At 43.5% G+C, this 72089-nt stretch overlaps 1 protein-coding gene across 7 annotated transcripts; it reads left to right on the top strand.

Annotated features, from left to right (window-relative positions):
• The first annotated feature begins 28689 nt into the window (after positions 1-28689).
• Positions 28690-70436, top strand: LOC125467416 (protein TBATA-like). Of its 7 annotated transcripts, none has more exons than XM_048563190.2 (12): positions 28690-28777; positions 29166-29201; positions 29918-29991; positions 40568-40624; positions 43383-43636; positions 45511-45690; positions 53685-53776; positions 54903-55061; positions 56168-56249; positions 59339-59504; positions 64158-64204; positions 69449-70436. In XM_048563190.2, exons 4-12 carry the CDS (start codon positions 40578-40580, stop codon positions 69559-69561), a joined length of 1140 nt encoding a protein of 379 aa, XP_048419147.1. In that variant the 5' UTR covers positions 28690-28777; positions 29166-29201; positions 29918-29991; positions 40568-40577; the 3' UTR covers positions 69562-70436. The 7 variants fall into 7 exon arrangements, with proteins under 7 accessions (XP_048419147.1, XP_048419145.1, XP_048419148.1 ...); XM_048563188.2 differs by having other exon boundaries at positions 29091-29201; XM_048563191.2 differs by lacking the exon at positions 29918-29991.
• Positions 70437-72089: the final 1653 nt, after the last annotated feature.

Below are 72089 nucleotides of genomic sequence, written 5' to 3'. Positions count from 1 at the left end.
GAAGCTTCTGTAGCTGTGATACCCTCTCTGATTAGTAGTGCTACACCCCCTCCTCTTTTTCCCCCCTCCCTATTCTTTTTAAATGTTCTAAACCCTGGAAGATCCAGCAACCATTCCTGCCCCTGAGAAACCCATGTCTCTGTATTGGCCACAACATCATAGCACCAGGTACTGATCCATGCTCTAAGTTCATCACTTTTATTCCTGATACTCCTTGCGTTAAAGCAAACACACTTTAACTGATCCCTTGGTTCCTTCCCAGGAAAATCCTTCCCACTAGCTGGTCTACCTCTTGCTACTGCCTCACCTGTATCAACTCTCACCTCCGGTATACAGGTCAGGTTCCCACCCCCCTGCCATACTAGTTTAAACCTTCTCGAACTACTCGAGCAAACCTTCCACCCAGGACATTGGTCCCCTTCCAGTTCAGATGCAACCCGTCCTTCTTGTACAGGTCCCACCTTCCCCAGAAGGCATCCCAATTATCTACATATCTGAAGCCCTCCCTCCTACACCAGCTGCGTAGCCACGTGTTCAGCTGCGCCCGCTCCCTGTTCCTCACCTCGCTATCTCGTGGCACCGGTAGTAAACCAGAGAACACTACTCTGTTCGTCCTGCTCTGCAGCTTCCATCCTAACTCCCTGAAATCACTTTTTATATCCTCAATCCTATTTCTGGCTATATCATTTGTGCCAATATGTAACACGATTTCTGGCTGTTCGCCCTCCCCTTTTAGAACCTTATACACCCGATCGGAGACGTCCCGGATCCTGGCACCAGGGAGGCAACATACCTTCCGGGAATCCCGATCTTGACCACAAAATCTCCTGTCGATTCCCCTAACTATCGAGTCCCCTGCCACGAGTACTTTTCTATTCTGCCCCCTTCCCTTCTTTGCCACAGTGTCAGGCTCAGTGCCAGAGAACTGACTACTATGGCTTTCCTCTGGTAGGTCATCCCCCCCAGCAGTATCCAAAACGGTATACTTATTGCTGAGGGGAATGGCCACAGGGGATCTCTGCACTGTCTGTTTCAGAATATCAGATCATATGAGTTTTAATGTAGTTTTTGGCATGATATGCTTAAGTGTGCTCAGGCTTAGAGGTTCCGAGATCCCTGACACTTACTACAATTAATAGTTCCAGAGTGCTTCCCCAGAACTGTAATGCGTTGTTGACGAATGGCTTGATGGATTGAGAGTGCCTCATCCATTACTGTGTTGTGACGTTGAAATTCTGCAAATGGATTCAGCCTTCAGCGTTTCTAATTTCTTTTCAAAAAAGTTCCATCCACTCCAAATCAAGCAGAATGGGTTAATTAGTATTAATCTACTACGGATTCAAAAAGGTGGTGGGTTGTCCACTCCTGCACGTAATTACATCATCCATCTCTGCTCCTCCTTGAAGTAAGGAAAAGCCCACCCCTTTGTTAAAGTTGCCTTTTGTAAACTCCTCACACACAGGGAGTTACATTTTCAACATTCTAATGAGTCAATCTTATCGTCTGGAATTGAAGATTCACTCATGTGTTAAAACAATATTTGGAAGTTGACTCTGGCCGGAAAATGAAATTTCAAACATGGTAATTTCTGGAATTAAAATTTACCCAGTCCAAACACAACACAGAGCCATTTCCAAAAGGTAAGTTTTTACCGAGCTTGACAAACCAAATTTTTGAATCAACATTTTGACAATTTCTTTGCTTTACACAATCACTGATGGTTTCTTAAAAGGACATTACATTAACCATAAATGTTCCACACTGATACAGGTATATAATACACTTTCATATCACCGTACATTCCCAAAATGCAAACTAAAATTTCAAAGTATCCCCAGATCTCAAGCTCCAGGCAACAAAAGACACAAATTGTACAGGATAACATTTAGTAACCAGCAAAGGTGCATTCAAACCAGACTACAAAAAATTAACACTTCCACAAACTTCAGTGTACTTGCACAGTGCAGAAACCTGGCCTCCAGTTCTCTCTTTTTATAACTGACCCTTATCCTTTTGGTGTCTTAATTGCACCAACACATTTGCTACAGACCAAATACAGAGTCTGCCGCGTTCTACCCTGTAATACAGAAGGTCTTTGGAGCATCATGTTGCTTTTCCCTTCTCTTACTCATTTTCCCAAATCGCATCCTCATCGCCAAAAGCATCTTGGATCACAGAGTGTGTCCAAGCAGTTCTTTTCAGTTTTGGTCAAATGTAGTTAAGAGAAGGCTTGACAACATCAATTTGCTTAAATATAATTACTGACTGAGTAATAATAAAAGACAAAAAAAGGAATATTTATTAAGTAAATAGAATGAAAAAGAGAGGGGAGAAACAGTAAGCCACACGCCCTTCTGCCCATCGGGGACCCCTCGATTGATGGCTGGTCTGGAGGCTGAAGTTGTTCCTGGCACCGTTTGTGATCTCAGTCTGAGGTAACTCTGGCGACTTGGAACGAAACTCTCTTATACGGTGTAACAAACAGCCAGGCACAGAAAAACACATTGATTGTATTGGCTTTGACACATACAGGAATGTTCACAGAACTCATTCAGGCTCATGCAGCTGTCAAATATCATGAACAAGTTTAGCCCTTCAGCTTATTCCATACAAACTCCTTGTTCAGTATTTCAGTTGCAATAGATCTATTAAATAAAAGCATAAAGGACTATACAAATACATCTGAGCAAAAATTGCTCAATGCTATACAAATGCTTGTAGATGAAGAGGCTTTACAATTTTCTTCTACCAGGATAGATGTTTTTGAGAATAGAACAATGTGAGCTACATTTACGTGCTAGAATGTGGAAAATCACTGGAGTAATAAGCTTTGTGCACATTACGTCCATCTCTCTCTAGAACTTTAAATGAATGGTAGTATTTTTAACTTCATTGCCACATTCTTATTGTCATTAAGTTGAAGACAACTAACAGATTAATGTAACTTAGAACAGTCTTAAAAACTACATTATAGGAGATTTTCTGCAGAGACATTTGATGATTGGTAATTCCTCCATTTTCGACCAACTTTTCACTCTAGTGAACAGTTCCAAGCTGGTTTTAGAATTTTAATACATAAACTACAGCTTTTGTATAGTTTCAAACTGGGAACATTGACAGGTTCTTGGAAGTAATTTTGATCTTAAACAATTCTTTTGGCTATTTGTTCAAATGACTAAATTACACCAAATTTTCACAAATAGTAGCAGATGCTGATGAACAATTCGCAGCATGTTCCAATAGTGAAGCTGCTCTCTGCATTCAGAGAACACGCAGACATCAAATCTATACAGACAGTATATTTTGCAAGTAAGTAAGATAACTATTTTCCTTCAAATAAGGAGTAAGATTTAAAAAGGTCATGAGGGGCAACCTTTTATTTACACAGCGTGGTTCATGTGTGGAATGAACTTCCAGAGGAAGTGGTGAATGCAGGTACAGTTACAACATTTAAAAGCCACCTGGGCACCTACATGAATAGGAAAGGTTTGGAGGGATATGGGCCAAACTCAGGCAAGTGGGACGAGTTTCGTTTGAGAACATGGTCGGCATGGACTATTTGGATCAAAGGGTTTGGCTGTATAGCTTTTCCCCTAGAACTGAATGTTTCAGCTGGAATAAGCTATTCAGGCATCTAGATGAAAATGCAATATGTTGTTGTGGTTGGATATGTACATTTGGAAATCATGGACTCAATAGTATTTGGGACAGATGTTTGGGTCTAATGAACTTATGACTTATTTGTTCATGTGTGTTGCTGTCATGGTCAGCATTATTGTTTATCCTTAAACAACAAAGTTAGGCAGCAGGTAGACAATATGGATGATAGCATAAAACTACAAAGGGATATTAATAGACTGCATATGGGCAAAACTGCAGCAGATAGAGTTCAATTTCAGTAAGTGTGAGGTTATCCATTTTGTACTGATTTAAAGGATAAATCAGGCCCATTTCCAGGCGGAATGAAGTTAAATATGTCCAAAGAGACTTAGGGGTTCAGACGCATTGATCTTTAAAATGTCACAAACAGGTACAGGAAATAAACTTAAGATAGCTAAAGGAATGCTGGCCTTTATGTCCAGAAGGCTGGAGTACAAGATGTAGAAGTTATGCTGCAGTTATACAAAACCTTGGTTAGATTCCACTTGGAGTACTGCGAGCAGATCTGGGCACCAGACCTCAGGAAGGATAGCAGATCTTTAGAGGGAGGACCACATAGATTTATAAGAATGATTCCTGGGCTTCAGGTGTTAAGTTCTGAGGAGAGACTGTACAAATTAGGCCTGTTTTTCTTTAGAATTTAGAAGTTAAGGGTGATCTGATTAGTCTGAAAGATATTAACAGGAACAGACAGGGTAGGTAAAGATAAATTATTTCCACTGGTTGGGGAATCTAGAACTGGGAGCATGGTCTGAGAATAAGGGCCAGATCGTTCAGAACAGATGTTTGGAAGCACTTCCACACACACAAGGTGGTAGATGTTTGGAACTTTCTTCCACTAATGAGAGTGGATATAGGATTAGTTGTTCATTTTAAATCTGCGATGGATAACATTTTGAGTAAACATATTAGGGAATATGGGCCAAATGCAGCCATGGTCTCTTGAATGATGGAACAGGCTCAAGGGGCTGAATGGCCCACTCCTGTTCCTAAAACTGCCTTTGAAGATGTTGGTGAGCCACCACCTTGAACAGCTGCATTGTAGATATCCCCATAGTGTTGAGAGTGTTCCAGGATTTTGAGCCAGCAAGAATGAAAGAATAATGTAAGTGGGAGGGGAACCTGCTGGTAGTATGTACCTATGCAGCTGCGGCTCTTGTGTTTTTAGTTCATACAGGTCATGGATTTTAAAAGGTGCTTTTTGGAGCATTATTGGAGTGTGTCCTGTGGTTGTACACATTGCAGCGATTATGCAATGTTGGCAGGTGTGGATGCTGATCAACAAAGATGTTTTGTCTTGGATGGCGCTCAGTTTTCCATCAGACCCTTGGCTTGTGCCTTTGTAAATGGTGGGCAGGCATTGGAGAGTCAGACTCAAGTTACATGCTGCAGAATTTCCAGTCACTCACTGGCTTTCGGAGCCATAGATTTACATGAGTGGTCTAGTCGACTATCTAGGGCAGTGATTGCATTCTCTCTGTTGTTGACTAGTTGTTGCTATGTACTTGTGTGGTGAGATCTGTGCCATCTTACTGCCCTGGAATGCTCTTCAAGTCTTTCTGCATTCGGGAATGCTTCAGTACTTACATTATTGCAGTGTTCAAAACTGTTTGCAAAATGGTCTCCTGTTGGAAGGAAGGTTTATTGGCGAAGCTGAAAATGGTTGGGCTTAGGTCACTACCCTGAGGAACTCCTGCAGTGATCCTGGGATTGAGATGTTGACCTCCATCAATTTTGCAGGCACAAAAGGGAGATGGTTATGTTTCCAACATGTAAAGAATTGGGGCCCTGATTGCCATCGACTTCAATCTTGCTTGGGTTCCTCGATTGACCAATCACTCAATCCATCTCAGTCCTAGAATTTTGCTTTTTCTCTCCCAAATTGGACAGGGCCTGGTGGAATTCAAATGGAGCACTGGTGAGCAGCTCTGGTAAATATCACTTAACATCATTGTCGATTCAAATGCAGTGCTGGCTGAGATTTCTGTGAAGATCCCATCTTCTCAAACTTGCCCCTTACCTAAGGTGTGGTGATCATTGGGTTAAACTCAGCACCCCAGTCATCTGACAGCAAGACTAAGGTCCTTTGGCACTATGGATATATTCCTTTACCATTAATTCAAAGTAGGCTGATAATTAGCTAGATTTACCGGGCTTTTTATGGTTGGGATATGCCTGTGCAATTATACAGAAGATGCCAGTGTTGTAGCTGTGGCGGAACCACTTGGCTTGGTGTGCGGCTAGGGATGTGTAGATTAGGTAGGTTTGGGGAATGGGTCTGGGTGGGATGCTCTGAGGGTTGGTATAGACTTGTTGGGATAAAGGGTCTGTTTCCACACTGTAGGGATTCTGTGGAAGTTGTTAGCCCTAATGCCAGAATGTGGTTGGGGTCCATAGCCTTCGCAATGTGCAGTGCCTTTGCACTAAGGCAGCATGGTGCCCAGTGGTTAGCACTGTTGCCTCACAGAACCAAGGACCTAGGTTCAATTCTACCCTGAAGCAAGTTCTCCCTGTGTAGGCAAGGGTTTTCTTCAGGTGCTCCAGTTTCCTTCCACAGTCCAAAGATGGGCAGGTTAGTCGGATTGGTCATGGGAAATTGCCCGTAGTGTCGAAGGATGTGTAGGTTGCGTGGATTAGCAATGGAAAATGAGAGGTTATAGGGAAAGGGTAGACAGGGTGGGTCTGGGAGGAAGCTCTTCAGAGGATGAATGGCCTGCTTCCACTCTCTAGAGGTTCTATGATTCTTCTTGATCAATGAATCAAATTGGCAGGTCATTGCTACCGAATATTGCAATATGAACTTTTTGGAATTTTGTTTTGGACATTGAGATGAAGCCGTGACATCTTTGGCAATAAATGCTGCCTACAGAGAGAAAAGCACCTGCTTACAACTTGCATAGTCAAACATTTTCAACATGTTTCCTTTTACCGAGGTGTTCAACAAGATATGTTGGAACCAGATGTCAGCACTTTGATCTGCTGGTTGTATTTTCTAAGAACCCAGAGACCAGGAAAATCCTTATGTCTGTGACCATTCTGGTTCTGGTTACAAGTTTGGTGCCTACATTCTGTCTCTGCATACGGTAAGCTGGATACTGAACTTTGTCTCTTGTAAGGTGAAGGGATTTTTCCTAAATTTTTAAGGCAGCTTTTGATTTTAAACTGACTCTGCAAGTTTGGGGAATAGAATTTATGAGCAGCTTTTTTTTGTGCAGTTGCTGCATTCACTGTCCAGTTTCCTCTGCCACTTTCCCAACCACCAGCTTAGTCTTCATTGCTTTCTTTATTTCTTTTTTCACTTTTCAATAACTCATTATGCCTTCTAGCTTGTTCATGTGTCACAAATCCCAACTCTGCTCCCTAAACCCCATGTCCACTAAACGGCTGACTAAAACTACTTCTTCCTTTTCTTTTCTATCTCTGCCTCCCTAACCTGTTCTTCCTCTCACCCATCCCTTCCTCCCACCCCAAGCCGCACCCCCATCTACCTACTAACCTCATCCCACCTCCTTGACCTGTCCGTCTTTCCTGGACTGACCTATCCCCTCCCTACCTCCCCACCTATACTCTCCTCTCCACCTATCTTCTTTTCTCTCCATCTTCGGTCCGCCTCCCCCTCTCTCCCTATTTATTCCAGTTCCCTCACCCCATACCCCTCTCTGATGAAGGGTCTAGGCCCGAAACATCAGCTTTTGTGCTCCTGAGATGCTGCTTGGCCTGCTATGTTCATCCAGCCTCACATTTTGTTATCTCCTTTTCTTGGAATCTGGTTATTGAGGATGGATCTCTTGCTATCATCATGCATTTTGATCCATTTGTTATGCCTCCAACCACACGTTATCTCCTCCCTGCATCTGTTATCTATTTTCCAATTTGCTCCAACAGCACAAGCACAGCTTTCCAACATTCCATCTGGCGTCCTCGGCAACTGGGACAAACGCTACACTATTGTTCTCAGCCTATCTGCAGTCTCTGACCCAGTCAATCCCATCATGCTCCAGTGCATCTCTTCCATTTTCTGTCTGGGTGAGACTGAGACACAGTTGGAAAGTATGTCTGAGCAGAATGAAATCACCTTTTGTTTTTTAGCCAGCTATACCTAATTGAACATCTCCAAGGGCTTTTCATTCCACTCCTGCACCAATACTTCCGTATGCCTCATTTTCTTTTGATGTTCCTTTTGTACGTTCACATCCTGGCCCTCAGCAACTTCCCAAATGTTATCAGTTTTCACATGTATGCAGCCATCTGTATTCCTTGGACCCATCCTTTTTCTTTCCTGAATTGTCTCTCTTTCTGTCCAACATCCAATGTGAATGGAGCAAACAAACACCACCAATCAAGTATGGGAACTGAAGTTAATGTCGACCAATCGTGCCATGATTCTCCTGCTGGCCATTTTGGGTTAACCTAGGCTGTATTGTCAATCTTTTTAATGTCATTTGACCCCAAAATGAACTTCCAACCACATCCACGCTATCTACTCCTTTCCCTCTTCACATGCTCCAGAAAAATTTGTCCATGCCTTTGTTATCTTTTTGATAGCTCCACGACATAATCAGTTGGCTTTTCCAATTCTATCTTCCATAAATTTCAACTCCTCCAAAACTCAGTCCAGATTTGAACATGGGCCAACTTCCCACGCTTGCTGGTGTTACTCCAAGTTGAGTTTAAAGTATTTTTTGTTTCATTTCCCTTCCGTCCTTATCTCTATAGCCTTCTGGGGCATCTGTACTCCTCTAATTCTGGTCTCCCACACTGCCAATATTGGTGGCTACACCTTCAGCTCCCAAGCTCCATTATTCCTTTGCATTTGCTTGGCCAAGTGTTTCAGCATCTGTTTTGACTTGCCAGAAAGCCAAAAACAGTTTGATAATCTTCCTGTAAAGAACGTTGCGGATGCTTTACCGCAAAGATCCTTTATAAATACAAATTCTTGTGGCAGTAAATGGCATTTTGTCTGTAGGGCTTTCCAACGGACTTTTTTGCCTCACCACTAGATGGTACAAGAATACATCCAGTGACCACATCAGTGTTCCAAAATGAGTTTGTTTGGTGCATATTGCCAACACTTGAACTCCAAGCAAGCTATTTACTCGCTTTTGACACAAGATTGAATTGGTTTGAAGAGAACAAAATTTCAGTATTAGGAAGTTCAACAGAAAAATCATTCATAGAACATAGAACATAGAACAGTACAGCACAGAACAGGCCCTTCAGCCCACAATGTTGTGCCGACCATTGATCCTCATGTATGCACCCTCAAATTTCTGAGACCATATGCATGTCCAGCAGTCTCTTAAATGACCCCAATGACCTTGCTTCCACAACTGCTGCTGGCAACGCATTCCATGCTCTCACAACTCTCTGTGTAAAGAACCCGCCTCTGACATCCCCTCTATACTTTCCTCCAACCAGCTTAAAACTGTGACCCCTCGTGTTAGCCATTTCTGCCCTGGGAAATAGTCACTGGCTATCAACTCTATCTATGCCTCTCATTATCTTGTATACCTCAATTAGGTCCCCTCTCCTCCTCCTTTTCTCCAATGAAAAGAGACCAAGCTCAGTCAACCTCTCTTCATAGGATAAGCCCTCCAGTCCAGGCAGCATCCTGGCTAAACCTCCTCTGAACCCTCTCCAAAGCATCCACATCTTTCCTATAATAGGGCGTCCAGAACTGGACGCAGTATTCCAAGTGCGGTCTAACCAAAGTTTTATAGAGCTGCAACAAGATCTCACGACTCTTAAACTCAATCCCCCTGTTAATGAAAGCCAAAACACCATATGCTTTCTTAACAACCCTGTCCACTTGGGTGGCCATTTTAAGGGATCTATGTATCTGCACACCAAGATCCCTCTGTTCCTCCACACTGCCAAGAATCCTATCCTTAATCCTGTACTCAGCTTTCAAAATTCGACCTTCCAAAATGCATCACCTCGCATCTCCATCTGCCACCTCTCAGCCCATCTCTGCATCCTGTCAATGTCCCACTGCAGCCTACAACAGCCCTCTATACTGTCAACAACACCTCCAACCTTCGTGTCGTCTGCAAACTTGCTGACCCATCCTTCAATCTCCTCATCCAAGTCATTAATAAAAGTTACAAACAGTAGAGGCCCAAGGACAGAGCCCTGTGGAACACCACTCACCACTGACTTCCAGGCAGAATATTTTGCTTCTACTACCACCCGCTGTCTTCTGTTGGCCAGCCAATTCTGTATCCAGGCAGCTAAGTTCCCCTGTATCCCATTCCTCCTGACCTTCTGAATGAGCCTACCATGGGGAACCTTATCAAATGTCTTACTGAAGTCCGTATACACCACAGCTCGACCCTCACCAACTTTTCTAGTCACATCCTCAAAGAACTCGATAAGGTCTGTGAGGCATGACCTGCCCCTCACAAAGCCGTGTTGACTGCATTTGATCAAGCCATGCTCTTCCAGATGGTCATAAATCCTATCCCTCAGAACCCTTTCTGACACCTTGCAGACGACAGATGTGAGACTTACTGGTCTGTAATTGCCGGGGATTTCCCTATTTCCTTTCTTGAAGAGAGGAATTACATTTGCCTCTCTCTAGTCCTCAGGTACGACTCCAGTGGAGAGCAAGGATGCAAAGATCCTCACAAGTGGCTGAGCAATTGCATTTCTCGCTTCCCAAAGCAGCTGAGGACAAATCTGGTCCGGGCCTGGCGACTTGTCAATCTTAATGTTTGACAAAATTTTCAGCACATCAGCTTCCTCTATCTCTATCCATTCCAGCATGCACACCTGCTCTTCAAAGGTTTCATTCACTACAAAGTTCGGTTCTTTCGTAAAGACAGAAGCAAAAAACTCATTTAGGGCTTCCCCTACCTCCTCAGGCTCCACACACAAGTTCCCTATGCTATCCCTGATCGGCCCTACTCTTTCTTTGACCATTCTCTTATTCCTCACATAAGTGTAAAATGCCTTTGTGTTTTCCCGGATTCCTTCTGCCAAGCCTTTCTCGTGCCCCCTCCTGGCGCGCCTCAGACCATTTTTGAGCTCCTTCCTTGCCTGCGTGTAATCCTCTCTAGCTGAACTTGACCCTGGCTTCCTCCACCTTATGTAAGCTACCTTCTTCCTTTTGACGAGAAGCTCCACCGCTCTCGTCATCCAAGGTTCCTTTATCTTACCCCTTCTTGCCTGTCTCAGAGGGACATATTTACTCATCACTCCCAACAACGGTTCCTTAAACAGTCTCCACATGTCTATAGTGCCCTTACCATGGAACAATTGCTCCCACTCCATGCTTCCTAACTCATGTCTAATCGCGTCATAGTTTCCTCTTCCCCAATTAAATATCCTCCCATTCTGCCTAATCCTCTCCTTCTCCATAGCTATGTAGAATGTGAGGCAGTTATGGTCACTATCACCAAAATGCTCTCCCACCACGAGATCTGATACCTGCCCCGGCTCGTTTCCGAGCACCAAGTCTAGAATGGCCTCTCCCCTCGTCGGCCTGTCAACGTACTGCGTTAGGAAACCCTCCTGAACACACCTTACAAATACAGCTCCATTCAAATCTTCTGCTCGAAGGAGGTTCTAATCAATATTAGGAAAGTTAAAGTCACCCATTACAACAACCCTACTGCGTCCACACTTTTCCAAAATCTGCCGACCTATGCTTTCTTCAATCTCCCTGCTGCTATTGGGGGGCCTGTAGTAAATCCCTAACGAGGTGACTACTCCCTTGCTGTTCCTAATTTCTACCCACACTGACTCAGTAGGCAGATCTTCTTCGACAATGGAAGCGTCATCCTTCACATTTTTGTTTTTTATGATTTTGTACCTTTGTTCATACAATAGACTTTCTCCAGAATAAAGAGGCTTCTTCAATAAACTCAATTCAATGAGTTTAGTGCAAGTTTACTCTTCACAAAATGCGACAAAACTGGCTAATATTTAAGATCTAATTTAAAATTAGGACGATGCGCTTGATTCCAAACTTAGGACAGCACAATTTTGCACAATTCTTTGTAGGATCCACAACCTGAGCTCACAATTCTATTCAGCTTTACTGGACACAAAAAACCCTAAGTACAGTAAACTTACTGGTGCCTACCACCCAGTAATGGGCTTCCTCCACCTCCCCAAATCCCCAACCCTACACAGGACCTTCCCCACAATGTTGCCGACGCAACTCCACCCACTGCCGATGCCGACGCCGACGCAACTCTGCCCACAACCGACGCAACTCCGCCCACCACGGATGCCAACATCGCTCTGCCCACCGCCTCCACCCACCACCACACTGACGTCGCTCTGCCCACCGCCTCCACAGCCAGCTGCTCCAGAGGAGACAGCAGCATCCAGTCCTGCCAGGTCTTCACTATCCCCCCCACCCCCAGACCTCCCCATTACTGAGGACGAATGGTCAGTCCTCAGTGAAGGGCTCACCTCTGTCCCCCTCTACCCACACATCAACGAATACCAGTTTCTCTTGCACATTGAGCAGTTTTTCCACCGCTTCTGCCTCCGCGCTTACTTCTCTAACTGTGAGCCTAACCCTCATTCTACTGACCCCTTCTCCCACCTCCAACACACCCCCTCCTCCTGGACACCACCCCCAGGCCTTCTCCCCTCCCTCGACCTCTTCATCTCTGATTTTTGTCAAGAAATCGATCACCTCAACCTCTCCACCCACTCACCTACTCCAACCTCTCCCCTGCAGAACATGCAGCCCTCTGCTCCAATCCCAACCTCACCATCAAACCTCTACATCACCGAGGCAAGACGCCAACTCCCCGACACCACCTCCTACAGCCCCCTTGATCATGACCCCACCCGCGAACACCAAACCATCCACAACCTCATCACTTCAGGTGACCTCCCATTCATAGCATCTAACCTCATTGTTCCCCAACACTGCATCACCCGCTTCTATCTCCTTCCCAAAATCCACAAACCCGCCTGCCCTGGTCGACCCATTGTCTCCACCTGCTCCTGCCCCACCGAACTCAACTCCACCTATATGGACTCTATCTTCTCTCCCTTGGTCCAGGAACTCCCCACCTACTCCCCACTGTGACACCACCCATGCCCTCCACCTCCTCCAGACCTTCCAATTCCCCAGTCCGCAACACCTCATCTTCACCATGGACATCCAGTCCCTATACACCTGCATTCTCCATGCAGATGGCCTAAAGGCCCTCTGCTTCTTCCTGTCCCACAGGCCCGACCAGTCCCCCTCCACTGACACCCTCATCCGCTTAGCCGAACTCGTCCTCATCCTCAACAACTTCTCTTTCAATTCCTCCCACTTCCTACAGACCAAGGGGGTGGCCATGTGTACCCGCATGGGCCCAAGCAATGCCTGCCTCTTTGTAGGTTACATGGAACAATCCCTCTTCCGTATCTACACTGGCCCCAAACCCCACGTAACATTGATGACTGTATCGGCGCTGAAAAGTGCACCCACAAGGAGCTTGAACAGTTCATCCACTTCACTAACACCTTCCACCCCAAACTTAAGTTCACCAGGACCATCTCTAATACCTCTCTCTCCTTGCTGGGCCTCTCTGTCTTCATCTCCGGCAACCACCTGGAATCCAATATCCATTTCAAGCCCACTGACTCCCACACCTACCTAGATTACACCTCCTCCCACCCACCTTCTTGCAAAAATGCCATCCCCTGTTCCCAATTCCTTCACCCCCACCATATCTGCTCCCAGGATGAGGCATTCCGCTTCCGTATATCTCAGATGTCCTCATTTTTAAAGACAGCAACTCGCCAAACCCTGCCCCCAAAAGTGGTCAAGAACGTCCTCGACTGTGTCTCCCGCATTTCCTGCAACTCATCCCTCACAACCCCTCCCCGCAATAACAACCAAAACAGAATACCCCTCATCCTCATGTATGACACCACTAACCTCTGGATCCACGCGTCATCCTCCGATACTTCCGCCATCTGCAATCCAACCCCACCATGAACACTTTTCCCTCTCCACCCTTTATCTGCTTTCCGGAGGGACCACTCTCTCCGTGACTCCCTTGTCCGCTCCACACTCCCCTCCAGCCCCAACTCACCCGGCACTTTTCCCTGCAACCACAGGAATTGCTACATCTGCCCCTACACCTCCCCCCTCATCCCCATCCCAGGCTCCAAGAAGACTTTCCACATCAATCAGATTTTCACCTGCACATCTGCTAATGTGGTATACTGTATCCGCTGTACTCATTGTCGCCTCCTCTACATCAGGGAAACCAAACGGATGCTTGGGGACCACTTTGCAGAACACCTACGCTCGGTTTGCACTAATCAACTGCACCTCCCAGTCGTGAACCATTTCAACTCCTCCTCCCATTTCGCAGACGACATGTCCATCCTGGGCCTCCTGCAGTGCCACAATGGTGCTACCTGAAGGTTTCAGGAATAGTATCTCATATTCCGCTTGGGAACCCTGCAGCCCAATGGTATCAATGTGGATTTTACAAGCTTCAAGATCTCCCCTCCCCCTGCCGCATCCCAAAACCAGCCCAGCTCGTCCCTGCATCCCTAACCTGTCCTTCCTCCCACCTATCCCCTCCTCCCACCTCAAGCCCCACCCACATCTCCCTCCTACTAACCTCCTTGACCACTCCATCCTCCCTGGACTGACCTATCCCCTCCCTACCACTCCACCTACACTTTACTGACTCCATCGCTGCCTCTTTGACCTGTCTGTCTCCTCTCCACCTATCTTCTCCTCTATCCATCTTCTATCCACCTCCCCCTCCCTCCCAATTTATTTCAGATCCCCCTTCCCCTCCCCCCTTTCTGAAGAAGGGTCTAGGCCCGAAACGTCAGCTTTCTTGCTCCTCTGATGCTGCTCGGCCTGCTGTGTTCATCCAGCTCCACACCTTGTTATCTCATTGTTTAAATAGTGATGGATTTGGAAATGTTGCCCAAATGGATCTGTCATTGTATACCAATTATTGGCGGCCTTCACTCAGGGAGGTAAATGTTACTTTAGCCTTTAGTTCACCACTTTCCAGGGAAATTACTTCCTCATCTCAGTCTTAGATGGCCTATCCTGTATCCCGAGCCTCTCGCTCTCTTGTTCAGGAAGAACATTTGGTGAGGCCACACTTGGAATACAGTGTACAGAACTGGTCACCCTTCTACAGGAAGGATGTTGTTAAACTTGAGGGGGTGCAGCAAAGATTGAGAAGAATATTGCTGGGACTGGAGTGTTTGAGCTGTAGGGAGAGGCTGAATGGACTGAGGCATTTTCCCCTGCAGCTTTGGAGACTGGGAGAGGTGGGTCGGGTTGGCGGGGGTGGGGGGAGAGGTTTGACTTTAGAGGTTTATAAAATCAGGAGGGACATGGAAAGGATGAATAGCTGAGGTCATTTTCCTCAGATGGCGGGATCCCAAAACTAGAGGATGTAAGTTTAAGTTGAGATGGGAAAGATTTTAAAAAGGACCTGAGGGGTAACATTTTCACACAGAGGGAGGTGCACATATGGAATGAACTGCCAGAGGAAACGGTGGGAGGCTGGTACAATTATAATATTTTAAAAGGCATCTGGATGGATATTTAGAGATAATGGGAACTGCAGATGCTGGAGAATTCCAAAATAATAAAATGTGAGGCTGGATGAACACAGCAGGCCAAGCAGCATCTCAGGAGCACAAAAGCTGACGTTTCGGGCCTAGACCCTTCATCAGAGAGGGGGATGGGGAGAGGGAGCTGGAACAAATAGGGAGAGAGGGGGAGGCGGACCGAAGATGGAGAGTAAAGAAGATAGGTGGAGAGAGTATAGGTGGGGAGGTAGGGAGGGGATAGGTCAGTCCAGGGAAGACGGACAGGTCAAGGAGGTGGGATGAGGTTAGTAGGTAGCTGGGGGTGCGGCTTGGTGTGGGAGGAAGGGATGGGTGAGAGGAAGAACCGGTTAGGGAGGCAGAGACAGGTTGGACTGGTTTTGGGATGCAGTGGGTGGGGGGGAAGAGCTGGGCTGGTTGTGTGGTGCAGTGGGGGGAGGGGACGAACTAGGCTGGTTTTGGGATGCAGTAGGGGAAGGGGAGATTTTGAAACTGGTGAAGTCCACATTGATACCATATGGCTGCAGGGTTCCCAGGCGGAATATGAGTTGCTGTTCCTGCAACCTTCGGGTGGCATCATTGTGGCACTGCAGGAGGCCCATGATGGACATGTCATCTAGAGAATGGGAGGGGGAGTGGAAATGGTTTGCGACTGGGAGGTGCAGTTGTTTGTTGCGAACTGAGCGGAGGTGTTCTGAAAAGCGGTCTCCAAGCCTCCGCTTGGTTTCCCCAATGTAGAGGAAGCCGCACCGGGTACAGTGGATGCAGTATACCACATTGGCAGATGAACCTCTGCTTACTGTGGAATGTCATCTTGGGGCCTGCGATAGGGAATAGTACAGACTAAGGGGGTGGCCATGGGCACCCGCATGGGCCCCAGCTATGCCTGCCTCTTTGTAGGTTACGTGGAACAGTCCCTCTTCCGCACCTACACAGGCCCCAAACCCCACCTCTTCCTCCGGTACATTGATGACTGTATCGGCGCCGCCTCTTGCTCCCCAGAGGAGCTCGAACAGTTCATCCACTTCACCAACACCTTCCACCCCAACCTTCAGTTTACCTGGGCCATCTCCAGCACATCCCTCACCTTCCTGGACCTCTCAGTCTCCATCTCAGGCAACCAGCTTGTAACTGATGTCCATTTCAAGCCCACCGACTCCCACAGCTACCTAGAATACACCTCCTCCCACCCACCCTCCTGCAAAAATTCCATCCCCTATTCCCAATTCCTCCGCCTCCGCCGCATCTGCTCCCACGATAAGACATTCCACTCCCGCACATCCCAGATGTCCAAGTTCTTTAAGGACCGCAACTTTCCCCCCACAGTGATCGAGAACGCCCTTGACCGCGTCTCCCGTATTTCCCGCAACACATCCCTCACACCCCGCCCCCGCCACAACCGCCCTAAGAGGATCCCCCTCGTTCTCACACACCACCCTACCAACCTCCGGATACAACGCATCATCCTCCGACACTTCCGCCATTTACAATCCGACCCCACCACCCAAGACATTTTTCCATCCCCTCCCCTGTCTGCTTTCCGGAGAGACCACTCTCTCCGTGACTCCCTTGTTCGCTCCACACTGCCCTCCAACCCCACCACACCCGGCACCTTCCCCTGCAACCGCAGGAAATGCTACACTTGTCCCCACACCTCCTCCCTCACCCCTATCCCAGGCCCCAAGATGACATTCCACATTAAGCAGAGGTTCACCTGCACATCTGCCAATGTGGTATACTGCATCCACTGTACCCGGTGTGGCTTCCTCTACATTGGGGAAACCAAACGGAGGCTTGGGGACCGCTTTGCAGAACACCTCTACTCAGTTCGCAATAAACAACTGCACCTCCCAGTTGCAAACCATTTCCACTCCCCCTCCCATTCTCTAGATGACATGTCCATCATGGGCCTCCTGCACTGCCACAATGATGCTACCCGAAGGTTGCAGGAACAGCAACTCATATTCCGCCTGGGAACCCTGCAGCCCAATGGTATCAATGTGGACTTCACCAGTTTCAAAATCTCCCCTTCCCCTACTGCATCCCTAAACCAGCCTAGTTCGTCCCCTCCCGCCACTTCACCACACAACCAGCCCAGCTCTTCCCCCCCACCCACTGCATCCCAAAACCAGTCCAACCTGTCCCTGCCTCCCTAACCTGTTCTTCCTCTCACCCATCCCTTCCTCCCACACCAAGCCGCACCCCCAGCTACCTACTAACCTCATCCCACCTCCTTGACCTGTCCGTCTTCCCTGGGCTGACCTATCCCCTCCCTACCTCCCCACCTATACTCTCCTCTCCACCTATCTTCTTTACTCTACATCTTCGGTCCGCCTCCCCCTCTCTCCCTATTTATTCCAGTTCCCTCTCCCCATCCCCCTCTCTGATGAAGGGTCTAGGCCCGAAACGTCAGCTTTTGTGCTCCTGAGATGCCTCTTGGCCTGCTGTGTTCATCCAGCCTCACATTTTATTATCTTGGATGGATATTTAAATAGGAAGAGCTTAGAGGGATATGGGCCAAATGCTGGCAAATGGGACTTTGTCTGATTGGGACGTTCAGTCAGTGGGGATGAGTTTGACCAGAAAGTCTGTTTCCATGCTATATGGCTTGATAGCCTTCAGCCTGGTGAACATTATCCCTGCACCCAGTCCTGTCACAGGATTTTCTACATTTCAGTGAGATCACCTATCATTCTTCCAAACTCCAGCGAATGCATGACAATGTGTTGAAGTCACTCCTTGAGCAACAAACCTTCCATCCCAGGAGCCAGTCTAGAGAATCTTTGCACTCCAACTATGACCATATATGTCCTTTCTTCAGTAAGGAGACCGAAACTGTGCGTTGCTTCAGTCTAGTCTTCCCAAGGCCCTGCACAGCTGCAGCAAGACATCTTTGCTCCTGCACACACTTTGTGTTTTGCAACAAAGACCATTTGCTTTCCTGACCTTGTTGTACCTGCATGCTTGCTGTCAATGACTGTCATACAACGACAGGTGCACGTGTGCAACATTGTCAAATCCGTCACTGTTTAAGTATTACTTTTCTGTTCTGTCCCTTCCTACCAAACTAGATAGTCATGTGTATCACATTATTACATCTGCTATATATTTGCCAATCAACCTGCCTAAATCACCCGACAGCCTGTTCACTTCTTCTGCACCTCTCAAAGTCCCACCTAGTTGAGTGTATTGGCAAACAAGCTATTATATTTGATCCCCTTATTCAAATTTGATTTTTTTGCATGAGAGGAGCTGGGGGCCCAAGCACTATTCATTATAGTATCCTACTTCCAAATCTCTTCCCTGAACCCCTCTACCCACACACCCACCCACACAGGCACACAGACACACCCACACCCACACCCATACACCCACACACACTCCCATACACACACAGATATACACCCACACCCAGGCCCACATGCACACGCACCCACACGCACACCCGCACACCCACCCACACATCCACACACATACAGACCCGCACCCAAGCACCCGCACCCACACACACCAGCGCACACACACCCACACGCATCCAGACTCATGCACCCACACCCACACACCTACACCCACACACACACACTCACACCCACAACCAAATATCTCCCACCCACACCCGCTCCCACACCCACTTGCACACCTGCACACCCACACCCACTTGCACACCTGCACACCCACACATACAGACACACACACACACCCGCACCCACAAACCTACACACCCACGCACCCTCCCTGCACACACACACACACACACACACACACACACACAAACACACACACACACACACACACACACACACACACACACACACGCATGCACACACAAATCTATGGGGTGAATTTGTATTTGCAGATACTTTGTTCAAAACACTTCATAGATAGACAATCAGTCGATATGATGTTTTATAAATGCCTGCTTTAGAAATGAAACCAGTTTGACTCCAAACCAAAGTCTTATAAAACTGCAACATGACTTCCTGACATTCACCAAACCTATCTGTTTCCATTTGTAAATGTCTTATTTATTCACTGCTACTTGCTTTCTTTCCCAGGTTCATTGGCCCTTATTAAATCAAAAAGAAACTCAATGATGTAAGTTGAGGTGAATACTCCAGACAGTAGGAAAAGTCAGTGAGAGTGTCATGTTACTATGTTAAAGATATATTATGATGTGACGGATGATCAGAATCAATGGCAATGAAAGGAACGCAAACATTGAACAATAATGGAATGAATTAGAAATTGAAAATTCAGAAGTTAATCGTCCAGCTATCAGATTTGTCAATATAGAAGTGCTTAAATGATTAAATAGTGCGACTATTTATCTTGAAGAAAACTGTTGAAGTGATTTGCATAAGCTATTGAAGCCTCATAAATCAATTCATGAGTTGAAGCCTTAAAAAATGCATTAGGCTGTTTTTGACAATGTCAGGGGTGTGTCACCTATAAAACACCATCCTTTCAGATTTAAACCAGATAAATTAATTCAAGTGAAAAAAAAGATTAAGTTTGCAATAGACAGTGATGTTATTGAACTCAGTCATAGTAGCAGGAGCTTACTTACATGATGGCACCAAACTGAATAGGTCGCAAGATTCTGTATCAATTATCTCAAAATCAAAACAGTAAAATACATTGACTCAGATCCTGTCCTAAGATTGGAGGGGTGTATTGAAAGAATTTGAATACACAAAATTTATCACAAGCATTGGTTCAGCAAGAGGATATTGACCAGTTCCATTGATTGATAGAGATAGAGCTGCATCTTTAACATGGGATGTTAAATGTTATAAATGTTTATAATTTATAAATGTTAAAAGTTTGGCACTTGGATTGAAAAATCCATAAGCAACTTCCCAAAGTCATTGAGGAATTGTGTAACATTGTAGTTTACATTAATTATTTGATTGTGTTCGGTTAAGCCTGGCAAGAATATTTACTTGACTGAACAATTTTATCAATTACAAGGAGCTATCTTGGTTATAGATCTGGCTAAGAGTGAATGTGCTGAAACAGTGATTTATCTGGGTCACAATTACGGACAAGAATAAGTTGCATGTAGAGAAGTGGATGTGAGGTCTGGGTTGGATTTTCCCATATCAAGGGTAAAACACAATTTTATGATATAATGACATGAATAGATGTTATCAGAAGTTTGTTCTGAACTTCAGCTCTGAACTGGCTATTTTCACACTCAGATTGCTACTCCGCTTATTTGTTTCCTTTAGTACAGAGTTCTGCATTTCTAGCCAGGAATTATGATCCTGGGTCTGTCAGAATTGCAGAGAATGGCAACTCAGGAACTTACATCAACTTTATCAGCAATTGATATGCCACATAGTGAGATTGAAATGCCCAGCAGCACAACAGTCAATTTGGCAATTTTTTAAAAACTTGCGGGATGTGGGCGTCGCTGGCTGACTGGCATTTCTTACCCATCACTAGTTGCCCTTGAGAAGGTGGCGGTGAACTACCTTGCTGAACCACTGCAGTCCCCCTGAGTTCGCCCTCAATGTAGTTAGGGAGGGAATTCCGAGATTTTAACCCAGTGACAATGCAGGACCAGTGATATAATTCCAAGTCCGGATGGTGAATGGCTTGGAAGGGAATTTGCAGATGATGTGGTTCGCATGTACCTGGTGCCCTAGTTTTTTTAGATGGAAGTGGTTGTGGTTGGAAGGTGCTGTCTAAGGATCTTGGGTGAAACTGCTGTGAAGGGATAAGTATGTAAGGTAGGTGTAACGTTAGGATGGCAGTCGATTAGGGAGTGATGGCACAAGGTGAGTAGGGTGCCAGATGGGCAAGTGTACCATATGGATAGGGTGCCAAGTAAGTGAAAGAGTGCTTTTGGGACAGGGGTGAGGGGCTGCGTGTAGCAGGTAGTAGCAGGGTGGACGTGTTATGCTGGCAGTGTCATGGGGTGATGCTCACTGGCTTTTGTGCTTAAGAACTGAGTTCCTGGGGGCTCTCGTGGAGCAGAATAATGTTCCAACCCACTACATTTTGATTTAGTCCCTGCCTTTTCTCCCTCTTGTTTCTTGTTTATTTATTCTTCCATTATTGTGACACTGCCTCTGGTGGGCATTATTTATAATTGGTAATTTGGTAAATTAGTCGATTGGGTGTTTTTGTTAAAATAAGAAAGAAGGCTGAGTTCTCTCCCTTGACATTATTGCTAAACTGCTGCTGAGTTAGATTTTGACTTAGATTTTATTGTCATGTGTATTTGAGTACAGGAATACAGAGCGCAGTGAAAAGTGTACAAACTCCTCATTCTCTGGCGCTATCTCAGTATACAAAAGATAGGCTTAAAAACCAAAGCAGAAAGGACAGCCAAGAGGAAAAATAACATCTAGATCATTCTGTCACCTCTGCTATGAGTCCTCGCTACAAATAAAAGCCACAAAGTTCATCCCTCAGTTTGTGAACACTCAGATGCCCTGAGTCCCTGCACAGTGTGCTGTGCCTGTAAGTTTTTCTTTAATTGGGTACCTTGTGTTATTGCATTTTTAAAAATATAAAACTGAATTCTCTGGGCAGTGTTTGTAATCTGTTTTCTGATTCATTGGGTCACTTGGTAGTGGGTTTCTCAAACTAATATAAAAAGCTGGTTTTGGGGGATTTTGTAGTGCAGTGGCAATGTCCCTATCTTTGAGCCAGGAGGCCTGGGTTCAAGCCCCATCTGCTCCAGACGTGTCTCATAACTTCTCTGTGCAGAAAATGAAAAAAAATTACCGGCTGATTCTTTGTAGTTCCTGACTGCCTGCCTCTCTTTTGTGGCTACATCTGTACTTAAGTGTCCTTGGGAAAGTAGCACATGGTTTCCACTCTTGAGGCTTTTACAGCAGTGGGTAACCCTTCAAAACCATGTTGATTTACTTTCTCAGACAACAATGTGTAGAGCTGGATGAACACAGCAGGCGAAGCAGCATCAAAGGAGCAGGAAAGTTGACATTTTGGCCCTAGAAGTATTGAGTCCTGAAACATCAGCTTTCCTGCTCTTGTGATGCTGCTTGGCCTGCTGTGTTCATCCAGCCCTATACCTTGTTATCTCAGATTCTCCAGCATCTGCAGTTCTGAAGATCTCTGACTGACTTTCTCTCTTGTTTTCCTCAGCTTTTTGATCTGTATGATTGTCACAATTTTAATTCACTTTTAATTAGATGTTGTAATTCATTTGTTGCTTTCTGAATGGGGAAAGGGTCTGGAAAGGAAACAGTAAAAGCTTATACTTGTTAATACAATGTGAGGCTGGATGAACACAGCAGGCCAAGCAGCATCTCAGGAGCACAAAAGCTGACGTTTCGGGCCTAGACCCTTCTAGGCCCGAAATGTCAGCTTTTGTGCTCCTGAGATGCTGCTTGGCCTGCTGTGTTCATCCAGCCTCACATTGTATTATCTTGGAATTCTCCAGCATCTGCAGTTCCCATTATCTCTGAAAGCTTATACTTGTGCTATGTTTTCTAAATTTACAATAGAGCCTTTATAAATCTCTGCAAGTCTTTTGTTGCTGAATTTGCAATACAAAAATAGAAGTACTATATATAAAACATGAAAGCAGATGATCAAATTCGATCTCTTCACATGTCTGCACGGTGGCTCACTGGTTAGCACTGCCGCCTCACAGTACCAGGATCCAGTTTCGATTCCACTCTTGGGCAACTGTCTGTGTGGAGTTTGCACATTCTCCCATTGTCTGCATGGGTTTCCTCCCACAGTTCAAAGATATGCAGGCTAGCTGGATTGGTTGTGCTAAATTGACCAATATGTCCAGGGATGTGTAGATTAGGGGAATTGGTCTGGGTGGGAGGGTCAGTGTGGACTTGTTGAACCAAAGAGTCTGCTTCCACACTGTAGGGAGTCTATGAACTGGGAATATAACCAACACAGAAGGAAATCCTGTTTCTGACAGAAGCAAAGCGACCAGTCTTTTTAAAAAATGGAATTGTTGAGCCATGCTGCAGGATTGTAACTAATGATGGCTTTTGGAATTGGAGCCACATTATCAATAGAAAAATGAGGTGGAGATGTGGAATCGAGTCACGTCTGTAATCAAGGAGAAGACTTTGGCTTTATCCTTACTAGGAAGGAGCAAAATTAGAAATAAAGCATTTTCAGAATTGAGTGTAATAATCATAAAATCCCTACGGTATGGGAGCAGGCCAGTTGGCCCATCAGTTCCACACAAGCCCACTACCCCTACTTTTTTACCTTGAATTTCCCATGGCTAACCCACTTGGCCTGCACATTATGGGCAATTCACCTAACCTGCACATCCATGGGCTGTGGGAGGAAACCCTCACAGACACAGGGAGAACATACAAATTGCACACAGACAGTCACCTAAGCGTGGAATTGAATGCAGGTCCCTAGTGCTGTGAGGCAGCAGTGCTAATCACTGAGCCACCGTACTCTGAACACTGAGGATGGATTGTGACTCTAATATGATTTAGGGACAGAATTTGCAGAACAGTTGATTTGTTGGAATCTTCCAAGGAATAGTCAATATTTGTTAAATTTAATAAGGTGGAGAGTCAGCCTATGCAGGAACGTAGCCTGAAGTTTGAGATGTTCTATAACAGCCTAAAGAAATTCAATCTAGGAATTCTGGAGTCTGTGCTGACACTTAGCCCCAAATTGTGCACATATCTTTCAAATGATTGGATTTGATTTCGACCAGCATTCAGTTTCACGGTAATGAATCCCTTTTTGAACAATTAAGTGCTGCTCTGAAAACAATTGTTTTCCAGCTATCTACACAGAGAAGATGAGAGTTCTGACGTGATACAGAGAATGGTAGACTCCATGATTACCGATTCTCAGTATTGAAGGCAGCCCAGTTATAGGCGCCTGTATAAGGATGGGATTGCTGAATGATTAATTGACAGCGATTGCGCCTTTGATCAGTTTCCAAATCAAAGGCACTGAATGGTGTGACAGCCGACAATGAGTGAATCCCAGAAATCCAGCAGGAATAGTTATTTCCAGTGTGACCCCAAATACTAATAAGCCAGGAATAGTTTTTCCGATCTGACTCCAAATACTGAGAAGCAGGAACTATGCTGGGTTAGAGTCAAGTACTTGAAGCAACGTTAAAGAGATAGTTCTGAGAGTGAATACAGCAAGGAAATGATTGTGTCAGTGGCTTGAAACTTAAATCAGTCCGTGAGTATGTTAGTCGCTAAAGCTTCAAATGCCTACAAGACAGTGGCTGTAGAACAGTGTGTGGCGCTTATTGGTGGATCAGTTACTTGGAAACTTGGACAATGCAGACCAAAATTAGGCCAAAGAATGGCAAAGCTTTACCTGCTTTTGATCTGGGGATGATACCTCATGATCATTTTTAAAGAGTGTGGTCATCGCCTGTGAAATTGCCAAGACGAGTCCGGCGTGCATTGTTGCCATTCAGAGTGATGTACCACAATAGCTGACGAAGTTCTCTGATTGCAAAAAATGAAAGTGCAGTGAAGGGGTAAACTTGAAAGTCATGGGATCTGGACATTATTGTGCTGTACTGAGGAAGTTTCTCATTGAGAAAACAAGAGACATTATTGAGCTCTGCAGATAGGAGTCTGGCTGATGACAAGAGGATTATATGGAAACTGCGCAAAATATTTGCTTATCTGTCCATACAAAAATTATAGCTATTGTTAAAATATGCAGTTGTTGTGGATATCAAATCCTTTTGTGAAGCAGATCACATAACAATTAAATATTGTAAGACACAACCACGCCTATTTGTAAGCGTTCATTTACCCAACAATTTAATGAAGTAGTCACCGTGGATTTGAAGATATGGAACAGTGATTAGAATGTCTATCTATTACATTCTTTTAGGGATGGTTTAGCATATCCACTGGGATAAGCAATAAGGACAGACAGACTACAGTGGATAAAGTTGCAGAAAAGAGTTTCGGGTGGGCCATGGGTCACCAGCAAAATTCTTCATGATTCAAGGAAGAGAATTTTGGAATTTAAATATTATCGTAATGTTTTCTGCAGAAAGTCTATTACATAAGAGTTTATCCCCATCCAAGTGTTACAAAGTAGAAATAGTTCATTAAAGTTCTTGCATCAGAAAGAATGAGGACTATTCAGGGGAGATTTCAGATCTGGTGACAGCTTTGTGATAAGAGTCAAAAGGACGCAGGGAGTGGAAAGGGTCAGGAAAAGTTCAAGTACAACACAGGAATCAGACTATGAAAGCATATTCCACGTGAGTAATCTTAGAATCCCTACAGGGTGGAAACAGGCCCTTCAGCCCAACCACGCCAATCATCAGGGCATCCCAGCCAGACCCATCCCCCTAAATCTACACATCCCTGAACACAATGGGCAATTTAGCATGGCTAATCCACCTAGCCTGCACATATTTGGACAGTGGAGGAAACTGGGGCACCTGGAGGAAACCCATGCAGGCACGAGGAGAATGTGCAAACTCCACACAGACAGTTGCTCGAGGGTGAAATCACACCCAGGCCCCTAGCATTGTGAGGCAGCAGTGTTAACTACTGAGCCACCACGGGGATGAGGAAATGAACTCTCAGCTTCTGTGAAGGCATTGATGATGAAACATCATGTATTGCATCCATGAATTCAACAAATAGGCACCACAGCATTAGGACCTAAGAACTCAGGAAATGTGACTGATACAAGCACCAATATATACGAAGAAAATAATCATGTGTGGTTAACTTATCTACAATAGGTTCACAGTAGTTTACTGGGCAGGACAATGGGATGAATGGAGAATGGCCATGGCAGTGGAATCTCTACATTCAAGTCAAGTTTATGGGAAAATATGAATCTTGGCCATATATCCAAGATGAGGTAAAGAAATGAGGACCATGGATTGGCAGCAGAGCGTATGAGGTCAGAGAACACAAATGCAGATCTAGTACTGAATCAGGGGATACATTAGGAGAAAAAGATCACATACAGTAAAAAGGATTGCTAGCAGACATTCTAAAAGGAGTAGACCAGAGAGTTGTCAACATGATGACGGGCTGGAGCCGGACAAGGTGACAATGTAGCATGGGTAATGGACAGCCTTCTCCAGCAATAGATAAAAGTAGAAGTCACCATGGTTGGGAGCTGTTTGTGATAGAATGGAAGACAAGGTGACAAAAGAGGCTGAACTAAGAGATACAGATTTGGGAAGAATTCAGAGTATATTCAGAAGTCGATGACTGAGGTCCACCTGCTTTATCACTCAAATGTTTTTAATGGAAATGGTCCAACTGGGTTGCACTCATAAGAACAAGACTAAGCTGGCAGCTACAGGCTTTAGAGAATGTTTGGGGGCAGGAGAGATTGCGGTTAACTCTCCTGCAGTGAGGAAGATAATTTTGAAAATCTTTTTTCACTATTTTTACAGCCTTCTCTTAGAAGTGTAACTCTTATATAGATATCAAAAGGTTTTTCCTTCAGAGTAACCTGCTCGGGAGAGGAGAATTTTTTAGAAGATCTAAAGGTAGCACCAAGAATAGAGGGCACACTCTGGAGATCGCAATGATATATTTGAGTTAATTTCTACTTCTGGTTGTGGTTTTTTTTTAGTAAGAATGGTTTCTGTCGCCACAAGGGTGTTCAAAACTGAACGTGAACCTGGTGATGATTGAATGGCATTTTAGCAGAATAATTTTGGACATCTTTGTGATGCGATTCAACAATTATTTTTGCTGGATGGAAGCGCCAATGACTTCAATTTTTTTTTCTTTATTTAACCTATTTATCTAATCATCCTGTTCAAAGATGTTATTACACATCTCCAGAGCAGGAGGGGCCTGAATCTGTGCACCACAAGAGGGCCCCATATAAAGTGATTTTTTTTAAAAAAAGTAACCTATTTTGCTAATCAACCTGTTCAGAGATGTTAATTCTGGAGCAGGTGGGGCTTGCACCCAGGCCTCCCAGTTCAGGGTTAGGATGCTAACACTGTGCCACAAGAGGGCCTTGCCAATGACTTTGAAGAAATGATGGTTAATTAAATGAGGAAGGAATTTAAAATTGGTAATCAAGCTTCTGGAGCTATTGGGGTTTGGAAATCAAGCAGAGTAAGTCAAATGTAATTGTACTTCAAGAATCTTTCTTATAAAGAAGTCAATTCTATTGCAATTTGTCATGGCAGATCAGGACAAACTGATGAGATAGCTACCAAGGAGGAGATGGAACAGCTGAGGAGCTTCTTCAGCCAGCTCAATTGGTTAGGCATGTAGACCAGACTATATCCTAGCTTTGTCATTCTTGCTATGAAGTCTGGCCATCAAGCATCCAAAGGTGGAAGGCAAATCAGACTTTTTAAAAAATGAAAATTATGCTGAAGTTTTCTGCTTTGGGTAATTCCAGTGAGACCACACCTGGAGTATTGTGTGCAGTTTTGGTCTCCCTACCCAAGAAAGGAGAAACTTGCCATACAGGGAGTGCAGCTAACAGTTTATTGGACTGATCCCTGGGGCGGTCAGTTCATTGCATGAGGAAGGGACTAGGTTGACTGGGCCTGTATTGACTAGAGTTTAGAAGAATGAACTTCAATGAATTTCAATTAATTGAAACATATAAAATTCTGACAGAGATAGACAGACTGGGATGATGGAAAACTGGCACACGAGCATTTGTGTGAACGTTCATAATGTGCAACCTTTTTAATTATTTGTCCATGAGATGTGGGTATCACTGGCTCAGCAAAGGTTTAGTGCCCATTCCTCAATGCCCTTACAAAGGTGGTAGTGAGCCGCTGTCCTAACCACTACAGTCCATATGGTGCAGATGCACTCAATTTTAAACTTCTGTAGTACTATCAAGCCAGTGCTCTTAAGTCAAATGTGAATGCTACTGTTTTTCAGCTGCTGTGTAAGCAAGTTACTATAATTGAAAATCTGTCATCTCAATTCAATAAGCAATTTTGAAAAAGTGAAAACTTTATTTTATTTCCTAGTTGAACAAATGTTTTTACAAAGGTAGAAAATGGTACGAATTATAAAGCTGGACATTGTGTTTAGAAATTGGCATCACATTCCCTGATTAACACATAACAACAAAAATTGCAGGGAATTATAAATTCATTATGTTCACTGAATAATGTAATTTATTCACAATGTAGCTCCATGAGTAGTTTTTGATATGTCTCCACAGTAAACCTTGATGCTGAAGTGCAAAAAGCTCACTGTTGTTCATTTAAGTGTTTCCAGTGTTGAATGATGGAAGAAAGATTACATGACTATTATTATTTTGTACAAATGAACTCAAAGTGTTCTTCACTCATTAAGGAGTTGCGCTATACTGGGCTCAACAAATGATTTGGAAATTTTAAGCTAGATTGCTGCACATTAAGTGTGATGTTTGACTCAGAAATGAGAGAAAATGACAAGCGTAAAAACCAAGTTTCTAGCTGTGCATTTAATCTTTGAGTCTCATAACTTGATTGCAGATTAATGTAACCTAGCAACCAAAGCTAGAATTAGTCACAAGACAAACAAACCAACAAACCAAAGTGCAGTAAGACCAATGTGCCTGAAGTTGCTTAAAGTTGGGATAATACGGGAGAGTGCTGAAATTGTAATTGGTGAGTTATTTATACCCTGTACCATACTTAATGCACAGTACCCCAGTTTATTTAGCTTCTTGACAATAGAACAGTACTGTTGTCCTGATTTCTTTCTGAAGATCACTAATGACCAAATACAACATTTTTAACATATGGCAAAAGCTGAGGAGCTTTAATTGAATTGTGTATGTGTCGTTAACCAGTCTGAATAGTTACTTAATATTTTAAAAATGCAAATATGACATTTTTAAACAGGACATAATTCTGTCTGGAGCGAAATGCACAGTACAGTACCATTTACATATTTTTAAAAATATTAATATTTTCCCAGTGCTCAAGAAATTGATGGTTATATTTTGCGTGGAAGAAATTTTTTCAGTGAGCTATCTTTGAAAATTATTTTCAGAACATTGCTGTGAAGACTGGAGAGGAAATGCACACGGTAGGTACAGAGTAAACTCACAGAACCAGTCTTGAGGTAGTGGAAAACTCTCAATAAACTTTAAACTTTATCACCAGCTGCAGCCTGCATTTCTATTAATTTCAACTTTATGTGCGATGATGAGATTTAATTGTTGCTCCTATCGTGAAATGATTCTAATGATTGTTCAACTACTTTTATATTAAAACAACAGCACCAAAGACATTGTTCAGGCTAACTGTGGATGCTGGTATTTCTTTCCCACACCAGCCTCCTCCGACTCTAACAATCCCTTTTCCACCCCATCTCTCATTTCCTCTCCTTCATCACCTACTCCATGTACCGAAGTTCCACTTTCTCAGTGCTCCCTCTGTACATCAAATTCCTGCTAACTTCTTTACTTGATTTTTTGTTGGTTAACTTACATCATGCCTCTACTTCTTCCTTAAGCTATGAGTGGGATCAAACTCTTCATTCTATCGATTCTGTATCACCTCATTTCCATAGAGAACAGCCTCACTCTTCCCAATTGTAGCAATTGGAACTGGGTGGTTTACATTGACTATGAGATCTTTGATTGGTGCTGTTAACCTGGGCTAATCAAGGAGCCCTGGCTGACGGATATTGGAGATTCTCATAATGGTAGGACCTGACTGCGAGCTGGCTGGCCACAGTCAGTGTACTGTGCACATGTAAACAAAGGATGAATTGGTGATGGTATACTGACCTTTGTGCAGATATTTCATTGGCAAAGGGGAAAAACAGTACATCTCTGAAGAACATTCACTTGCATCAGTCATCTTGGATTGGGGTAAGCATTTCTGGCATCATGTTTTTATTTGGAAAGCTTGACTTGTTCATTCCTGCTAGTGAAAACTAAGCCCAGATTAGTATAATACTTTTTCTGGGCAAATGACATTGGGGCAAATGAGGAGCAATGAGTAATCCTTCTGACTGCTTGCGGACTCACAGTATTTTCAGTTATTGGGGCTTAATTTCCCAGAGGCACCAGAAGCTAAAACATTCCAAGAGTTGATGAATTTGCTTAAGGAATACTATAAGCGAAACCTCCTCTAATTCTGAGACACTATCTGTTTTAGTTCCTGTGTTTGAAAAGTTCCAAACCATCCATCATCCAATGGTCTGGCAGAAAGGGCAGTCCAAAGGTTGAAGGCAGGCTTAAAGAAACAGCCTACAGCTTTACTTGGTACCAAACAGTACAATTTCCTGTTAAAATGTAGCATCACTCTGCATGCAGCTATAGGGATAACTCCAGCAGAGTTGCTGGGGAGAAGATCTGTACCAGGTTAAACCTGATATTCCTGGAAGTGCCAGGATGGGGGTGGGAGGTGGGGGGGGTGGTGAGGTTAAACAGCATCAGCAACACCAAGGTCAGCCACTTACCTCCTCTAAGTGACAGAGGCAGTTTAGTTCAGGAGATGACATTTATTGCTGGAGCCATGCAAATGGCCCTGCATTGGTCAGAGGCGCAGCTGACGCAAGGTCAGGACCTGTAACTTACAAGGTTTGGGTTGGTGAGGCAGTCCTGAACAAACATGTGGATCACCTGATTACTTTGCAAGTGGGGCAAGGACAAAATATGGTATCAGTGATAATGGGAACTGCAGATGCTGGAGAATCCAAGATAATAAAATGTGAGGCTGGATGAACACAGCAGGCCCAGCAGCATCTCAGGAGCACAAAAGCTGACGTTTCGGGCCTAGAACCTTCATCAGAGAGGGGGATGGGGTGAGGGTTCTGGAATAAATAGGGAGAGAGGGGGAGGCGGACCGAAGATGGAGAGAAAAGAAGATAGGTGGAGAGGAGAGTATAGGTGGGGAGGTAGGGAGGGGATAGGTCAGTCCAGAGAAGACAGACAGGTCAAGGAGGTGGGATGAGGTTAGTAGGTAGGAGATGGAGGTGCGGCTTGGGGTGGGAGGAAGGGATGGGTGAGAGGAAGAACAGGTTAGGGAGGCAGAGACAGGTTGGACTGGTTTTGGGATGCAGTGGGTGGAGGGGAAGAGCTGGGCTGGTTGTGTGGTGCAGTGGGGGGAGGGGACGAACTGGGCTGGTTTTGGGATGCGGTGGGGGAAGGTGAGATTTTGAAGCTGGTGAAGTTCACATTGATACCATTGGGCTGCAGGGTTCCCAAGCGGAATATGAGTTGCTGGTCCTGCAACCTTTGGGTGGCATCATTGTGGCACTGCAGGAGGCCCATGATGGACATGTCATCTAAAGAATGGGAGGGGGAGTGGAAATGGTTTGCGACTGGGAAGTGCAGTTGTTTATTGCGAACCGAGCAGAGGTGTTCTGCAAAGCGGTCCCCAAGCCTCCGCTTGGTTTCCCCAATGTAGAGGAAGCCACACCGGGTACAGTGGATGCAGTATACCACATTGGCAGATGTGCAGGTGAACCTCTGCTTAATGTGGAAAGTCATCTTGGGTCCTGGGATAGGGGTGAGGGAGGAGGTGTGGGGGCAAGTGTAGCATTTCCTGCGGTTGCAGGGGAAGGTGCCGGGTGTGGTGGGGTTGGAGGGCAGTGTGGAGCGAACAACGGAGTCACGGAGAGAGTGGTCTCTCCGAAAAGCAGACAAGGGTGGGGATGGAAAAATGTCTTGGCTGGTGGGGGCGGAAGTGTCGGAGGATGATGCGTTGTATCCGGAGGTTGGTGGGGTGGTGTGTGAGAATGAGGGGGATCCTCTTTGGGCGGTTGTGGCGGGGGCGGGGTGTGAGGGATGTGTTGCAGGAAATGCAGGAGACGCGGTCAAGGGCGTTCTCGACCACTGTGGGGGGAAAGTTGCGGTCCTTGAAGAACTTGGACATCTGGGATGTGCGGGAGTGGAATGCCTCATTGTGGGAGCAGGTGCGGCGGAGGCGGAGGGATTGGGAATAGGGGATGGAATTTTGCAGAACACCTCCGCTCGGTTCGCAATAAACAACTGCACCTCCCAGTCGCAAACCATTTCCACTCCCCCTCCCATTCTTTAGATGACATGTCCACCATGGGCCTCCTGCCACAATGATGCCACCCGAAGGTTGCAGGACCAGCAACTCATATTCCGCTTGGGAACCCTGCAGCCCAATGGTATCAATGTGAACTTCACCAGCTTCAAAATCTCACCTTCCCCCACCGCATCCCAAAACCAGCCCAGTTCGTCCCCTCCCCCCACTGCACCACACAACCAGCCCAGCTCTTCCCCTCCACCCACTGCATCCCAAAACCAGTCCAACCTGTCTCTGCCTCCCTAACCTGTTCTTCCTCTCACCCATCCCTTCCTCCCACCCCAAGCCGCACCTCCATCTCCTACCTACTAACCTCATCCCACCTCCTTGACCTGTCTGTCTTCCCTGGACTGACCTATCCCCTCCCTACCTCCCCACCTATACTCTCCTCTCCACCTATCTTCTTTTCTCTTCATCTTCGGTCCGCCTCCCCCTCTCTCCCTATTTATTCCAGTTCCCTCTCCCCATCCCCCTCTCTGATGAAGGTTCTAGGCCCGAAACGTCAGCTTTTGTGCTCCTGAGATGCTGCTGGGCCTGCTGTGTTCATCCAGCCTCACATTTCATTATCAAGGGCAAAATATGCCTGGCCCCTCAGAACAGCCAAAGGGTCTGTCAGAAAAATGCGGGTTCTCCCCCCTCTATCTAGTGTCAAGGAAACCTCAGAGTCCAGGATGTGTGCAGTGTCGATACCATGATTGTCGGAAGAAGAGGAGGAAATTCCTCTTCAGACAAAAGAGACAGGCTGTGGTCTGGTACGTGCCACCGATGTCAGAGTGTGAGTCACAGGGACCAGGCCTGGGGAGGAAATGTTGCAGAGAAAGACCAGGCCTACATCCCCAGACTATATAGGGGGTGAGAAATGTAGTGATTGGAAGCAGGGCCTAATGGATCTTGTTGACTATGAGATCCTCCATTGGGGTATTAACCTGGGCCAATTAGGGAGCCCTGGCTAACATACATAAACAGGAGATTCAGAGAGTCTTCTGACTTGAGGGACTTACTCTGAGTGGGGTGGTCATAGCCAGTGTACTGCCCACATGTAAATAAACGTGGCTTAGTGGCAAGATATGGCCTCTGTGTGGTTCTTTTACCACTCTTCTCTAAAAGTTGCTCCTCTGAATTCTGCTAGCATCTTTTAAAATCCTTTCTGCCCTTTCTCACGTGCTATGATGTCATTTGCCTGGCAATGAGACCATAATCACAGAATAGTCACAGCGCAGATGGAGTCCATTCAGCCCTATTGCTCTCCCACTGAAAACTATGGTCTACTGCTTTTTTCCTCTCTTTTCCCATTAACTCTGCACAATGTTTCTGTTCAAATAATAATGCCCTCAAAAATCCCTCGATTGAACCTGCCTCCCCCATACTTTCGGGCAGTTCATTCAAGAATTGTTTAAAGTACTTCAGGCATGGTGCAAAGAAGTTGGTATAGCTGCTTTCTACTCTATTCTGTAGAAATTAATCCTAGTATGTATGAACGAGATAAAAGTGTAGGCCACTCGGCCCTTCGAGCCTGCTTTGCCATTCACAAGATTGTGGCTGATCTCAACTCTACATTCCTTTATTTCCCTGATATTCATTCATCCTCTCGGTAATCAAGAATTTAGCTCTCTGCCAGATTTAAAGATTCCGTATCCACTGTCTTTTGAGGAAGGGAAGTCTAAAGACTTATAATCCTCTGACAGAAAAAAGAAGTAAAAGAAAATAGTACAGAAGAAATGAAAAACAAAGGAACTGCCTGTGCGAGAAATCAGAAATTCCTGGAAAAAACTTACCAGGTCGTGCTGCATCTGCAGAGAGAAATCAGACTAAACATTTTGGGCCAGTGACCCTTCCTCAGAACCAGTTCAGACAATATTGCAGACAACCTCATACAACGCACTGGTCTGTTCAAACCCCCAACCGAAGCTTAGGCATCATTCCAAAGGAGAATAATGTGGTGTCTTTGGCCAATATTTATCCTTTGCTTAGCATCACAAAAACAAAACATTCCTGTTCCTGAGAACACCTGTGAATAATGAAATTCTGTGTGCAGAGCTTGTTAAAAATCACAAAAACATGTCTTTTGGCCCCTGATGTCTAATTTTGTTGTTACTTGAATTCATGATACATGGTTTTGTGAATACAGAGGATTTATCATATCTATCTAGAACATCATGTACAGGATATTTCTATCTAGGACGTCATACACAGGATGTTGGTGAGGCCTCTTCTGGAGTACTGTGTCCAGTTCTGGTTGCCCTATTAGAGGAAGGATATTATTAAACTGGTTAAAAAAAACAGAAGTTGCTGGAAAAGCTCAGCAGATCTGGCAGCATCTGTGAAGAAAAAAAATCACAGTTAACCTTTCGGGTCCGTTGACCCTTTTTCAGAACTGTATTATTAAACTGGAGTGGGTTCAGAAAAGATTTATCTGATGTTGCCAGGAATAGAGGGTTTGAGAAAGATGGAGAAGCCAGATATGTTGTCGCATTTTTCATTGGAGTGTAGGGGGTTTGAGGAGTGATCTTACAGAGGTTTACAAAATCATGAAAGGCGTAGATAAGGTGAATAACAAAGGACTTCTGCCAAGGGTGGGTGATTTCAAAACTAAGAGGCATATTTTTAAGGTGAGAGGAGAAAGATGTAAAAGAGGCCTGAGAGGCAACTTTTTCACACTGAGGGTGGTTTGTGTGTAGAATGCTGTAACTGTACCTGCATCTCCCACTTTTTCTACCAGAGATGCAGGTACAATTACAACATTTAAAATACATTTGGGTGATTACATCAGTAGGATATGGGTCAAAATGCAAGCAAATGGGACTAGTTTAGTTTGGGAAAGTTGTTTTATTCTCCCAAAATTTGATTGTTATAAAGATAGAAGATGTTAGAAACATACAACCAATAATATTCTGATTCCGAAAGTCTTGAAATTTTACACTCCTCTGCAGTTTCTACTTTAACATTGCTGGTTGTTGTTGCTTTCTTCCTTAGTTTGTCATACATTATACAGCCTATTCTGACATGAATACTAATGAAATGCTCTATCTCTTGCAAAGCATTTCCTCCATCTGATGTTCTTAGCTGTTTATGTCATTGTTTCTATTTTCCTGCCTCCCTCTGTGTACGTGACACTGAATAAAGCAAAGCAAGCCCTCTGAGAATGAGGGTGTAAAATTCAAGCACTTATTTTGCACTTATAAGGGTTCATGCCTGGGCTTTATGAATGGCACCCCTCCATGGTGATGTTTGAGATCACATGACAGAGTCTTGGGAGGAAAATTAGTAAGGCTTCAGCACAGTTAGACATCCTTCTCTAAAGCTGTACGCTGTCCCTTAATATGTTACCCTTAACACTTGATAACTACTTACTCCTTAAACTTATGTACAGTTCAAGTCATCTCTCCCAAATCCAAACAACCCTGTTCTGATATTTCAGCGAAGTTGATCATGTCAGAATTGACAGCATTGCTAATAATAGTGGGAGGTGGAGGAAACTGGTTCATTATAAATTGCTTGAGATGCTTCAGGGTTCTTTGGGAATTCTGGGGAGTCACCAATGATACAGCAGCATTGAACAGGGAGACTTGGGAACCTCACAAATTCCCAGTTATCCAATTCCACCCCTGGATTTGCTATACTCATGTGACAAAAATATCACATATGGAATGACTTGCATTGTGTTGCGAGGTGGTTGGAAAGAAAGATTTTACTCCAAGTATCACACTTAGGGCATTGGGGTCAGTTAGATCAATCGGATGGAATGGATGGTTTGAAATGCACAATGATGCCTATAGTGGGTTCAATTCCCACACTAGCTGAGGTTGCTATGAATGTCCTGCCTTAACACCCTCGCTCCTTACCTGAAATGTGGTTAAACTCACCATCCGTTGATGACAGAGCTGGGACTATGGTGACTTTACTAATGAAGGGCATTGATTCAGGGGCAAACTACAAAGTGGTTCCCAGAAAGGGGAATTAAGTCAGTAAGAGTCCAAGTAAGTAGACCTCCAAAAACTCTATGGTGGAATTCACAGGAGACAGGAGAAATGTTTAAACATAGAGTACCTGGAGAGTGCTCTTCTGTCACTGCAGTAATGTTTCTGCCTCTGGGCCAACACTGTCCCACTCCAGAGATTTGTCACAGCATGTCTAAACAGGATAGTTAAAATAACTGAGGAAATCCAATTAACGGATATTAAGTAAGTGAATGCAGGCAAAGTTGTAGGAATGAGAAAATCACATTGGCAAAAAGGTCAGATAAAATCATGGCATACTGTAGAAAGAATGGAGAAAATTGAGAGAGCTGTTAAACTCAAACATGCTGAGGGAAGCTGCAGAACAAAGACACAGGGAGTAGAATGGTCTTTCTGACGAATGAGTCAATTCCTGCCATTTAAGCTTTCAAATTGTGTCACATTCAGCTTTTCCTCTTAAGGATATATCATTGTCAGCAGCACAAAGGACATTCTAGTTATAAACTGACCATTATATATTTTACCTTTATATTCAGCTATTTTATCTTTAAAAATTCTTATCAAAAATACGTAGTGAGAGAATAATCTTCATATTGATGGTACTTGGTTTTTTTTGCTGAATAATCCATACAACTGCAAATGTGTCTTCAGGAGAATTTTTATAAAGCTAGAGAAAGAACTCCAAATTTCATTTTACCACATCCTGTCCGAGCTGAGAGTTATGGTTATCTTTATAGCACAAGCATTTTGCCAACTTTTCAATGTGAGTTGTGGTCTTTCAGCCATTTTTAATTTACTCGTAGGGCATGGGCTTTGCTATCTGGGCCAGCATTTACTGTCCATCTCTAATTACCCTTGAGAAGGTGGTGGTGAGCTGCTTTCTTGAGCTGCTACAGTCCATGCGCTACCAGTTGGCCCACAATTCCTGTCAGGGAGGGAGTTCCAGAATTATGACCCAGTCACAGTGAAGGAACATTCCAGCTCAGGATAGTGAGTGGCTTGGAGGGGAACTTGCAGGAGGTGGTGTTCCCATGTATCTACTGCCTTTGTCCTTGGAGATGGAAGTGGTTGTGGGTTAGGAAGGTGCTGTCTAAGGTACATTGGTGAATTTCTGCAGTGCATCTTGTAGTAGTACACAGCTGCTACTGAGCGCTAGTGGCGGATGGAGCGGATGTGATGCCAATCAAGCAGCCTGCTTTGTTCTGGATTGTAACAAACTTCTTCAGTATTTTTGGAGCTGCGTTCATCCAGGCAAGTGGTAAGTATTCCATCACACTCCTGACTTGTGCCTTTTTGATGGTGGACTTTGGGGAGACAGGAGGTGAGTTACTTGCTGCAGGATTCCTAACCTATGACCTGTACTTGTAATCACAGGACTATTTGATTACTCCAGTTCAGTTTCTGGTCAATGGTAATCCCAGGATGTTGATAGTGGGAGATTCAGTGGCGGTAATGTCACGGAGCATCAACAAACAATGGTTAGATTCTCTCTGGTTGGAGATGGTCATTGCCTGGCATTTGTATGGAGGAAATGTTACTTGCCACTTTTCACTTCGATTCCTGTTTTGCTAGAAATCCTTGACGACATGCTCAAATTCTGCTTTAATGTCAAGGGCAGTCACTGTCGCCTCGGCTTTGGAATTCAGCTCTTTTGTCTATTTTTGGAATATGGCTGTAACAAGGTCAGGAGCTGAGTGGCCCCGATGGAACCCAAACTGAGCATCAGTAAATATGTTGTTCCTAAGCAAGTGCTGCTTAGTAGCACTGTTAATGACCTCTTCCATTACTTTAGTAATTATGGATAGTAGACCAATAAGGCAGTAATTGGCCTGGTTGGATTTGTCCTGGCTTTTGTGTATAGGACAAACTTGGGAAATTTTCAACATTGTCAGGTAGTTGCCAGTGTTGTAACTGTATTGGAAGAACTTGGCCAGGGGAGTGGCAAGTCCTGGAGCACAAATCTTCAGTACTATTGCCGGAATATTGTCAGGGCCCATAGCCTTAGAATTGAGTGCCTCCGACAAGTGCTTGATATCACGTGCTTTGAATCGAATTAGCTGGAGACTGGTATCAATGATGCTGGGTCCACTGGAGGGGGCTGAGGTTGATCATCTACTTGGCACTTCTGGCTGAAAATTGCTGCGAATGCTTCAGCCTTATCATTTGCACTGATGACCTGGGCTCTTCCATCATTGAGGATGGGGATATTTGTGAAACCTCTTCCTCTAGTGAATTATTTAATTATCCATCATAATTCATGACTGGATGTGGCAAAAGCTAAGATCTGATCCATCGTGTGTGAGATTGCTTAGCTCTGTCACTGGCTAATCATGCTGTTTGGTATACAATTAGGCCTGGATCTGCTCCTGGTATGTCCTCCTGCACTCTCCATTTAACCAGGGTTGATCCCTGGCACGAGGGTAATGGTTGAGAGGGGATATGCCAGGCTATAAGGTTACAGATTGTGTAAAAATATAATACTGCTGCCTCTGATGGCCCACAGCGCTTCATGGATGCCCAGCATTAAAAGCTGGCCTATCCAGCGATGCCTTCATCCCAAGAATGAATGGAAAAAAAACTCCTCCCTGACCACTTCTGCTGGGCCTGTCCTGCTGTTGGGACTCAACATTTTCAGGGAAGGCGATGCGGGTGTGTGAGACATTGTGTGTAAGGTATGATTCAATGAGTATGTCTGTCAGGCTGTCTGTGGGATAACTCAGCCAGTATTGGCACTAGCCCTTAGATCTTAATAAGGAGGATTTTGCACAGTTGAGAGGGCTTTAATATTATACTGGCAGTATTCTTGAATCAACACAGTGATCCTTCAGTTTTTTTTCTGATCCAGTTCTGTATTGAACATGTTTTGAAGATCCCACCAGAGGGACTGCTGGAAGTGACAATTGCTACAAACCTGTTACAGTCTTAATTCACACATTCCTTCCAGTTACTGTGAAATCTTGTTATTGGGCTGTATGTTGTGGACATGTTACATTAATTGGTGTGCACTGTTTGTTAGACTTTTTCCTCCAGCTCTCAGCTTGAACATAATTTAAACTGTAACTTCAGTGAAGCCAGCTTGAGTAACAGCACAGCAAAGTCAATGAGGTTTCTAATATCTTAAAATGTGGCAGGACCAATGGTACATTCCATTCATCAATAATATTTAAGCATTGAAAACAAAATAGAGTTGAACATGAGGGTGAATTAGAGTCCAAACAAGCACAAAAAGCAAAATGAAGTGAAGGAAAGAAATATTGTTTACAGAGTGAGAAAGAGACAGGCAGAAAATTCGGGAAATACAATTAGAAGGACGTTTATGTTGTGTGTTTTCAACGGATAATTAATGTGCAAAGCTGTAAATGCTGGAAAAAGAATGGGGGAGATTGAGGCTGGAGTATCAGTGGGCAGGACAAACAGCAGACTGTTGTTTAATTAAACCCTCATTGTTATAAAACCTTATTATTTGACACATCAGTTGATCTGATCTTCCTAATGTTGTATCTTCTGTGTTTTAACAAAGAACACAAGGTTCCTGCTCAAGGTACACTTCCCAACTATTTAATGTTGGCATTGTTTGTTCCTTTCAATTATTGAATACTCTGAGCAATCATTCCGTCCTTGGTCAAAGATATCTGCTTTTCATTTCACCTCCACAAAAGTTTCCTCTGTTACCAATTTGTGACATTATAGCAACTGCACTAGAAGTCAAAGATTATTTTCATTCGATTTAATGCATTCGTGACTTAAATGGTGTCAGGTCTTATGTCATTTGCCTTCCTTTAAGAGGTTTGTTATATACTTTAACAATTTAAGATGTGTTCATTGAATATGACTGCAATTCAGGAGCCCACCTCATATCCTCAAATGTAACGTTGCGATTCCCCTCTAAAAAGGCTTCATCCCTAAATCTGTCACTAAACAGACTTCTTGAACACTGGTTAGGGAACTATTTGAATGTCAGGAGAATGAGCACTAAGACGTAATAAGTACATGAGACAACAACCCAGGATGAATCGAACTGCATTCTATACAAAATTCCAGACTCTTACATCTTCCTACCAGAGTCAATTACTGATTTCAATCCTCAGAGCCCTGGGAACCCTGCACCACATTCTTATTCCCCTGCATTAAACTGTGATTGCACCAGGAAAGGTTTAAGAAACATTTTGCTAGAACATAGTTTTCTCTCTTCAATAATGACCCTATTCCTAGATAAATCACTACAGTTAGTAATAAAAAATTAATAGTTGCATTTACTTTCTATTTATGAGAACATGCTGTATCACTGAAGGTCAGTTGCCAGTGAAATTATATTTTTAATTCTAAACTCAATTGCTCACATTGAGTACCATTTGGTTCTGTTTATATTTTCTATTCTTACTGAAGAATCTTTGTTCTTTTCTCTTTTTGCATTTCGTCATGTGCGCAGAAGTTACATAATGACTACAGCAACGAGTGAAGCTGTTGCATCCAAATGCAAGCAGGAGTGAGTATGTCGTAATGTGGGAAAACTAGGCTATTTTTGTTTCAGAGATAGTAGGAAATGCAGATGCTGGAGAATCTGAGATAACAAGGTGTAGAGCTGGATGATCACAGTAGGCCAAGCAGCATCAGACCTTGTTATCCTACACCTACACCTTGTTATCTCAGGCTATTTTCATTTTTATTCCAATCTCGATAGGTCACCACTTGTTAAAGTCACAATTTAATGCTGCACACTTTCTTGTTTTTATGCATTCTATTTAAAATCATCAACGGCAGAAACTCCTCTCAAAAGTGGAATTGGATTTTAAATCAACATCACCTAGTGGTTAATCAAAGTAGAAGTGTTCAGTTAAAGTAAACTACCAACATTTTTATTTGAGGTATAAGAACATAAGAAATAGGAGCAGGAGTAGGCCATCTGGCCCCTCGAGCCTGCTCTACTATTCAATAAGATGATGGCTGATCTATTTGTGGACTCATCTCCCTTTACTCATGGGCTCACCATAACCCTTAATTCCTTTGCTGTTCAAAAATCTATCTATCTTTGCCTTAAAAGCATTTAACGAGGGTGGTTTCAACTTCTTCACTGGGCAGGGAATTCCATAGATTCACAACTCTTTGGGTGAGGAAGTTCCTTCTCAACTCAGTCCTCAATCCGCTCCCCCTTATTTTGAGGCTATGCCCCTTAGTTCTAGTTTTACAAACTAGTGGAAACAACCTCCCTGTTTCTATCTTATCTATTCCCTTCATAATTTTATATGCTTCTAATATGATACCCCCTCATTTTCCTTAATTCCGATGAGTATAGTTCCGGACATCCCAATCTCTCCTAATAAATCAACTCTCTGAATTCCGGAATCAACCGAGTGAACATCAGGCTGTAGGCTTGCTCACCAATCTGGTGGGTTTCGTTGCAGACGTTTCGTCACCGTGCTAGGTAACTTCGTCAGCGCACCTCCGGTGAAGTACTGGGTATTTTATGCCTCAGTTTTTTTCTATTCATTTTTTCTGTGGGATGTGGGCATCGCTGGCTGGCCAGTATTTCTTGCCCATCCCCAGTTTCTCTTGAGAAGCTGGTGGTGAGCTGCCTTCTTGAGCCGCTGCTGTCCTCCTGCTGTAGGTTTACCCACAGTGCTATTAGGGTGGGAATTTGGCACTAACCCACAGATGTTAGAGAGGAGGACTTTGCAGGGTCAACAGGGCTGTTTGCACTGTTGTCTTTTCCAGTGCCTGGGCCGATGCCAGGTGACCCACCCAGTTTCATTTCTTTGAGACTCTGTAACGATTGATACAACTGAATGGCTTGCTTGGCCATTTCAGAGGGCAGTCAAGAGTCAGCCACATTGCGGCGGGTCTAGAGTCACATGCAGGCCAGATCAGTAGATTCTTAGCTCCAGACTTTTTTAAAAATTCAAATTCCAGCATCTGCCATGGTGGGATTTGAACCCAGGACCCCAGAACATCAGCTCAGGAACCAGGTATTACCACGTAGTGTGAGATACAAACCACTACACCCCATATACACTCCACTACAGAGGAAACCCAGAAGTGAGGCAACCCATCACACGGACCCCAGAGTTTAAAAACCAGGCGGGAAGACACTGATGCTTCATCAGAGGCCGCACTGAGGATATTACCAAGCATGGTAACAAAATGTCTGTGGAACAACAAACCAGCTTGGAGAGCCAACCAGCCTCAATAGCATTGCATTAGTTCCAGTAATCATCTCAAAAACTCTAGTGAATACCCTCTGTAACCCCTCCTGTGCCAGTACATTCTTTGTCAAGTAAGGAGACCAAATGGAGTGAAGCACTCTTACCTATTATCTGCATTTTTTGAGTCATCATGTTTTTCTAAGTTTATTTTCCTAACATTAAAATGTTTGTCCAACATTATTTACTGATACAACAACTTGCATCTATACAGCAGATTCAAGATAGTTAGTGTGCCAAGAATGTGTGAATATGAACTGGAATCAGAGTAAAATAATGTCATGGAGAACTGTTAATTTTCTGTTTCTAATGCATCTTAAGCACGTGGCCATGTTACTTCTGTCTTCCTCTTTATGTCAGTCTGTTCCTACCCAATTCAGAAAGCCGTTCAAAGTGGAGAAATCTGCTTTTATAGATTTCCACAATGCATATCCACACTCCGTGGTATTTTTCCAAATCTTTTCCACGTGCTTGAACTGTCATTAATTCTATGAGTTCTTCCATCAGTTATTAATTGGTCATCCTCAGAAATAAAACAATATTATCGGGATAAAAGCTGAACAAAATATTGGCTAGTTATAGAAGGATTATTGGTGCGATTTAAGTCTTACAGAATTGAAATAATAACGCATGGTCAAAACTCTGTGTTATACAGCACTTTGTTGGAATACATTATCCCAGTCATTTCACAGGGCCACTGTCAAAGAGAAATTGACAAGATTAGAACAGGTCATCAATAGCTTGTTCAAGAAGATAGATATTAAAGATTATTTCAATGGGAGTCAAAGAGGAAGTAAAATTGGACTTGTACAAGAGGCCAGAATTGAATGATCACTCTCAGAGGGTTATGAGGCAGAGAAAAGTTGGAGTTGGGCAGAAATGGATCTCTGGAGGGAATTTAATAATGAGGATGAGGTTATTTAAATGTTGCACGCTTTTGTTAAAGTGGGGATCGTTTCGATTTCTGCTTCCTTACAATACAAGTTGAAATTTGTACAATTCATTCATGGATATTTATTTGTCATTGAATCTATTTCTTTCTGAAAGTGCTGAGAAGGCATCAATAAAAGAAATAATGGAGAAATTAGGGCAACCAGTGACAGATCCATTCATGAACAAGGACGAGCATAAGACGATGGACAAATTGGGCACTGTGCCTCTTAATTCCCTCCTCCGCTTCAGTGTTGATGCCGAAAGGCCACAGTCCAAACCAAAGAGCAGTTCACGTTTTGGAAGGCTCAGTTACCATTCCTTTTTCTCCCGGCATAACCCACATCCTCACCGAGTAAAACACATCAATGGTAAGACCCATTTGTAAGTGTATAATTTGCAATGCTATACAATTTAGACAACATTGAAGATCCATTTATCTTAACATATCTGTCTATAAAGTAAATATATTCACACCATAAAAGATTTCAGAGTCTTTGTTTCTCCATGCTACATGCTATTTTATTCCTCGTTGATTGCTGTTTGCATGAGGAAGAATGATTTGGTTATGCTAAATTTGCATTACAATGCATTACCATAACCCGGTAATTACCGCACATTCAACTCTGTGTTAGAATTACAGGCATCTCTGCCATTGATCTAGATAAACTAGGGCGGCATGGTGGCACAGTGGCACAGTGGTTAGCACTGCTGCCTCACATCACCAGGGACCTCAGTTCAATTCCAGCCTCGGGCGACTGTCTGTGTGGAGTTTGCACAATCTCCCCGTGTCTGCGTGGGTTTCCTCCGGGCGCTCTGGTTTCCTCCCACAGTCCAAAGATGTGCAGGTTAGGTGGGTTCACTGTGCTAAATTGCCTGCAGTGTTCAGGGATGTGTAGGTTATAGGGGTATGGGTCTGGGTGGGATGTTCTGAGGGTCAGTATGGATTCATTGGGCTGAAGGGCCTGTTTCTACACTGTAGGGATTCTGTGAAATGTGAAATGCTGCATTTTGGAAAGGCAAATCAGAGTAGGATGTATACACTTGATGACAGGGTCCTGAACAGAGACCATGGATTGCAGGCTCGCAGTTCCTTGAAAGTGCAGTTGCCGGTAGACAGGGTAATGAAGACGGCATTTGGCACACAGCGCATGCCTTTATTGATTAATGCATTGACTGTAGGAGTTGGGAGGTCATTTTGTGGCTGTTCAGGATATTGGTTACGCCATTTTTGGAATACTGTGTTCAACTCTAGCCTCCCTTCTACAGGAAAGGTGTTGTTAAACTTGAAAAAGGTTCAGAAAAGATTTACAAGAATATTGCAAGGGTTGGATGGTCTGAGTTCTAGGGAGAGGCTGAATAGGCTGGGGCTATTTTCCTTGGAGCGTCAGAGGCTGAGGGGTGACCTTATAAAGATTTATAAAATCATGAGGGGCATGGATAGGATGAATAGCCAAGGTCTTTTCCCCAGGGTAGGGGAGTGCAAAACCAGGGGGCATAGGTTCAAGGTGAGGGGGGAGAAAATGTTAAAAGGGACATGAGGGGCAATATTTTCACCCCGAAGGTGACGTGTACGGACCGAGCTGCCAGAGGAAGTGGTGGAGGCTAGTATGATTATTACATTTAAAAGTCATCTGAATGGGTATATAAACGGGAAGGGCTTTTTAAACAGGGACACGGGCCAAATGGGACTAGATTAATTTAGAATATCTGGTCAGCATGGACAAGTTGGACCAAAAGGTCTGTGCGTCTTTATGATTCTAAGTGGATTAATATCTGTTTTACATTAGTGAAACTTTCAATGGACATGATCATTATCAGTGACACATCTGATATCTATCTGGCCAGATAATTCATGCTGTCCAATTTCAAAAAGTGGCAAGTCAACCAGATCTTTAACTATTATTCAAATGTTATGCCTTTGGACCTTTAATTTTCTATAAAACCAAGTATTTTTATACAGATATCCGACTTAAATGTAAATGATAAGTAGAAAGACTTTGGGAGTTGTACGAAAGTTGCAAGTATTGGTATTAGTTACAGATGGAAAATGCTATTCTCTGAGTAATGTTTCCTAGATCCCTCAATGTATTATAAAATTCTAGTGATGCAATGGCAGCCAGGAGGTCTGAGTTCAAATTCCACCTACCCCAGACATGCATTGTAACATGCACAATCAGGTTGATTTAAAAATCTCTCAAATCAAATTCAGGATGGTCTCTTTCCAACTCTTCTCTTTTTAAAGGTCTGAATGGAAATCCTGTTTGTGCAGTCAATGATGATTGGTACGTTAACACTCCACTCTCTCCTCATCCGTTGATAAAGAGTCAGTTTCCAAAGACAATCCTAGGAAGGCTTGGATTACCTATCAGTATCTATCAATGTAATCCATTTGATGACAGAAATATCCCAAAGTTTGCTGTAGGTATGTATTGCCTTTATTGTGTGAATGCATGCTGTAATTTTCTTCGAAAAAGCTCAGAAGAAATAGTAAAGATTTTCATGTATTTAATAATTAAAGTCAGGAAACATTTCCTGAGGCTGTGACAGAGGTATTTTAGCCTTATATGCCCATTGTTTTGTCCATTGCATGCTGCAGTGGGGGAACATCATCTCATCTTCACACTAGGCACTTTACAGCCTTCTGGGCATAATATTGATTTCAACAGCTTGAAATTGTCAACCCATTCCTTCCCTTTCTTTTAGCTTTACTTCTTACATTCTCTGTCACCATGTCTTGTCTCCCCTCTCTGCAACCCAGTAAAACTGTCTGTTCTTCCCAGACTGGCATTTAGACACACCATTGTTCTGCTATTCTCACATTGTGATCACTTAATCTGAACTATCAACATCCTTTCTCCCCCAGCACTCTGCCCTTCCCCACCACCATCCCCAACTGTTGCATAGCTGCCTCCACACTTCACATCAGCTCCGATGAAGAATCATCTCGACTCAAAACGTTAACTTGCTTTCAGACACACAGTCATCTCCAGCAATTTTTGATTTCATTACAGATTCCAGCATCTGCAGTAATTTGCTCCTACATCTTAGTCTTTTGTTTGTTCAGCCACTGGATTTGAACCTCACTGTCCAGGTCAGCACCTACTGCCCATCCTCAATTTCTTTTGAGGAGGCGATGGTGAGCTGTCTTCTTGAATTGCTCCAGTTCATGCGGTTTAGGCGAATCCAAAGTGCTAAATTAAAACCGAAAGAACTGTGGACGCTGTAATGGAACAAAATCAGAAGCTGCTGGAAAATCTTAGCAGGCCTGGCAGCATGTGTGAAGGGAAAAAACAGTTAATGTTTGGGGTCCGGTGACCCTTCCTCAGAACAGAACTGGGGGTGCTGCCAGACCTGCTGAGCTTTTCCAGCAACTTCTGTTTTTAATCCAAAGTGCTATTGGAAGGAAAATTCCTGTATTTTGACCCAGCAACAGTGAAGGAACAGTGATTCCACCCTCATGACAGGATGATATGCACCTCAGAGAGAAACTTGTAGTTGATGATGTTTGTGTGCATCTGCTGCTTTGGCCATAGAGGTGCTACAGGTTGTAGATTTGGAAGCAGTCAGTCAGGAATTGGACTGTTACCTGAAAAGGAAGAATGTGCAGGACTACAAGGAGAAGGTGGGAGAATGACATTAAGTGAGTTGTTATTCAATTCAACATAGTCAAAATTGACTGAACGCAACCTTCTGGGGCTGTAGCATTTCTGTGATTTTATTGTGAGTTTGACTGGTAGAATAAATTTAAAATTAACAAAACAAAATGTTCATATTGTGGAATGGATCTTGCAAGAAATCCAAAGGTGTTTATTAATGTGAGAGATAGTAGGAACTGCAGATGCTGGAGAATCTGAGATAACAAGGTGTAGAACTGGACAAACACAGCAGGCCAAGTAGCATCAGAGGAACAGGAAGGCTGACACTTCGGGCCTAGGCCCTTTCAGAGAAGGGTCTAGGCCCAAAGCAGCTGCCTTCCTGCTCCTCTGATGCTGCTTTGCCTACTGTGTTCGCCCAACTCTACACCTCCTTATCCATGTTTATTGATGTGTTGCATATGTGTTCAAATAGGTCACATGTAAACTAGGTAAGTGCGTTGCTCAGTTACATGAGCTTTTGGCAGAGTCAACTTCCCAAAGTCTTCTTGAAGAGGTACAGTGTGGTTATTAAGTGTGCAGTGTGACAGTTGCAACACAAGAAAATTGACCAGTCCCCACAGTTGTGTCAAACTGTGATCGAACCGGATGTTCAGTTGTGGAGCGCTGACTCACAAGGAACAATAATATCATAGCATGAGCCCTTTGGAGAGATCTGGCACTGCCAAGAGTTTTGATGATACTTAGTGGAATAGAGAAAATAAGCCTTAAAAATATATTTTCTAATACACAGGCTGTGAAAAATGTTGGCAGAGGTTCGGAATTGTAGGGGACACCAAGATGTTTCCACAGGTTTAAAAGGTTGCCATGACAATTGATTTACTGTCTCTACACTCAGTAAAAGCAAAAGCAGCAAGTAACAATGAAAACTTGAGTTAGTATTCTGGAAGTTTACGAGAAAAAAGGTTGAGAACACTTCCTAACTGTCATGTAATTATGACCAAGTATATTTAAAATTGAACCTCTATTAGAAAGCACACATCACTCAAATTTCATTTAACATTGTCTGTAATCATAAATTCCCCAAATTGATCTAAATTCTATGTAAATTTTTAAATCCATTTTTAACAACAATTGTTTGTGAAAAAGGCTAAGCTTCTGATATAAAATGTCTTCAAAGTATGGTCAAAAATGCCTGTGTGTGTGTGTGTGTGTGTGTGTGTGTGTGTGAAAGAGAGAGTTTGTGTGTGTCTATAGTGGCTCTGTGCTACATACACTGTTGTGATGATGAGGAAGTGGCTGGTGTGCTTGGGTTTACATTGATTATTTCATTATGGGATGAGCATGCAGTTACATTGTTAGTGTGCATTGGTCCATTCTCCGTAAGTGTACTGTGAGAATCTTCATCCCATGACAACTGCCTGGTGTATGTGTGAAACTCCAGTGGTCAAATCTGAAAGTCAAAGTTGTAGCTTTTGAGTGAATTCTGTAATTTTCCTGAGTAAACAGTGGGAATGACTTGTATTTATAGAGCTGACCAGAAGATACATGAAGACAGAGTGGTAGACGTTGTCTTCATGGAGTTTAACAGGGCCTTGGACAAGGCTCCACATGGTAGACCGAAGTAGTAAGGTTCGATCACTAGGGATCCAGGAAGACAAAGGCAATTGGTCACAAAATTGGCTTGATGGTAGGTCGTGGTGGAGGGCTATTGTTCAGGCTGGAGGCTTGTGACTGGCGGTGTGCCACAAGGATCGATGCTGACTCTACTGTCGTTCCTCATTTACATAAACAATTTGGATGAGAATACAGCAAGTTTGCTGACAACAGCAAAACTGGTGGTATAGTGGACAGAGAAGAAGGTTATCTAAGACTATGACAGGATCTTGATCAACTGGGCCAGTGGTCCGAGGAATGGTAGATGGAGTTTAATTTAGATGAAGGCGAGGTGTTGCATGTTGGTAAGAGAAATCAGGGCAGGACTTACACAGTTAATAGTAGGGCCCCTGGGGGCGTGATGTTGAGCAGAGAGACCTAGGGGTTCAGGTACATAGTTCTTTGAAGGTAGACAGGGTAGTGTATAAGGCTTTTGGCACATTTGCCTTCATCAGTCAGGAGCTCGGATGTCATGTAAAGCCACATTGGGAGTATTGCTAGAATTTTGGCAGCCCTCCTGTAGAAAGGATGTTATTAAACTGGAAAAGGCACAAAAAAAAACTTCTGAGGATATTACTGAGATCGGAGTTATAAGGAGAGGGCTAGATAGGCTGGAACTTTTATCCCTGGAGCTGAGGGGTGAGCTAATAGAGGTTTATAAAATCATGAGGGACATAGGCAAGATGAATAGCTAAGGTCTTTTCCCTAGGGTAGGAGAGTCCAAAGCTAGATGTGAACAGGACCTAAGCAGTAATTTTTTCACACGGAGTGCAGTGTGTGTATGGAATGATCTGCCAGTGGAAGTGATACAGGCTGGTACAATTACAGCCAAATAGACATTTAGACTGGGATTTGGATGGGAAAGGTTTAGAGGGACCTGAGCCAAATGCAGGCAAATGAGACTAGCTCATTTTAGGAAACCTGGTGAGTGTGGATGATTTGAGCTGAAGGATCTGTTTCTGTACTGACCCTATGACGCTCGAGTATAACAGTTGACACAATGGAAGCAGACGTGACACACAAATTGTGCACATCTCGGTTTCACAAACAGAAATGAGACAAAAAATTAGACAACCTGTTTGCTTTTTTCAAATAAGAATGACATTGGTTAATGAATAAAAGTTGACTGGGAACACTGGGAGAAGTTGCCCATTCTCCAAATAACACCATTCTCTTCCACCTTGGCTCACCATTTCATCCAGAAGCCTGGAGACCCCAGTACTACACTGAAATGTGAGCCTAGATTACTGATTCAAATCTCTGGCGTGGGATTTATGCTGAAGATCTATTTCTGAACCAAGACTTTGAAAGGGAGCTGATGGTCCAGTGGTACCATTGCTAGACGAATAATCCTGAAAACTCAGATAACATTCTAGGAATCTGTGTTCAAATTCTGCCACGGCAGATGGTGGAATTTGAATTCAATCTTTTAAAAATCTGGAATTAAGAATCCACTGATGACTACAAAATCATTGTCGATTATCAGAATAAAACATCTGATTCACAAATTCCCTCCAGGAAAAGAAATCTGCCATCCTCACCTGGTCTGGCCTACATGTGACTCCAGACCCACAGCAATGTGGTTGACTCTCAATTGCCCTCTGAAATGGTCCAGCAAGCCACTCAGTTGTACTACTTGTTACAAAGTCTCAAAGAAATGAAACCAGACCTTACCTAGCATTGGCTTAGGGACCAGAAATGACAATGATAAAATTCCAGCCCTGTCTGGCTACGTCCTTCCCACTACTGTCTGGGGGTTAGTGCCAAAATTGGGAGAGTTGTCTCACAGATGAGTCAAGCAACAGTCTGACATAATTATACACATGGAATCATACCTCACAGACAATTTCCCCAACAGCACCATTATCATCCCTGGATATGACCTTTCCCAATGGCACGACAGAGCAAGCAGACGTGGTGACACAGTGGTGTACAGGTGGAGGGAATTGCCCTGGGAGTCCTTAACATTTGCTGTGGACCTTATGAAGTCTCTTAGCTTCAGGTTAAACATGGGCAAGGAAACTGTCTGTTGTTTGCTATGTACTATGCTCTCTCAGCTGATGAATCAGTTCTCCTCCGTGTTGAACAACACTTAAAGAAAGCTCTGAGGATGGCAAGGGCACAAAATGTACTCTGGGTGAGGGATTTCAATGTCCATCACCAACAGTGGCTTGGCAGCAGTATGACTGATCGAGCTGGTCAGCTACTAAAGGACATAGCTGCTAGACTGGGTCTGCGGCAGGTGGTGAGGGAACCAACAAGAGGGAAAAAAGTTCCTGACCTCATCCTCACCAACCTGCCAGCTGCAGATGTACCCGTCTATGGCAGTATCAGCAAGAGTGACAGTCCCTGTGGAGACCAAGTCCCACCTTCACATTGAGAACACCTTCCATCATGTTGTGTGGCACTATCACTGAGCCTAATGGGACAGACTTTGCACAGATCTAGCAATTCAAGACTGGGCATCCATGAGGCACTGGGGCCATCAACAGCAGCAGAATTGTACTCCAGCACAATCTGTAACCTCATGGCCCAGCATATCTCCCACTCAACCATCACCATCAAGCAATGGGATCAACCCTGGTTCTATGAAGACTGCTGGAGAGCACACCAAGAGCAGCACCAGATATACCTGAAAATGAGGTGTCAAACTGGTGAAGTTACAAAACAGGACTACCTGTTTGCCAAAGAATAACAGCAAGTAATAGACAGATTCCACATGGATCAGATTAAAGCTCTATAGTCCTGCTACATCCAACTGTGAATGATGGTGGATAATTAAACAACTCAATGGAGGAGGAGACTCCATAAATATCCCCATCCTCAATGATGGCCTAACGCATTATTGCAAAAGATAAGGCTGAAAGTTTCGCAAAAAGCTTAATCAGGAAGTGTCAAGTGGATGATCCAACCCAGCCTCCTATGTGGTCCCCAATGTAACATGTACCAATTCGATTCACTTCACAAGATATAAAGAAATGATTGGAGACATTCCAGCATTAGTACTGATGACTGGTGCTCCGGAACATGTCACTCCCTCAACCAAGCTGTTCCAGTACAGTTACAGCACCGGTATCTACCCGACAATGTAGAAAATTGCCAGAGTATGTCTTGTACACAAAAAGCAGGACAAATCCAACCCGGCTGATTACCACCCCATCAGTCTCCTCTCGACCATTAGTAAAGTGATGGAAGGTGTCAGTGACAGAGCTATCAAGCAGCACCTGCTCAGCAATAACCTGCTCAGTGATGCCCAGTTTGGGTTCCCCCAGAGCCACTCCGCTCCTGACCTCATTACAGCCTTGGTTCAAACATGAGTAAAAGAGCTGAATTCCAGAGGTGAGGTGAGAGTGACAGCCCTTAATATCAAGGCTGCATTCGATGGAGTGTGGAATCTAGGAGCCCTGGCAGGTGTTCATCAGAGCAGTGTCCAAGGCACAACCATCTTCAGCTGCTTCATCAATGACCTTCCTTCCATCATAAGGTCGGAAGTGGGAATGTTTGCTAATGATTGTATAACGTTCATCACCATTTGTGACTCCTCAGATACTGAAGCAGTCCATGTTCACATGCAAAAAAATCTGGACACCATCCAGACTTCTGCTGCCAAGTGATAAGCACATTCATGCCACACAAATGCCAGGCAATGGCCATCCCCAATAAGATACAATCTAACCCTGGCTCTTAATATTCATTCCATCACTGAATTCCCCCACCTTCTACATCTTGGGAATTACCACTGACCAGAAACTCTATTGGATTCATCACATAAACACAGTGGCTACAACAGCTGGTCAGAAGCTCGGAATAGTGTGAAGAGTAACTCACCTCCTGCCTCCCCAAAGTCTGTCCACCATTTACAAGGCACAAGTCGGGAATGTGATGGAATACTTCGCATTTGCCTGCATGAGTGCAGCTTCAAGAACATTCAACTAGCTTCAGATTATCCAGGACAATCCACAAACATCCACTCCCCCAATTTCTGATGCTCAGTAGCGGCAGTGTTCAGTATCCACAAGACGCACCGCAGGAATTCACTAAAATCATAAAGTAGCACCTTCAAAACACAAAACCACTTCCATCTAGAAGGACAAGGGCAGCATGGGAGCCTTGCAAATGCAAGCCCCCCTCCAATATACTTTAATCATGACACGGGAATAAATCACTAATCCTTCACTGTCGCTGGGTCAAAATCTTGGAATTACCTCCCCAACCTGCAGTGCATGGGCTGCAGCGGCTCAAGAAGGCAGCTCACCACCACCTTCTAAAGCCAATTCGAGAAGTGCAATAAATGCTGGTTCAGCCATCAATGCCCACATGCCACGAGTGAATAAAAGAAAGTGTAAACAAACTATTGTTACCTCTTTATGTAGTAAAGCCTTGACAGGTCAGATCCAAATTGAGGAAAGCGAGTTTTATTTACTCAGTGGCTAAACTGGCAAATAGTCAATGGGAAAAGTAAAGGATGAAATGACCGTGACCATGAATTCCTCTTGGACTTGAGGGGCAATTTCTTTTACACAGAGGGTGGTTGGCATGTGGAATGAACTTCCTGATGAAGTGGCGACTGTGGGCACAGTTACAGCATTCAAGAGACACTTAGATAAGTACACGAATAGGACAGTGTAGGAGCGATATAGGCCAGCAGCCGGTAGGTGGGACTAGTTTAGTCTGGCATTATATTCGGCATGGACTGGTTGGACTGAACAGTCTGTTTCCATGCTGTATAACTTTACGATATTGTAAGATAACATGGAATCTAATCGATTGATTAAATAGTCACAAATTTAGCTGAATTGCCCTGCTGCAAACCAAATATTTGCTCTTAATTACTAACACACTTCAAATTATTATTTAGCCGATGACGATACTCAGTTTGAGTGAATATCCAAAACACAAATGTTAAATTGGCGATGCTTATTGGTGATTTAGTGCTCATCTTGATACTAAAAGACCTCTGGTCGAAAGTGTCAAAAAGCAAATTTCATTTTGCAGGTCAAGATCAATTCCCCAGTGCCTGGCATTAGGGGTCATATGCGGAAGATAATTCAACGAATGGATCTTGATCATTGCCTGAGAATTCTGACATGCTGCGTGCAATTTGCATCGGGTATGTTCACTTTTACTTGTGATGCCAAAGTAATCAAGAAGGCTTTACTTATTTCAGAACCATTGTCTGAAGCTTGGCGCGATGAACTGCGGGAGTTCACCTCCAGAGCCTGTCTCCTGGCGCCTAACCAGCCTGAAGAACAGAAGGAGGTCAGTGCTTTATAAATCATGAGCATTGCCATAGCTTTGCAGAACTGTTATAGATAGCCATATGGTAGTACAAAGCATGTATTGTTGAAATAGAGACACATTGTCAAAGCTTATCTTGCTGTCACTGGAAGAGAATTGCAGGGATACCAACTCAAAAAAAGGCACAACAATTTACACAGCATTAGAAGAGAATGCTAATTGATTTACAGATGGCCTCTGATTGGTAGAGTTAGCAAGAACAGCAGATACTGGAGTCGGAGATAACATAGTGTGGAGCTGAAGGAACACAGCAGGGCAGGCAGCATCGGAGGGGTAGGAAAGTTGACATTTTGAGTCGGGATCCTTCTTCTTCAGAAGAAGAAGCTTTCTGAAAAAGGGTCCCGACCCAAAACGTCAACTTTCCTGCTCCTCTGATACTGCCTGGCCTCTTGTGTTCCTCCAGCTCCACATTGTGTTATCTGTGATTGGTAGAGTTGTCACGGAGGATTCACCAGGGAACATTTGATTGCCAAATGCCAAATGTTTTTATTCTCATGGATGATTGCATAAAGCTTGAAACTCTCAAAAGAAAGATTATTGGAAGCAGAAACCTACAAGGGGCAAATGTAGAAATTCCAACAAAAAATGTTGCATTAGGGACAACACATTACCACAGTTAAGTATTTCTGGCCAGTGAATCATTCTCTGCATCTCTGTACTCTCTATCTTTTAAATAATACAGCCACTTAGCAAGAAAGTGAGGAGGCAATGAGTGGAGCTTCAAATATCCCATCTTTCACTTCTCCAAAGTGTTATATTTGAAAGAAGTAGCATTGGTCCTTACTGCATTGTAAAATGTACAGCAAATTACATTCCCATACCATGTCAATTTCCAACAGTCACCAAACTCATGTGACAAATTCTTCTGGACATTTATGGCAATCCATAGATGGTGTTTGGTAATTCCAGTCCATTGTGTTGTGAGGGAAAATCGTAAGAGAACTGGTTTGGGCCAAAGGGCCTATTTCGTGCTGTATTATGCTATAACTATTTAATGATAATTAAGTATTGATTTGATTTGATGCGGTGTAATAGATGTTGCTCCCTGAGGAAACAAACAGGCCATTGTTTCATTGTATCTTGATAGACAGAAGGAAGGAGAACAACTCAATATTCTGCACAGACAGGTCGGATAATCCCAAACTCGACTCCTGCTGTGAACCGTCAGACTTCTCAACGATCCACCAGGAATGATGTCCGGGAGAGAAGTAAACACAATGCACTCTTCCAAGACCAAGAGTTACTGGTGAACAAAATACATTTTCTTTATACAGGACTAATATCTAACCGATTGCTTTAATTTGTTTAAGCCATCGGAGCATAAAACAGGTGAACATTGAGCATAAAATAAAATAAGGGGCAGCATGGTGGCTCAGTGGTTAGCACTGCTGCCTCACAGCACCAGGGATCCGGGTTCAATTCCACCCTTAGGCGACTGTCTGTGTGGTGTTTGCACATTCTCCCCGTGTCTGAATGGGTTTCCTCTGGGTGCTCTGGTTTCCTCCCACAGTCCAAAGGTTAGGTGGATTGGCCATGCTAAATTACCCATCGTGTCCAGGGATGAGTAGGCTAGGTGGGTTAACTACGGGAAATGCAGGGATAGGGCAGTGGGGTGAGTCTGGGTGGGAAGAAGTGTGGACTCTATGGGACAAATGGCCAACTTCCATACTATACAGATTCTATGATACATTATAATGGAAGAGCGAAATCCAGCAGATGAAGGATATCTGAAATGCAGACAGAAATTGATGGAAATGCTCAGCAGATCTGTCAGTTTCTGCTGACTGCATCTCCCACATCCTGAGCTGTGATGGGCTGCTATAACTTTGCCCCCAAAGGGGGTTAGTTTATATACCCTATGATTTTCTTCATTTTCTTTCATAGGATGTGAGTGACTCTGGCAGACCAGCATTTAATGCCTGTTCCTAGTTACCCTTGAAAAGCTAGTGCTGAGCTGTCGTCTTGAACTGCTACAGTCTGGGGGACGGGAGTGAGATGAGGAAATGTAGCTCAGTACACCCATAGTGCTGTTAGGAAGGGAGCGACATAAATTTGACCCAATAACACTTAAGGAATGACAATACGCTTCCAAATCAGGAACACACATCACTTGGAGGCAAACTTGCTGGTTGTTTCGGCGCGTCCAATGCAGCAGTATGTTCAACATGAAATCTTTATTGGAGTGTACCTCAGATGTTTGCCTACAGTTGTGTACCTCAAAGTGGAGGCCACAAGACAGTGACAGACGAGGAATGATATTTATACACGATTGCATTTCGATCCAATAGCACCCTTATCTGTCGCTGTGGTGTCAGTGTCAATCCGACCTTCTGTATTGGTTTTGCTTCTCAGGTCTTGGAAATGCTCTGCCAACTTCTACAGACTGACTCATTCTCAGCGGTTCAGCAATGGCTGCTCTGGGCAGGCCAAAGAGGTGAGGAAACTCGAATCTTCATGGATCAGTTGGTTGTGGTTTGGCCTTATGTCTGTCACTCACACTTTTGTTCCAATTAACCCTTCTAGGGCCGCTCACTAGCCCTATTGTGCAACTCATTTCTGCCTTTTCACAATTTACTTAGCTATATACATAAAAGTAATGCTCATGAAATGTATCATGGTTATTTTATCACCAACCAGTTGGTTCAGCGGTTGGCACTGCAGACTCACAACACCAGGAGCCTGGGTTTGATTCCACCCTCAGGTGACTGCCTGTGGGGAGTGTGCACATTCTCCATGGGCTTCCTCTGGATGTTCTAGTTTCTTCCCACTGTCAAAAGATGTACAGGCTAGGCGGATTAGCCATGGGAAATATAGGGTGGGTCTGGATGGGAATATGCTTTGGAAGGTTGGTTTTGACTTGATGGGCCGAATTGCCTACTTTCGCACTGTTGGCATTCTATGGTTCCATAATCTAAGGGCATTCCCATCAAAATTTTCTTGGGTGTGTTCTACAGAACTGGCAAAGCAATGAGTTATTGCCCAGAGGCCATTAAAAATCAATTACGTACAATGGTGCTGTGTTAATTATATGTTCATCAATGTGATTGTATGCAGGTGAATGTTATTGATTAGATTTTTATTTCAGCAGATTGCAATATTCAAGCTGTAATATTAGAAGGGATTGCTACTTAATTTTTGTCTGCACCTCATCGCCATGCTCCTGACCTTTGGCTACCCAAGGTGGGTGGATACTCTGTCAGGCCTGCTACTGGACCTGGTCAAAGTGGCTGCAAATATGTTCAGGACAGGCTTCTTTAACCTGAATGCCTTCCTTGATTATGTCAGCGCTGGTATGCTCTTGAATAGGGAGCATGTAGGATTTAATGGTTCACATAAGGTCTCTGTGACCGATGAGAGCTGCAGGAGATACGTTGCATCGCCTTCCCCCTAAAATTAAATCTTGGTTAAAACTTATTAAGCTTGCTTTAAAATTCAGTTCTTTCACAGTGCCCCTTCCATTTTCTGTTCTGTCCCAAGATGCCATTACAAACGCCTGAAGTTGTTTTTGACCATCTGGGTTATTGGTGCACCCTTCTTAGATAGTTTCCAATCATCCTGTTCAAAGATATTAATGACACACCTCTGAAGCAGGTGGAACTTGAACCTGGGCCTCCTGGCTCAGAGATAGGGACAATATGACTGCACCACAACAGCCCCTTCTATTTATCATTGCCTCCACTTAGTATAAAGTTACCTTGATCCTACCAGAACATAGACTGCTCTCTTATGAGAGAGACAACAAGTGGAGGTTTAGCCTGAGGGTCACCATGCCCCAGGTGAAGGGAAATGTTGAGAAGGAGAGTCCTTCATGGTGATCTCAGGCAGTGTGAGAATTGAACCCACACTGTTGATACAACACGGTATTGCAGACCAACTGTCCAGCCAACTGAGCGAATCAACCTCTTACTGTGTGTTTACTTATTTCCTTTATTTGTTATATACTCAGACTTTGTGCACAACTGAGCGACTTTCCCAACACTAAATTCACAGTGACTTCTTTTTGCACTTTTTTTCTTTTTTTTAAACTACTAACCAGTAATCGCTCATGTGGCCAATTAAATATTCACAAGAACCCCCACTACGTCCCTGCCGAAGTTAATTTATTTACTGGGCTCATGATTTACTCATTTGTAAAAGAATGTAAAGTATGTCACTGTTGGGTCTACTTGTGGCACAGTGGTAATGTCTCTATCCCTGGCCTGGGAGGCCTGGGTTCAGATCCCATCAGTTCCAGAGGTGTGTAATAACATCTCTGAACAGGTTGATTAGGAAAAATAGGTTTAAAACAAAAAGAACAGATTGATAAGGGGAAAAATAGATTAAAGTAAAAATAATTCTGTACAAGGCCCTCTTGAGGTGCAGTGGTAGTGGTAGTGTCCTTATCCTTGGACCGAAAGGCCCCAGGTTCAAGTTTCACTTGATTCAGAGGTGTGTAATAACATCTCTGAACCGGTTGATTGGAAAAACAGTTTAATAAATTAAAAAGGAGTCATTATTGGGGCCTGTTGTGGCGCAGAGGATGCATTGCTACCCCTGCACAGTGGTTCTTGGTTCAATTTCCACCTGCTTTAGAGGTATGTAATAACATTTCTGAACAGATTGATTAGAAAAATTGGTTAAATGGATAAAACTAAAGAGAATCATTTGGTGGTAGGCAAGTAGACTGGTTGTGTGTAACAGTACTTTCAGATATATATTTAAAAAGTCATTATTCTTCAAGGGGCTGTATGAATGTCAATTAGCTTATTTTGTCAGTTACACAAAACAATATAAACAAAAATCGTGGTGTGGTTGAGTAAGGAGGTAGATAGTTGTAATATTTCACTCTGTTAATAAATCTTTGACTGAGCAAAGATTCATTCCAGGATCATCCTTCAGCTGATTTTATCAAACACGTGGCACTGCAGTCTAGTTTATAATGGCCTCACTTCCCTGAAGGGCATTTGCGAAACAGTTGGGATCTACAACAATCCTGCAATGTCTCTTGATCATTTTCTAGGGCGTACCTAATCGTTTTCAATTTTGAACCAGATTGCAAAACGTTGAGTGTTTCCTTGGCTGACATTGAGTACTGTCATGTTGTAACAGTTGGCTGGATGGAACCAGTAAACTGCAAGGTAAAATAATCCAGCCTAATAATGACCACCCTAATGTTGTTAAGGTCAGGGGGACATTATTAGCTCAGTTAGGGTGAGGTTCTGGCTGCGGTCGAAGTTGTTGGGTTTATGAGAAGTTCAATGGCTGCTTTTTCACAGGGTAGCTCAACAGCTGTCATGAGCGCTATAGCATGGGAAAGACATACAGAAGACTAGCCCTCGGTCCCAGACCACCCACTCACATTTAAAGGGCTGCAGCAAATGAGACATCATCCAGGGAGATCCTCTCACCTTTCAGTTCCCCAAACCAGGCTCTAAACCTCTTCGGTCTCTGATGTTTTGGGATTCAGTTCTTTTACAAAACTTTTTTTTTTAACTTAGCTGAACTCTGATATCAGTGATTTTAATGGGAGCCATTTGTTTGCAGAGAAAGATTTTGTACTGGGAATGGTTCAGTCAGCTCTAGCAAGCAGTCACCCTGAATGCCAACAAAAAGCTGAATGTCGAGAAGGCCAAGAGAAACAGCAAACTGATTACAATCCTACAACCTCAAGCTTTAAAAGGTCCACTTTGAACAGGAGAAAACATATCAGGTATCGTGTATTTTGTCACTGCCTGTTAATCTAATTGGAGCAACAATCATTCTAATATGCTAATACTTTTCAACTTACTTATATATTCAAAATTTATAATTATTTCATATTGAAGCTAAATTGCATGTGTGGCAGTATGTTCAATTGCTCACAGACCTTTATAGTTTGTACGGGTGCTTCACTTGGCTGTAAATGTGTAAGTGTCAGGTGTAAGGGTTCTTCATAAAAGTTAGACTAGAGTCAAATGTTAACTCTGTATCAGAGTTAATAGGAACTGCTGATACTGGAGAATCCGAAATAACAAGGTGTAGAGCTGGATGAACACAGCAGGCCAAGCAGCATCTTAGGAGCAGGAAAGCTGACGTTTTAGGCCTAGACCCTTCTAGTCCTGAAACTTCAGCTTTCCTGCTCCTAAGATGCTGCTTGGCCTGCTGTGTTCATCCAGCTCTACCTTGTTATCTCAAATGTTAACTCTGTTTCTCTCTCCACAGATGTTACTGGACTTGCTGAGTTTCTCCAGCATTCTCTGTTTGTTTCAGATTTCCAGCAACTGCACTATTTTGTGTCTGGGATTTTGGAAGGTTAGGAATTATTTCAACCAGTAGATTAAAAAAAATTGCCAGCTTTTAGAGCCCAATGAGAGAGCCATCATTGCTGGCAAGGGCAACATTTATTGCCCTGCATTAAATGCCCGTGAGAACATAGTATTGAGCTGCCTTCTTGTGCAGCTGCAGTCAGATATGCTCACAGTGCTGTTAGGGAGGGAATTCCAGGATGTGGACCCAGTGACAGTGAAGGAAGGGTGATATATTTCCAAGTCATGATGATGTATGATTTGGAGATCTCCCTTCTGCCTGCTGTTCCTGTTCTTCTAGACAATAAAGAGGTCATGGATTTAATAGTGCTGTAGACAGAGAGTAGGAAATCCTGCCAAAGGGAAACGCCTGGCCTGATATGACTTGTATGTATACATTTTCCCTTAAACTTCCCTTTCAAACTTTAGCTTTTCAATTTGTTGACCAGTGCTTCAGGCATATCATGAAATGTGAATGTCATTGCTGGTTTTTGAGTAGATTCCTTTACTCAGACAGTGGTGACAATGTGGAATTTTCTATCACATTGTTTAAAGATTCATGCAATATAGAAAAGGCCCTTCAGCCCATCGAATATGTACCACCATAAATAGACTAAATCTGAACTAATCCCACTTTCCTGCACTAGGCCAATAGCCCTGAAATATTATGACCATTCACACACTCATCCAAGTACATTTTCAAGATTGTGAGGTTACCCAACTCAATCAGCCTCCCAGGCAGTGCAGTCCAGACCCTCACTAACCCATGGGAAAAAAAAATTCCTCAAATCCTTCACAAGCTCCTGCCTTTCCCCTTAAAAGTGTGCTCTCTTGAAGTGTGACCCTCAACTAAGGGGAACAACTGCTTTTTATCCACCCTGTCCAGACCCCTCATAATTTTATACACCTCTGTCAGGTTCTGCACCCTCCCTTAACTTTCTCTGTTCCCAAGATAATAAGCTGACCTTAACAAGCCTCTCTTCATTGCTGAAATGCTCTACCCCACTCAACATGCTGGTGAACCTGCTCTGCACCCCTTCCAGTGCAATCACATTCGTTCCAAAATGTGATGACCATAACTACACACAATACTCAGTAATTGGTGTGACGATTAGTAGAAATAAAATTGTAGGGAATCCAGATGAGTAGCTGGGAGGTCTTGTGATGTCACTACAGCAACCCTAATTCTGGGCCAGAAATTCTGGGGTGAAACCCCCTCCAGGAGTTGTTGGGTTGGAATGTGCATTAATAATGTGGTCAATCAAGAAAATCCTTCCAAATTGTCTGAAGGAAGAAATAAGAGTGGGAGAGTCTGCTGGTCAGTGATCCTACAGAAGACAGCGGGGGCGAACTACTGCAGCTCCTGTAAATGTGGACCAATCTAATGGAAAATAGGTCCTAACTCTTGAAAAATGGGGACAGGAGAGCAGGGAGAGTGTCATAGAGTTATGCAGCACGGAAACGGACCGTTTGTTCCAAGCCGACCAATTCTCCCAAACTGACCTCGTCCCACATACCTGCATTTGGCCCATATCCCTCTAAACTTTTCCTATTCTTGTACCTGTCCAAATGTCTTTCAAATGTTGTAACTGTACCTGCATCTGCCACTTCGTCTGGCACCTCATTCCACATACGAACCACCCTCTGGATGTAAAGGTTGCCCCTCAGCTTTTAAATCTTTCCTCTCTCACCTTAAAACTATGCCCTCTAGTTTTGAACTCCCCTACCCTAGGAAAAACATCTTTGCTATTCACTTTATCAATGCTTCTCAAGATGTTATAAACCCCTATAAGGTCACCCTGAGTCTCCTATAGTCCAGTCCCAGTGTATCCAACCTCTCCTTGTAACTCAAACCCTGCAGTCCACGTAACATCCTTGTAAATCTTTTCTACACCATACAATTTAATACTATCCTTCCTACACTGCAGCCAGAACTGTACTCAGTGTTTCAAAACTGGCCTCACCAATCTCCTGTAACATTATGCCCAAACCCCTATACACGGTGGTCTGGGAAATGAAGGCAAGCGTACTAAATGCTATCTTAACCACCCTGTCTATCTGCGACACAACTTTTATACAATTATGTACCTGAACCCCTAGGTCTCTCTGTTCACAATGTGCCCCAGGACCCTATCACTTCTGAATAAGTCCTGACCTTGTTTGTTTTAACAGAATGCAACACCTCGCATTTATCCAAATTAAACTCCATCTACCACTCCTCAGCCCGTTAGCCCAATTGATCAAGATCCTCTTGTAATCTTAGGTAACCTTCCTCACTGTCGACTATATCACCAGTCTTGTTGTCACCAGCAAACTTATTAACAGTGCAGAAAAGAACATGCTGCTAGATTAAGAAGGGACGAGCTCTGCGAGGGATAATAATACACCTACAATGGCCAAATGGTCTGTTCTGTGCTATGAAACATTATATAATTCTATATTACAGTGATACTTTGAATTGATTCATATTATAATTTTCAAATCCTCTCTGTGGGCTTTGTCTTTCAATGGCCAGAGAGTTTTTTTCGGAAGTGTAGATGGGTGTTACACATGGGGACCCTGCAGGATATTGAAGATACCACAAACCTCCATCTCTCCCCCGTTGTTCACCTAACAACAGCCCTACCCATCTCGGAGCCTGACCCCTCAGCCCTCACTGTGTGACACAGCTTTTCACACCATCGAATTCAATTCCCCGCAAACCCCTTCCTTGTGACTCAACTTCTCTAAGACCTGATAGCGCTATTTTCCCATCCACTGCTGGACCTGATATCTCTCCGCTGCCTTGAACTACCATCAACACTCCATCACTCATCTGCCTCCTTAGCACCTTCCCCACTGGCATCCTACCTTCATGGCACCTTCTCCTCTACCCACTAGGCATCAAGCATCCTACCCCGGCACCCTATCTACAGTTTGCACCACCTTACCCATCTAGCAGCCTACTTGCTTACCACCATATCCTCCTACTAACCTGGCATACTTCGCTCCAGGTGCCCAACTTCACACTTACCTTACGTACTTACACATTGCCAGCAGCTGTCAAAGTGATTCTCTGTCATGCCGAGTCTTTAATGTACACAAATGTGGCTGACCGGTGTGAGAAAAGGGGCATATTTTGTCTTCTCTTACAGTACGAGGGACCCACCAGAAAGGAAGTACGGTTCCGCATTTCTAAAGGAGCCTTGATGGGAATATTCAATTCTTGCACCATGTTAGAAAAGTGTGAAGAGGCAATCTAAATGTGATTGCAACTCCTTAGAAACTTCAGTCCATTGTATTTAAATGACCTTCTGTGTTTGCACTTTCAAGCTCACACAGTGTGACCTTGGACAGTTACCTTGTCCATCTGTTCCGTTGCCATGAGCCCTCACCCCTGTCCCCTGAACATCAAACCACACGACTCAATGCCTCCTTTTCCTGGTTTCTGTGTAAATACCACAACCAGAATCTGGGTGCCTTTGACAGAAGAGGGTTGGAAACCATGTTAGTCAAAACTAATGAACATTTCTCAAGTATTCACAAAGATGTCCTTTAGCAAGTCTCCATTAGAACATCTTTCCCTCAGGTCACATTTCTGTGAGGTCTGACAACACTGATGATGTATTTTAGCTAGTAACATGACCTTTAACCCTTTATGCACTCTTTCTAAGGCTTTATAACATCTATCTCATTGACAATCTTCCTCTCAAATCTCATGATCTCTTTTGTTGGTGCATACATCTTCATCAATGCAAACTCCTAGGATTCCTTTTTCTATGATGAGTATCTATAACTTCCTCTTGTTGAAAGCTCTCCTTGTTGGTTTGATGTAGCAAAGTGCAGGCTAAAAACTGGGGAGTGTTTGGGTCACAAATGCTAGGAACTCCCATGAGCTTATCACTGAATGTTCCCCAAGCCATCACCAAGCTCAACTCCTCCCCTGTATCAACAGATAAACAAAGACACTTGACCATGTCGATTAAGAATCCAGAGAACTATTAACTTTTATCCTACAATGAATGCTGCAACATTTTGACACCTAACAGCTAATCTTTGTTGCTATTTAATAGACTCTGTTTTGTGCTGTGTTCATTCAGGTATTACCTCAAAAAGAAGCCAGAAGTAATTGAAGAGGAGCAGCCAGGTGAGAGAGTTTGTTCTGATTTAATACAGCAAAAAGATGACAAATCAGACATTCGATAATGAAGACACAGCAGTTAAAACATTCTGATCTAGATTCGAAACGTTAGCTTGCTCTCTCTCCACAGATGCTGCCTGACTCGCTATGATTTCCAGCATTTTTTTTGTAGTGATCTAAATCGTATTCAGGGGCCCAGCAGGTGTAGAGTACACATAAGCACAGATGTTATTGTGTAGGAAGTAAATGAAATGCCAAGTAGCCAGGAATATTACCACCATGTGGCACACATGCATTCTGTCATGACCCAATGTCATGGAAGTACCGGGAAAAAGTGGTGTTGCCAGGCATTGAATGAACAACTGTGAGGGTCAGAGGGGAGTGGGAAATATCCCTGGGTCTGAGGTGCTGCCGGATTCTCTGCTCCCGGCCTGCCTCTATCCTGGCTCCTCGTGCTGTCTTTTGTCCCACTCCAGCCTCCTCCTCACCTACTGGTCAACAGTACATGGATCGATTACAACTGCATGTGGAACAAGATCAATGTATATACTGATGCTTCCTGCAGCCAAATAGTAGCACTGGCTGTACCCGCACATGCATGGCAACTCTCTTGCATTTGATACCATCACTGCAAAGTTCAAGAGGTGCTTTTATGGATTGTATCTTTTCTATGGTCTAGACTGTAATGATGGTGATTTCAGCATGGGAACACTTCCTTCAAAAAAAACAGTAATGGCTGGAAAAAACCTCTCAACCATGAACACTGAAAGTATGGGTGGGTAGAAAATAGAAGCACTTTAGTTTAACAATAATGGAATTATCAGGAAAAGTTACTGAATCTCTAGGTAGTTAGGCTATGTAACAGAATGCCATCAACTGAAGTACTCTCACTCTATAAACCAAGTACCATCATGGTGGGTAGAGTAGCGTATTCAAAAAGGTTGAATTCTTTGTGTAACGAAACAGAAATTGCTGGAGAATAACTTTAGAGCCTAATTCCATCTCTCCATGTCTTTTTTACCCATCTCACACCTGATCCTGTTATGATTTGACTTGTTTTTGCACATTAACCCATTATAACTTTTTAACACATTCCCATGTACTTCTAGGCTCATTATCACATTATATGGGTTACATTCAGCACAGCTAACCCATTTTTCTCACTCTGAGCTCCTTCTATCTCCCATTCGGTTTTCTTTCTGCCATAGAATCTTAGAATCCCCAGAGTGTGGAAGCAGGCCATTCAGCCTATTGGGTCCACACAAACCCTCCAAAAACCATCTCCCCCAGACCCACACACCTACCCTTTCCTTGCAACCCTGCATTTCCCATAACTATCTGCCTGGCCTGCACATCCCTGGACACTATGGACAACTTAAATAGGCCAATCCACCCTTAACTGCGGGAGGGAACAGGAGCACCCAGAGGAAACCCACACAGGCAATGGAGAGAATGTGCAGACTCTATACACAGTTGCCTGAGGGTGGAATCAAACCTGAGTGCCTGGTACTGTGAGGAAGCAGCCACAATGGCACCAATCCTGACCTGCCATCCATTATCTCCCTGTTTACCAACCTCTTTCACATCTCTCTGTCTCTCTGGACTCCATCTCCATCTCTTTGCTCACCCACCAACACCTCTCCCCACCCCTGTTCAACCCCTTCACTGCTACCAGTCCTGATGAAGAGCCACTGGACTTGAAACATGAACTCTGCTTTCTTCCCTCGGATGCTGCCAGACCTGCTGAGGATCTCGAGAAATTTCTGTTTTAGTTTCAGGTCTCCAGCATCTGCAGTTCTTTATTTTGTTTAGCTCTTTCTGTATTTGGTCCTGGTGGGGCTTTACAAAGCTTAATTGTAATTCTAGTCGATGCTGCAGACTGAACACTGAGAGCATTGTTAGCTAACTCTGAAGGAGCAAGCTGTTCTTTGTTGGATGAATCCTTTCAGCTAACCAGGCATGACTGGGAGGTAGTGTAAAACAGAAAAGACATAGTCAGCCACAGAATAAAATCCGGGAGAAGGGGTGGGAAATATCGCAAGAGGAATGGAAATAGAGGAAGGGAAAGATTGAGGAAAATTGTTAGTTTGTGTTTTTAACTTCCAGCACACAATGAAAATTTGTTATTTAATTGTCACTTTGAAACAGATGAAAAGCACATATAGAGAGATTTTCACCCCAGGAGAGGGCAGGTTGGTAGATGGTATAAATTCTAAAACCTAAACGCAAACAGCTGGCAACACACCCACGTCTCGTTTTAAAAAGAGGCAATTTGGGAGTCTTGCAGCTCACACACTTTCAGGAGGCTGATCCTCAGTAGCATTTTTAAGGGAGGCTGCAGGCTTGTGTTTTCACTCAACTTTTATTCTGTGGAGATGGGATTTTTGATACTCAGGAATTGCGGCTGGTAAAAATTGACAGGGAGTGCTAGAACCATAAGACCAATGCATTTTACAGCACTGCCTATAGGCTGGGTGGAATAACACAGCTTTCTCCGAATCCAACAACTGAGCTGAGGTCTCAGACAATGAAGTGGAGAGACAGATGGTGCTGTCAGGAAGGGATTTCCAAGATTTTGACCCCGCAGCAGTGAAGCAACAGAAATAGGTTTCCAAGTCAGGATGGTGAATGACTTGGAGGTGAACTTGCAGAGCGGGCATTCATAGATCACAGAATCTTACAGTGTGGAAATAGGCCCTTCGGCCCAACAAGTCCACACTGACCCTCACAGCACCCACCCAGACCCATCCCCCATAACCCACCTATTCTACACAATCCCCGAACACTTCGGGCAATTTAGCATGGCCAATCCACCCTCACCTGCACATCTTTGGACTGTGAGAGGAAACCGGAGCTCCCAGAGGAAACCCACGCAGGCACAGGGAGAATGTGCAAACTCCACACAGACAGTCACCTGAGGGTGGAATTGAACCCGAGGCCCTGATACTGTGAGGCAGCAGTGCTAACCGCTGAGCCACTGTGCCACCCCAGGTGTTCTCCTGAGTCCGCTGCCCTTGTTCTTCTAAATGGTAGAAGTCACAAATTGTTGGAGAAACCTCGTTGACTTGCTGTGGTGCATTTTGTAGAGGATCTGCCACTATTCTGAGTCAGTAATGGAGGAGATGAATGTTGAAAATGGTGGGTAGTACAAATCAAGCGAGCTGCCTACTCCTGGATATTGTCAAACGTTTTAAATGTTGTAGTAGCAGCAATCATCCAGACAAATGGCAGATATTTGACCACAATCCTGATTTGTGCCTTGCAGTTGGTGGACATGCTTTTGGGAATCAGGAGGTGAGTTACTCAGCACAGAAAGTCTAGCCTCTGACCTGCTTTAGTAGCCACAGTACTTATATGTTTGGTTCTGTTCCGTTTCTCATCAATTGTAATCCCCAAAATGCTGACAATGGGAGAAGGGAGCAACGGTAAAGCTATTGAATGTTAAGGAGTGATGGTAAATTCTGTCTTATTAGAGGTGATCATTGCCTGGCACTTGTGTGCTGGATGAATATTACTGCCAAGCCATCTGTTCAGGCTGTTTCTGTTGATACATTTGCTAGATGGCCTCATTATGATTGACTGGCTGAGGCTGAGAACTGACTAATGCAGCCAGCCCTGTAGATAATGTTCTTAATCTGACAGGGAATGCAAGCTTTCTTTTATATTTTACCATGAGAATTTTCATAGTCTGTTTGCTTATTTTGTCAGCTTAAGAGTATTGTATAGACTATCCAGTGTTACTCTGGCTCGCTGGCTCTGCATACAGTGGGTATAGAGGATGTGTGAAGTATTGGAACAGCAAGGAATTAGGCAAGGAAGGTGTAGGGTGTTTGATGAGGATATGACGGGGTACCAGCAAAACCCCTTAAACTAATGTGTCACCTGATTTCCCCAGGTTCTCAAATGAATTTGCTTGCTGATATTTCCATTGCCTTTAGGACTATATCTGGCCTTGATGGCTAGGGGTAGGTTTACCTTGGGAAGAGAATCTTGAATTTCCAATAGGGGTTTAAGTTGTAAACCCAATGTCACTTTAGGAATGCAGGAGGTCAGACCCTGGGGAAAATGGCAGGTGGTGAATTTTGGCCCAGCAACTTTCAAAACATGTTCTAGCCCAATATTTGCCTCCCAACATGTGATACTTCAAGAGGGGAAACTCAACCCGATGTCTCACCTTTTAGAGCCCAGTATTCCATGTACTTCACTATTTCATTGAGATGGTCTGGCACCTTCAAAGGCTAGTGCACAAACATGTCCCAATATCTCTCTTCTTGCATTCCTTCTAAAATGGTACCATTAGTTTGAATTGTTTCTCTTCATTGCTGCTATTACTTCACATTTCTCTGCTTTGTACGTCATCTCTCAGATCTCTGTTCCTTCCATCAATCTATTTCCCCTTGAAGTCCATTGCTATTTTCTTCGCTGCTTACTGCAGATTTGTGTCACCTCAACATTTCCAAACCATGCGAGCGGTGCTAGTACTGAACCCTCAGCATCGTTACTGTACACCTCTCTCCAGAATGGAAATTCCATTCTCCACAACTCTTTACTAACCACGAGTCAATTTGGTACTTGTGCTGCCACTGCAATGTCCACCTAAGGGCTTCACAAATCCAATATATATCAGTTCCCTTCCAAAAGTCCATCAACACATAATTAACCACACTGCTCTCAGTAGCCTTCTCTGTTTTGTTTTAATCAATTAAGTTGGTGAAGCACAATTTCTTTCTCACAAAGAGGTGCCCACTCTCCTTTAACTATTAGTCCATATGTTCCAAGTGGTCATAAAGCTTTTCCTGGTTCTTTCTTTCTAACATGTCCCCAACACCAGTGTTAAACTGACTGGCCTGTAATTTCCTTGTCCTTATTTGAATGAAGCTGGAGTGTTTGCAATCCTCCACAAGCTTGATGTCTAACAAGAACTGGAACATTGTGGAACTGCTATTTCAATGGGAGCTCCATTTTTTTTTCAGAAAAAGACAGAATTTGTCATTGCGTTGAACCCAATTGTATTTGCTTCTAATTATTGACCAAATTGATAGTTTTTAGTCATAACTGATGATGATATCAGAACTGAGAGATGTTAATTGTTGCTGAACATGGGAGATACAGTGACTAATTATTACAGATACTGAAACAACTTTTCGTGCTACAATTTAACATGTGGCTAGGTATGGGTTTGTACTGTTTTTAGTTAATCAAATTTAATCAGATGATTTTTACTTGTGAATCCTGCATACTTCAATTTAGATCACATTGGAAATGCTGAAGTCCTTCAAGTTCATCAAAGCAAGTCTTCTGCACCACTGAGTAATGGAAAACAGGGAGTCTCAGATCTGAACAGGATCACAGATTGTGAATGAAACAGTTCAGGATGAGTAAAATATATAAGTTTATCTGTCTGGTTGGAGTTTAAATAGGAACATGTTTTTAAAAATTGAAATGGGATATGATACAGTTAGGTTATACTGCTAACAATTTAAAGTTCAAGTCCTCACCTTAAATTTAGCAGCTGCCTCAACATACTGTTAAACACTGTCCATTTACAGCTGGTCAAATGTATTACAAATCCAATGTCTGACAGTGTGCATTGAACTACAGTTAATCAGATTAAACTTTCACTCGTTCTATCTCAGAGCTGTAAACAGAACTTTAACTTTTGGTTCATACCAATGCATAGGAAACTCTGTTTAATCATTTATGGATTGTATACATTTACAGCAACCATTATTTTCCAAGTAATAGTCTTAATTGATGAGAAATAGAAATTGATAAATGGATTGGCAACTTGCAGTGAAGCTAAATCTCGTGTGCTAAAGTTAATCACATTGCTGGACTTGTGTTTGCTAAACTCAGTTGTGTGAGACAGTCAATGATTTTTGTGAAAATTTGACAAGGATCTGTAGGATCTTGCTGTGCACCACATGACAATTGTATTTCCTTCTGAGACATCCTAGCAAAAGCACTGCAAAAGCTGTGATGTGCTAGCAGCTAACCTGATGACATGAGAGAAGCAACACTTGTACATCTCTCTCAATGAATATTGATCTTTCTCTATTTCAACTGCTGTATAAGTTGTCCATGCTTTTATAGCTTGTAACTCCAAACGTTAATGCAGTGAGATCATGGTCACATTTGTGTTTATGTGATCAATATCTGTCACTACTGTTCTGAGTGGTAACTATCATTTGTGTATCATTTTATGATTACCTTGTGTGTAATTTTATTAAATCCAAACAAAAGCAGTTTTCTTTGTTATTCCTTAAACTGCAGTAAAACATTATTGTCAGGTCGTACAACTGGATTACGCAAAGGGCAAATCTGAGATTGAATCTGGCACAAAATAATGAGAGATACCCTAAGGAAGGGTCAATCAACTCGAAACGTTAACTCTAATTTCTCTCCACAGATGGTGCCAGACCAGCTGAGCTTTCCCAGCAATTCCCGTTTTTGTTTCAGATAAACATATTCCCTCACCCCATGTGGTTAAGTAGGATTCATTTGTTCCTATCTGGTACATGGTAAGTACTTGAGCAGCTTTTTAGCATAAATTGCCACAAATTTTCCTCAGTGAGGCCAGAAAACGTCTGTGTAAAACAGAAAGTACTCTTTGTGGTCAGCGAGGGTTGTTGCCTTACAATTGAGGTAAAATGCATTGTTAAACCTGGAGGAGATTCAGCTGATGTTGGACTGTTCTAAGCTAAGTGTGGATATTGAAACTGGAAACTCATGGAAAAGAACAGACATTTGAAAATTGACCCCGGAAGCTGGAGAGTGAAGCAGCTGGCCACTTACCAATGAGGACAGAGGTCTCAACAGTAAGATTACAACAAAGTTTCTCATGAATATGACAAGCTTAGAGATTCATTCCCTTTGAGATTATAGTTTTGCTCAAAACACTATATACTATCACTATCTAGAACGTGTGAGTACTTCCTTGGAAGTTAAGGTGCATTTTGAAGTTCAGCAGGAAAAGGCATCATAAACAACATTCCAACATAGGATTTGAACAGTCCCTCAAACTGCTGATCTCAAAATCTTCTTTAACACGATTAAAATTAATTAATTGTTCCTGCAGCTATTTCTGATACCTTTAATTCATGAGTCAGATTGGTGAGGATGTACCATCACCCTGTTTGATTTTGGCGTACATTGTATCAGGTCCCTTCAAAGTGCAATTTCATGCACCATTCCAACAAATTATGAAAGGCTGCATTATAAATGGGAATTTCTTTTGTGTTATTGATCAACACCCACAATAGTTCTGCACTTTTATATTTTAACTTTATTGTTTTACTTTGCCAACTGGAATTGCAATTATTGCACCTTTAAAACGTACTAGATTTTGTTTGATTTATATGGTTGGTTTAAGCCTAAGTCTCGCTGGAAAACTGAGAAGATTGAGTGCAACTCTACACGCCTGTCTTTACTTAATTCTCTCTCAATAAAATATCGGCCTGGGTACTATACTAGTGTCTCACCCGATCCTGTCAGATTCCTGCCCAATGAAATTGGTTAAAGTTACCATCTACGGTTTTACCCTTGGCATTCTATGTTGAGTGATTGGGGGCTGCAGCAATTTTTTGCAAAAATATAATTGTATTGTATAATTACCTTCAGTTTGTTCAAATGTCCAAGTGGGATTCCCCTCACTAATCTAAACAAGAACATTTCAGAAGAATGCAATTGTCAAAGGTTCCTTTCATGTTTATGACTTGATTTTGAAATACTTGATGACCATTCTTGCAAATAGAATCAAAGCATCAAAATGCCACAGTCAGAGGTTTTCAAGCTCATTGTGTCTCTGTTGGCTCTTAGAAAGAGCTATGCATCCCCAGCTTCCTCCATTAGTGTTAAATACGAGACATTAAATGCTGGTTTAATTTCTACT

The sequence above is a fragment of the Stegostoma tigrinum genome, chromosome 37 (genome assembly GCF_030684315.1).
Source record: "Stegostoma tigrinum isolate sSteTig4 chromosome 37, sSteTig4.hap1, whole genome shotgun sequence".
In the NCBI taxonomy this organism is placed as follows: domain Eukaryota; kingdom Metazoa; phylum Chordata; class Chondrichthyes; order Orectolobiformes; family Stegostomatidae; genus Stegostoma; species Stegostoma tigrinum.
This window is presented reverse-complemented; position numbering and strand designations above follow the sequence as displayed.

Coding starts and splice junctions, on each gene's coding strand:
- LOC125467416 (XM_048563191.2), top strand. CDS start 40,578: ATGACTACAGCAACGAGTGAAGCTGTTGCATCCAAATGCAAGCAGGA. Junction 40,625..43,382: donor GCATCCAAATGCAAGCAGGA/GTGAGTATGTCG, acceptor TCTTTCTGAAAG/TGCTGAGAAGGCATCAATAA. Junction 64,205..69,448: donor AATTGAAGAGGAGCAGCCAG/GTGAGAGAGTTT, acceptor ACTTCAATTTAG/ATCACATTGGAAATGCTGAA.